The 72,089-nt window shown below is 38.6% G+C and overlaps 1 long non-coding RNA gene across 1 annotated transcript; it reads left to right on the forward strand.

The window, feature by feature from the left end:
- The first annotated feature begins 7,366 nt into the window (after window positions 1-7,366).
- On the forward strand, window positions 7,367-52,638 carry LOC112954268. The gene is made up of 2 exons (XR_003250678.1): window positions 7,367-7,416; window positions 51,947-52,638. It is a non-coding gene; the product is annotated as an uncharacterized LOC112954268 (long non-coding RNA).
- The last annotated feature ends 19,451 nt before the right edge of the window (window positions 52,639-72,089 follow it).

A 72,089-nucleotide genomic window follows, 5' to 3' on the forward strand; every position in this document is an offset into this window, starting at 1 on the left:
GTTCAGCTTTATTTCCTTCACAATAACATATGGCCCTGAGGAACTCATTCTTTTCTTGCCTCTATTCAACTTAAGCCATTTAAGCTGTGAAATTTGCTGCATTTTTTTCACAGTGACGAAGCATTTTTCACATCTGAGGGCTTTATTTAAATAATATTGAGAGTGTAGCAATGCGTTAATGAAAAACAGTGGGATTGTTTTAGTTTTCCTTGCAATGTCACATTAACTGGGACATCTTGTACGACCTTCTTTAGAATATGCTAATGAAGATGAATTGTTTGCTAAAATACGCCTTTTCCAAATTAYCAGGCAGAGCCTTCCTCTCTGAAGTGGTTTGTTTTCTTTTTTGTTTTAAATTAAAATGTAATTAGAGTTTGGTCAAAACTGCCTCAAGTTGAAGATTGTCTGCCTGGGAATAACTTAATTAAAGAGCAAATTAAGGGTGGGGGGAAAAAAGGAAAAAAAATACAAGGTGTTTAGTCCTTGGGAAGGAAAAGAGAAACAGAAAAGTACAGTAAGGAGGAAATGAAGAGRCAGTGTTTGTTACTGCTTGCATTCATTTATGCCCATTTTATTTTTTGGTGGGAGGGCTGATTGTTGTGAAGAGCKCTCTGAGTGTCTGTTGGTCAGGACTCGCCCCTGTGCTCTGGGGCGGATGTTTAGAGTGATGCTGACCCCTCTCCAAAAGGCTGCTCATGTTGCAAGGAGGGTTCATGTGGCTGTGAGTGGAGAAGAGCAGAGCCTGGTGGGAAGSAGTTAGTGGAGACCTGTTTTTGATCTCTTCTGATTTCCTTAGGTGAGAACCAACCAGATTTCTCCCCTAKGGTTTCTCCAACCATCTTAAAAAACAAATTAAAAACAACAGCAAAAGAAACCCCCAGCCAACCAAATAAAAAAACGATCCTTATCAGGTTGTCCATAATATTCAGTCTGATCCATAATTTAGGAGCATATTTGTTTTCACAACAGAGTTGCTTCTCCAGATGGTAACTCAGAGCAATTTATTTCTTTTGCTTTTACATCTGTTATGTAAAGAATGCATAGGGATGCCTAGAGCTTAAAATTAGGTCGTGGAGACAGTTCATGTAATCTCAGCCTAGCTTTTAGAATGTTGCTCATGAGATCCATCCCTATGAATTTTGGTACTATTAKATTCTTGTGAAACATCTTGGATTGTGGATTGGTGAATACAGACTGCAGCAWTCAAGTCACATATGGTTTGTTGAACTGAGGAAGGTTTAATCTAAAGGAAGAAAAAGCTTCAAGTCAAGCATTTGGGGAATAAATAATTGGCATCAGAATTGTTCTYTAGGTAGTCAAGTTACTGTGAGATTTTTAAGTTAGACCTAATTTTCAGTGAGAAATGAAGTCATTTGAAGGTATTGGACTGCTACCTAGATTAGCATGGATAGCTACTGTGTACACCTACGAAAACTATTACCTTTCCCATTTGAATAAAGAGGAACCAAAGTTTCTCCTGTCATCACAAAGGGAGAGGTAGTTTCCCAGGGGGCCTTAGTAGATCAGATKTATTCAGCATTCATCAGAGATGTTTCTTCAGGATGTCATTTAGCRTTTATGTGCTGGACATGGAAATGTCTGTGAAAGTAGAYATAGCTGTCTAGAGGAGATTTCAGCAACGTTATGCCTACTTGATTAATCTTGATTTATATTCAAGACCTACTTATCTGTTAAGGTAATAATAGGATGAGGTTCACATCAAAATACTTTTCCACAAATGTCCTAGGCTATTATACACTGAAGTTACTTTAAATAAGCTTTAAATGAGCTGCTACAGTAGTAAGTATAGAAACAAGAACGAATCATAGGATAATGKTTTTTTGCCATCAACTCCCAACTTGCAATATAGCATAGCATTTTTTCTAACAGTGGTAACCAAGAAGAACACCAGAACTCAGAAGGATAACCAAGCTCATGTGGTAGCTGCTGTGTTTGTATGGCGTTAATGCGTGGTAGGGTCCTCTGAGACAGAAGCATGGTTCTCCTAGACTGCATCAACAGAAGTCAAGAGACAGTCCCTTGGTGTGTGCATCTGGTAGCTGCTTCTCTGCCCTGTCACTAGCCAGGGCTTCAAGGCCAAAGGAGAAAATATTTTGTCAAGCTTASACTGAACTTTGGTGGAGAATCAGGTGATAGTAATGATGTTTCAGAGAGAATCCTCCTCTTTATTTGAAAGATGATTGACTTGCTTTCAGAGAGCATAGACAGATCTTTAGCTCAAGGGCTGCATGTGTTTGCCATGTAAAGCATGGAGAGAATTTGTTTTAGTTGGTCTTAGAAGTGGTTTGTCTTGTTGAGTCTAAGGAAAGAGCAGTTCAGGAAATGGCAGGAGGGTAAACTGAGCACTGACTATATCCAGCTGAGAGTTAATATTAGCCAAGGGTTTAGTGGCATGAAGAACGAGACAAATTCAACACTCAGAGCAGCAAAAGATAACAGTTGAATTCAATGAGTTCTGTATCCAGTCATTATCTGATGTGMAAGTGTTCTGTCACCTAAAGAATAAATCCACTTGAAGATAGTGATGAAGTACTGGTAGAAAACCAAGAAATGTTAAGACATATAGCCAGAAAAATCTAGTTGTATTTCATCTAGTACTGATTCAGTTGAGATAGTGACAAAGGATGAACTCCTAACTGAAGAATGTTGCAAGATAGGTTTGTATATTCTGTGTTTTCCTTAAAGGTGAAAGACWCTGTGCTGTAAGTATGGCTGTTAGGCTTCAGTATTCCACTGCCTTTTATAAAATGTGTTTCCTGAGAGCAAGAAGATTTTTTTTGGAATCATATGAGCCAGAGTATGAACATTCCATGTCTGAAAACAGCAGTGTTGGTGCTTGAGTTTATTAGAGATAAATAAAATTGGGCAGAGAATCATAAATGCTGCMTATTTGGACTATGGGTAAGATCACTTCATGGGCCAAATCATACAACTCCAGACATAATAGCATGTTATTTATTAACATATTGAATAATATAGTTGTATTTCTTATGTTCTGTAACTGCTATATTTCTTTTGCCTCAAAAGCGTGCCATGAAAGAGCATTCTGTTATTACACTAGAGAAAAGAAACCTTTCAGAAATGTTGATTGTTGTAACCACAGCCTGATTAGGACTAAATATGTTTGAGAATAATCAATTGAAAAGGTCCTTAATGGGTTTTTCTAGGAAGAAAATTGCTTTCTTATTCAAAATGAGTCTCAAATATGCACATGTTGTTTCTGCTAAAGGTGCAGTGAGAGGCTACTGTAGTAATAATTGTGTGTAACTGCACAGATTAGTCTTATTCTGTGATCAGACCATTGCATGACCATAGCTTTAATTTGTCACTGTCAAAAGTCTAAAACACAGAAATGGTCTTCTTAAATGAGCTCTGTCTGTCCTAATCTGCGTTGGCTGTAATGAACTATAAGAATGTGTAAAGCTGGTCACCCATCCAACGGGGCAGCCAACTGCACTAGCATTTTATTCCTGCTTGATACTGGTGAAGAGGTTTTGTCTCCTCTGAAAGGAGAAACAGATGCTTTTTCACCTCATGCTCTGAGGCATCTCCTATCAGTGATTCCAGCTGTCATGATTTGGCTGATGCTAGATTATTGGTGTTCTCCAGTGTATTTTTCTTAGTGCGTTTTCCTGGAGAATAAAATACTCTTAAGAATGAACCAGCTAGGAAATGCCACTGCAGTTAGAATTTGGAGAAATGTCCTTAAGACAACTGAGCAATGGGAGATGGAACACATAATATATTCTTATTCCATCACTATTGGAAGATAGAGATTTTAGCCATTGAGTAGAGGCCAGGTGAGTGCTGTTCTCTGGTYTTCAGTCGGGCAATTCACTTTGATGAGGACTCATTTAGTGTCAGATGAAGCTGCTGTGGTTTCATTGCATTTGAGGGATAGGTCCCAATAGTTCACACTTGCCCAGTGTTTTTGTTGRTGGTTCTCAGACTCGGGATCACCCCTGAACTCTTGTGTTCATGGAAGGTGCTGTTGAGACCATGTTCTTCAAGGTGGCAGCTCAGCCGGCTGGGTAAGAGCTCTGTCTGCAGCGCGGCCTCTTTTCCATCAGTAGAAAACTGCATGGAGATGGAGGGGTTCGGAGAATCTACTTAATTATCTGCCCTCCKCATGAAACTGTAGGGCTGAAAATTAATTGGGCAAATCATGTCAGCCTTGGACCTAGCCAGAGCAAGGACCAGACTGGGTGCCACAAATAATATTGAAATTCAGACATGCSTTTTTCCTACTCTGTCAAGACTTCTTCCGCTCTCATTTGCATTTAATGGGCACAGCCTTAGAAATATTAGAGTGAAAAGACAAGACACCTTCAGTCCCTCAGCGATTAAATGTTCATTAATGAATCTGTATCTTGTCCTAATTCACTGTTGCCATGCATGAGCAGAAGCTGAATGTATCATCTGGCTTGTTATGATAGTGTTTTAAAGAAATGTCACATCTGCTTTTTAAGTTATTTTTTTCTCTTCAGTTTCTGAGTGCAGATGAAGTATAATGCTTGGCTACAGCACTTGGAAGGAGACACTGCAGTGGGGAGATCAGAGCAAGGGAAAATTTCAAGCCATTTCAAGGTTGCTACACACTCTTAAGCTGTACAGAGGAGAGCAGCAATAAAAATCACTTAGTTGATCAGCTTGAAGAGCATGTCTGGCTGGTGAGGTTAGCATTTAGTCAGTGAGGTGCAGTACTGCACGTTGTTAGCTGTAGGTGTTGCTCAGTTCATGGAAATGCTTAGTGTGTGCTTCACATATGGTGTAATTCACTTTGCACATAGTTCTCGCAATCRGTATCCAGATCACTCGTTTCTGCTGATATATTTAAAATATGCAGAAAAGGCAGAATTCCCAGTAGACAAGAGTTTGTTCATGTTTTATCTTAGATGCAGTAAATAAGCAACAAGTGGCACTGACAACAAAAGAAGCAGAATCAGCTGTTAATCTTGAAATAAGATAGCACTTGTAGAGATCTTTAGGTTCACTTGGTGTTTAAGCAACACCTGTATGCGATTGCACAGGGAGGCAAATTGCTGTGGGRATCCCAAGTGTTGCATATGACTCAYCAGCAAGTCCAGAGGATGGGAATGGAGAAAAAATAGGGGTCAAATCAGAGAGACTTGCAGGGCAGTGGAGCTGGAGCAGTTTCTACCAGCTGGAGCCTGGGGCAGAAATGAACCCAGCGCGAGGCTTGTGTCGCTGTTACAGATTTAGACATCAAGTTTGCTGTGCCAGCTTCTGGTGTGCTTTGCACAGACTTGTCCATCTCCTATCCCTTCTCACTTTGCTGGAGTAATGGTCAGTTTTCCCAGATGGCAAAATATGGGTAGAAWATTTTCCTTTCAGTTAATAAAATCCTGCCATTAAGCAAATTGAACAGAGCACTTCAGATACAACATACYTTTCAGTTCATCGGTACTGTTTGCAAGGATCTTAAAGCAATTTTTTCACATAGTTTTCAATCATTTCTATAATCAGGAATAAAACACAGTAGCTTTAATTATTATGTTATTTATATATTTTTCTAATGCTAATTCTGCAAAGATTTTTATTTTCTTGTAATGTATTTTTTGTTGGCTTTAAAATGTGTTCTAAAATGTTTTTCCCATATTCAAATTAAGGGTCAAATTCAAAATTAAAGGTTGTAATTTATCTATTGTTATTACTGTGTATCTGTAGGTGTTTTATGGCCCTAGAATTTACAAGATATAATTAAGGAAAAATTCTGAACAAAGATAATAGGCTATAGAAAACTAGATATTGCAAGACAGATCCAACTAACCAATATATAAGACTGAGTGGATGATGAGCAAAAATATTGGATGGTTTGCACAGATCAACTATATGTACAGATAACAGCCAGTTGTTTGCATCAGACACAATTTGCCAGATAGATTTAAATTTAACTTTTTTAAAWTATTGCTGCAGCTGCTGAGGAATATGACATAAAGCATGGTGATCTGCAATTCTCCTCTTTAAATAGAAAACAGGTATTTTAATTGCAATTCTTTGCATGCTCAGATTATTGTTGCTATTGGTATTCAAAGTAAATGCCCAAATCCTAATGGGTTTAAAAGCGCATGTTAGTCAGGTGGAACTTTGACTGTCAGAGGGTTGCAAGTTAATGATTTACAAGGAATTCATTTATTCCTTCTGGGAAGCTGTGAGGACTATTATTTGATCTTAAAGTCCTTCTAGGTTACCATCTATTAGCTTTTTGCCCTGATGAATATCCAAGCGTGTGGGTTTACCATAGGCGATGCTGTTGATGTAATGCTGCACTCTGGAGACAAGTGGGTGCTGTTAAATATCTGCRTGTCAAACGTGAGGGGAGCTGACCCTGCAGTGATTTATACACCCGAGAGCCCATTCCAGGCAGTGGGAAAGGTCTCTGTTGGGGAACTTCTCCYGATGCTGCCGGGGTTCAGGCTGCGTTCCTGGTACTTGCTCTTGGAGCCTGTGCTCACACAGCCCCTGAAATCCCAAAATGCGGCTGTTCCTCCATGTCCATCTGCCCTGGAGAGGCCTGTGGGTCCTRCCCCTGCTCCAGATGGACAGGGCTGATAGTCCGGTGTCTTCTTGCCTTTGATGACAATGTCTGGCTGCTGTTTCAACCCCATTCAAGTATGGGCACTAACTTCCCAGAGGGTAGTACAGACTTGAGGGAAGCCTTGAGRGTTATGAGTTTAAACTGCATTATGATGATCCAAATCAAGGCGAGTCCCTGGTTGTTGAGGACCAACAGATGCAGTCAAATGAGTTTGAAAAAGATTATATTCAACAAATTTTAACTTAAAGAGCTGGTCTGTGCAGCAGATGAGTTCTTACAACTAAACTATTTGGTCTTTATCTCATTCTTAGTCCCAGCCCAGGAGTAAAAGCATCATTAGAAAAAAACAAGGAAAAAGTAATAGTCAAAAAGCAAGAAAGCAAAGAGGGAATCTTTCTRTTTCCTTTGCACTACACTTCRCAAGGCMTCCAAATGACATCAATGTGTTCCTTGCTGTGGAGTAATATTTGAAAAATCAGGGCAGGCGGTGTATATGAAATTGCCTTTGGAGAATATTGACTTGCCTTAATTTACTTATATCTGTATTGAGATGGGGAAAATGAACTTCATGTGCTAATTCCCCAAAGGCCTCAAAAATTGCAATTTAGTTTTTAATTTGTACGTTAATATAAATTTTTAGCRCATTATTTTCAGAGAACATTGTTTTTTAATTATATAGCTAATAAAATACAAGTACAAAGCAAAACTACTGGAAATAATGATCAATAATATTTCCTTTGAATTTTTTATAATTTCTCCAGGTAAAATATTTAAATCTAAATGTGTGAAGYTGCTAAAGCATGGACAGAAAAATGGATGATATCAGTGCTGAAAAGGTAAGCAGGTAGATTGAAGTAGGATTTAAAAAAAAAAAAATTGGGTGAAAACATACCAACATATTTATCACATCTGCTGCTCTGCAGAGTCTGTTATTCTCATTTCTCCTTTAATGTAACAAACAATGCTTATGTTGAGCAAATCTAGTACATTTAGAAAGAGTGAAAGGTTGAAATCTAAAAAACGAGAAAACTAGGAGTTTATATGTAAAAGAATATGTATTTAARCAAACCATCCTTTCTGCAATTGCAAGATCATATTTATTGCTTATGTTGCACAGAAAACAATCCACTACAGTCACTTSTCATAACATGATGTCTGGGCCATCCAGGTGTTTAGTCTAGGGACTTTAGAGGTACTAAATTGAATACTGGAGGACCTGGAAGGACATACAAATGGTTCTTTAAATACTCAGAAATGCTGTCATATTGTCAAGTTTTTTGCCACAAGTTCATATGCMGTCAGCACCTGTGGAAAAGATGGGAATTGAACTTTGCCATGCAGGTAATGCAATTCAGCTGAAAGCAATGTGACTTTCCAGAGCTCTGCAAGAGGTGTCCTAATGATGGAGCTCCTTCATGAATTTTGAAACAGAGGTTTTAAGCAATTTGTAGGTATAATGATGATAGTTTATAAGTATAAYACTATGAATATTTTTTGGTGAAACTCCTTCCTCTAGGGAAATTTTTGCAAATTTGCTTTTGCAGATTCACTTAGGACTTCTGGGGAATGGACAGTTCCATTTCAGTGGAGCTGTCTGCTAGGAAATCACTTTATTTTTCTGCTTTCCTTACTTGGCCAAGTCAAGACAATTCAAGTTTGTCTCTTGTGTGGTTCAGCTTTTACCTCAGACGTCATCACTGCACTAGACTTTCTATCCTATACTTTCTTATTCTCTGCTAGCTAAAATACTGTGGCACCTCATGGGAAAGGTACTATACTGAGAGTGCCTGATTCCTAGGAAAAAGGGGGATCAAGGTATCCAWAGCACATCCCCTATCTCTTGGTTGTATTCACAAAAAGAAACCAAATGGATTTGGAAAAAAAGAAAGATTGGGGTGCAGAAAAAGAAAGTATATCTACCATTTTTACATGTACTGGAGAGATGCTTCAGAAGAGATAATATTTTGTCACAAACTTATCTGAATGCATTTGAGGGAGAGGTGCATGAAAGTATGAAACTTGTCTCCTCCTTTGCAAAAAAGACACTAGTTAGGACCGAATGGAAGCCCTGGGGAGGCATGGACACCATCGAGAGCTCCCTCTTTACTTTGCACTGACTGAGGAGCAGATGGTCTCAGGATGGCAAATTCTGGCATAGTTGCCTTGCTAGTCCTGTTCAGGACTAGATCTCTATGCAGACTTTGAAAATCAATGATAATAGCAGATATCATAAACATTTTATATGTTAAAATCTGTACTTGTTCTAGAAAATGTTTTCTCTCCAAGGGAAGGATGGAGTAGAAGCACATCAATGTCTTTTTAAATTGTTTGTGGAAAACAAAAACTAAGAGAGTGAACAGTTTGTTCTCAGCTTAAAAGTATTTGCTTTTTATACTAGTGCGGCTTTCGTTGCTGCCTTTAAATACCTGTCTTAATCACTTCTTGCTTAATAATCTCTGATTGCACTTGACTTTTGAGTTCACCTTTGCTGATTAGAAAACCAACTTCATCAAGTCAAAAATAGGAGCCGGGAACAAAATTATCTTGAGGTTAATTTCTTATGTAGAAGGGAAAAGGTGGGGGCAGGCAGACAGGGAGAACCTGAAACCATCCTTGCTSAATACTTAGTGCCTAATAGTTGAACGATGCAAAGACAAGTCCCTGAGAGACCTTCCAGAGATTTAGCTAAGTTTAATAGACCTGGTTTTATACAAGTTCTTCTACACTATATTAATGTAACTTAAATATATGCTTAAAGCCAGTAAGAAGTACTAATTGGGATTTAGGATTAATGGGAGATATTRGACGTGAGAGAGATGGAGATTATTTGGTATTTCTTTTCATAGAGCTAAGTGTTTGCTGGTTTACAAATGCATCCTTTTTTATTCCATGTTCCATGTAGTTCAAGTCATTTGTGTTTTCTTGCTGTTCTTGGGGGTTGTTTGAACATAGTGTAAAGATTTTTTTTCCATCAGCTCCCCATATTTGGTTTTATATTGTTACTGTAAAGATAAACCATAGGAACTGAAAATTATAACATGAGTTTAATAAACATATTTTGGGATATATATCTTTATGATGGATTTCTACTAGGGCTGCTTAAAATTTATTTTGGAATCAAAATTTGCTTTAAGTTATATGAATTTTAAAAGGTATTTTCTCTTAATGTATTTTTCATCAAAACTGAAACMACAAATGCTCATCTGCTTCAAATTTTGTCCTTTATATTTTGAACAATGAAGTATTTATGAATATGCAGTGCCTTTTTGGAGGATATACTCCTGAATTATGCTCTCTGAGCAATATTTGTTCTTAGTGTARTAAGTACTAATATTCTGTTTTTTTATGGTGGTTTGTTCAGCACATCAGAGATGGCTCTCACACACCACCTGGTTATCACCACCTTCAGTAACATATGTACTATATTCTTCTACATTCTACCTTTTCCTCTAGCACCTYCTTGGTTTCTTACAAGCTAAGGCAATAGGGAGCTCAATGATCTGTCTTGGGCTTGGCTTAATGGGCTGAAAAAAATGAAACTGCTTTTCTTGTGGTTTACATGCCAAATTCCTTTAACATATTCAAAAATATATCCATTTAATTTCTTGAATGAGTAATGGAACTGAAATAAAATGGAGGTGACATATTTTCAAGAGCTGGATTTTAAAGGACAAACTGACAGTCAGGAGTCTTCATATTACCAAAAAAAGTGTTTTTCCTTGAACATTCAAAACGTGTTTGAACATATCCTTTAGCAGCTGTGGTGATACTCAAGTAAAGCTTGCTCATAATATGTTAGCAATGTTACTTAACAAAAATATACAGACTATCCATTTCTTTCTTCAGCRGTGGTATAAAATAAAAGAAGAAATCTACCTGACTTAGACTTTGTGCAAAACATTTTTTTTTCCTCCCACTACAAGGAGACATTTTGAAAGAGAATAAATTAGTTTGGGCTAGGGAAAGAAAGCACCCAGCAGCATATATTACAGTGCCTGTAAGTCACTGGTGCATACTATTTTTCTGAAAGTTAATGAAACATATAATTAAAGTTCTTTCTGATGCTTTCTGTGTTTCAGATAGGTTGTATGCACTGTGCAAGCAGAACAGTTATGTAGCACTTCACTACTCAGAATCGAAACAATTAATGTGCTAAGAAACACCCAAAGTTTTAGGTTATTTCTATTTCAAAATGCTTGTATGCAAAGCTATCTCTGATGCTTTCTTTGAGACTATTTGAATTTTAAGGTAGACAATAGTGTCATTTTCTGCTTTCTATTTTTCTTCTTGCTCTATTCTAAGAATGAACAAATAATAATTATTTCAAAATAGACTAAAATAATTTGTGCTGCTTAATATTACTTTTATCAGTAAGTTTCAGCTAAAAAAATTTAACTTCTGAAACTTTATRTAAAGTCTCCTTTTAATAGAATTTTTATGTTAGAAGGGCCATCTTAACATATTAAGGTAGTGCAYACTGTGAAGGATGGAAACAAATTGCATCCCCTCCGATGAATTGACAGATGAGGGAAACAAAACAATGTTTTACAGAGGTCTTCATATATGGTTATAATTTGAGCATTTCTAGAGATTGTCGTAGCGGGAATAAAATSAGCCATATTAAAACCCAGTAGTTTTTGGGAACCAGAATCACTTCACACATGGATGACAAATAAAAAGAATTATCTTRGATGTTGAAAATTTGCTTTAATGATTGCTGCCACTAAAAAAAGAATGTGTGTTAAAAGCTGTGTCTCTTCTAGCAAATCTTTGTGAGTCATGAGCATCAGCAACTGCTTAAAATGTTGTGATCAGATAGATCTATTTCACAGTGAGTAAAGGCTGAGAAGAGCTTGTGATATACATTCAGATATTATAAGGAGAACTACCCAAAAGCCTGTCATGCAAATAGCTGACTCAGCCTGCAGATGGGAGGAGTGTTTGCACATGAATCCCATCAGTCTTGAGCAGGAAWAGAAAAGAGGCCAGGTTTGGAGACAGAGTTTGTTGAAAGTCAGTATTTGCTTCATGCTTTGTAGAGGAGTGTGGTTGATGAAGGGTTATAAAAACAACCTCAAAGAGGCTCTTTGCTTCCTTTAGTTGAGCTTCTTTGATGGTAGCTGKTTTTTTTTTCTTGAGGCTACAGAAGAGTAAATACATGAATAAAAAGACTGTATAAGGGAAACAGGTGAATGAATTTGTCCGTGGAGTCGAGCACAATGACTAACAGAGGCACCAGGTKGTCCTTTAGGAAGGAAGGAGAGAGTCAAAGCTGTCTACCAGAAGTTTTGCACAACACTGTGAGAGCAGGTGGTTTATTTTTCTTTAAGGCCAAAGTTTAGAGTCCTGCATAGTARAAAAGCAGAGATGATTTAGCAACTTGTTTTGGATGGTAGTATGAGTATTTTTAAGCTTTTTGTTCTGCTATGTCACATGCTRTCTCACAATATGTACATTGGATTGCAGGATTTCTAAGTAGTGCCAGCATTTGTACTGACGAGCGCTATTGGGATGGCAGATAAGAAAGAAAAGATTTCCTAAAGTTATGGTCAATTTAAGTCACTTCAATGTAAGAACCTTATGAAGCAGTTTTGTACAACTGCTTTCAATCTACAGCTGCAAATTCTTGGAATGAGTATAAGGCAAGTTGTGTCTTACGTTGTTCAGCCAAGTATTTTTGATGACAGGCATTTATCTAAGTGTTTATAATGTAAGATAGGGGACAATATTAATGAACGCCAGGATGTTTTTAATCAGTTAGTCCTACTAGGCAGGGCAGTGAATCTTGATGCCAAATGGGCCACATCTCATTAGAGATATTACTGTTTCCCAGTCTGAATGGGAGATGAACGTGTTTTAAGCTCAATTCAAGGTTATATATAATATATCTTTCTTCTGTTCATAAGTTTACATGGGAGGAGGTTCTTCATATTTCTTGRGGACAGAAGAAATGTTAATTTTCTTTCCTTTTTTTATGCAGCAGGAAATGGTGATTATTGCAATACTCTGTTAATATCTGCTACTATTGCTCCTACAGTCTTGTTTCTGAGCAGTGGTTATTCTTGCTGTTTCCCAAGAATCATAGAATCATAGAATGCCCCAAGGTTGGAAGGGACCTCAGAGGTCATCGAGTCCAACCCCCCTGCTCACGCAGGGTCACCTAGAGCACGTGGCACAGGGCTGTGGTCCAAGTGGGTTTTAAAGATCTCCAAAGAAGGAGACTCCACAACCTCTCTGGGCAGCCTGTTCCAGTGCTTTGTCAACCTCACAGTGAAGAAATGGGACTAGATTTACTGCTTAAAAGAGGAATAGCAGTCTTGGCAAATATARTTCCTAAAAGCATATGCTTAAAATAGAGATCTCTTTGAGCATGCTCTTACATGGCTAATAGCTTAATGTTTGGGCACGTAAGGAAGTTGATTGAAGGCTATCACATGTTAATAGGAGACTTTCACCCCATGGACTTGARGTTTTCTTGTGAGCTATGTACTAAGAATAGCTGGCTAACTGAAAAATATATGCCTCCCAAATTTATTAGGAATACTTCTTTGTTCCTGCATATCTGTGTTAATAACGTTCTGTAAGTGCCCTTGTTATAGAGAACAAGGTTCTGTTTTTCCCCAGGAATTAACATTGTTAAGTACTAAAATAGTTCAGCTATACAGCCCACAGGATGTATAGCAGTACTGTCCTCTATTGTTTYGCTTCTGTCGGTCTCAAAGATTTTTGATTAAACTTTAGAATGAGTGTTATTCGTGAGAATAAGAAATCACAGTTGCCTGAAGTATTAACATTCAGAAGTGTTTTTATTCACCTCAGAAGAATCTTTAATTCCAAGCACGTTGAGGCTGCATAGAAAGGAAATAAATTGGACTAAGGATTTCTGTCTCAGTGCTTTTAACTTTTATCTTATGATCAGCATGGGCATCTCTTAAAAAGAGCTGGAAATGTGGTTTGTCTGATGCAAATGGTACCTTCCATGAGAGGAAGAGATACAGATATATACTATAATGTAATCATCAAACATTCAAAGATCATGAAAAACTCTACACATTTCTGAGTAGTTAAAAAAAAAAAAAAAAAAAAAATTGGTTGATTGGAGTTGCCTTCCTGGGCAAAGGTTCCTACCAGTCTTTCCAAAAAAGTATCTTGGTAGATAAGGCAGATCGTCTGCTAGAAAGAAGAGAATAAAAGGTACTAAGGGAAGAAAAAACAGAGGGAATCATATTGCTCTAAATGATAGCAGTAAGAGCCTAGAATTTGGATCCCTTGTGGGTTTTTTGTTGTTGTTATTGTTGTTTTTTTGTAGAAGTAGCCACATGTAACAGACCTAGCTGTGTCTCCATTTGTCTGCCCCTAGCTTACAGGGCTTGAGTATCTTTTGGGATTAGCCAAAGGTACTAAGTTTCCAGCAGCTCTGGAGATGCTGAAGAGGTGGCTCATCCCCTCTTGCTCCTTTTTGGCCATGCAGCCTGAAATATCTCTTGGTATGTGAAGAAGGAAGGCCAGATGGCAATCTCATGTCASTGCTTTTCTGCTGTCTATTTGCAGGCTCTTTTTGAGCTTCTTATATCAGTTAAAAACTTGGCTATAATTTTATTCCTGGCCTCAAAAACTGTCCTTTCTAATATTAAAATATGGTTTATACTGGGCTATTTGATTTTAAMTTTTGGTGACCTGTAATGTAATCCTGTTTTAGACCGTATTTTATTACCACCGAGGGTTCTGAACCAGCAGATGTTTTCTGATGCTCTGTTTTTACCCTAGGCAGAGGTTAGGGGCACAGAAAAGGGATTCCAGCTTCTTTCCCTCTCCTGTTTTTTTTTCTTTCCTCTCCCTGTTTCCTGCCTTTCAAAAGATGTACTAGCAAATCTGTTGTTCTGGTCTTGAGTATTAACCATCAGGAAATCTTACCCTGCTTAAATGTCAAAGAAATGGACCTGTTCAATAAGACTGATTCTGCTACCTGGGTAAGCCATGCTTCAGCATCTTGTTGTATCAGAGGAGGTAAAAGTGAATGAATATCTTCTCTGGGGTGTTAAAAGCTCAATTTGCYACCTGCCTTCACAGATAACTTCATGGCATTTTGTGTAAATTTTGAAGAAAGGATCCTATATGAAGATTGTGGCAAGATCAGGTGTAACCCATGCTCAGAAAGAAGGGAGTCCCTTTGAACAACTCAGCAGCCGCTCTCCAGGTGCTGTTGGCAAGAGGGCTGAGTGGCGATRGGTGGCATCCCCTAGCCCATGCAGGGCTAGGACTGAGTTACGCTGTTTAAGCTCATGAAGATGAAAAAAAAAAAAAAAATTAGTGTTAAAAAAAAAGGATCGTGTTTACATCTGAAGGATATCTGTATTTGTTAGCCCTCAAGATCTTGGGTACTTGGATTGAAAGCAGAGTTATATTTCATTTAGCTATGCCATGAAACACAATTTCATGGGAAATATAATGGTTATAATTTTTCTTAGAGAGGTTCTCTTCAGAAACCATCCATCTAAAAATGATACATGATCATAATCTTCTGCAACAATTTCTTGGGAGAAAATATCCAAATTCAAGATTCAGCTCATCTCAGACTGTAGTCATTCTTGGTGCAGAAAAAATGGCATGTKTAGCAGTCTCCCAAATTATCCTCAGACTGATATCTATTACAGCTTCCCCACATAAATGTTAGAAATAGTTTACAGTCTGCTGTGYATTTGACTGAAAATTCAGGATTAGCATATTCTTGAGGAATTGCTGTACTGGTGGCTTAAGCCACCAGCTTTGGGACACAACTGGTTAGCAATCAGTTATCTGGTGGTGGGGGAGAAGGAAGTGTCACTGGAATAGTGACAGCTCAAGTGTGATGTCTAAGTAAGTTTATATTGAAAGGAAAGAGTTGTGCTTCCCAAGGAAGTAAATTAGTGGGGAGGAATACTCAGGACTGCTTTTGATTTCTGTTAATACTTCACTTGTTGAAATAATCCCAAAGTCATTTTGATCCATTCAAGTTGAATGCRCCCACCATTTCTGTTTCTCACAGAAATCTCACTTTCTACTCAATTTCTACTTTTAACTAAAAAACCTTAACTTTTAAAAAATGTTTTATTTTGTCTCATCTCTTTTCTAACGTGAATAATAAGTGCACAGAGGCTAAGTCTGTCCTGTGCTACCTATTGTCCTTGATCTCTTTTAGAGATTCTAATTCCTACAGTTAATGTTTTCTAAAGTGATCTCAGCACAAGAAAAAGATTTTATTGGGCATATAGTGTGGCTATGCTTCTTGAAATGCCTTTATGTATTAGACTGATCATTTCTTACAGCTATGGTTCAATACAAACCAGCAGTATATTTCCAATCATTGATTTACTCTTTGATCTTTTTGCCTAGTTAAATTTCTTTATCCTCCTTCATACTTTATCAATTTCTTTGAATAAAATGGTAGACTATCCTACAATCACACATAACACGTTCTATTTTTGATTTTTCTTTCTCACACCCAAGAAGAGTACTGACACATAGCTTCTGAGTAACTGTCAATTATTGTTAGAAGTTAGCTTTTTTGTCTGTCTGGATGTTATCCAACACCTCTTCGTCCTTCAACTAGCATCTCCGATGCCTCAGTTAATTTTGTAGCGTTCTGCACTGAATGCCAACAAACACTTGGTAATTTTAAATGGCTAGGTCCCTCATAATCCTTCCTGTGTCATTCKAAATTATTTGCGCTACTGCTTAGCACTGTCATCAGCAATTTTGCATCTCCTTTCCTTGATTCTATCATCTAAATGGTTTCTACAGGGAACATCAGGACACGGACTAGAAATATAAACCAATGTGTTAAGAGCACTATCTAAATACTCATCCCTAAAGAAATCCATACAGGTTTCATAATGCCTCTGGCATAGATTAACAGCAAATCTTTCTASTGTTTCCAGTCAAATATTTTGAAGGACAGAAGTGACTCTACTACCCTTCAGAAATTTATCATGATTATATACTTGTGGTTATATAATCGAGTCACTGCTGTAACATGCACCAAGGTGACTCCTCTCACCTCCTGATTAATATATCTTATCATATAATGTAGTGCAAACAATATTCAGTGTTACATGGAAAAGGTCCTGGTTTTACAAATGTAATCAGTGTCTTAAAYTTTTAGTGGTTGTAGTCAAGCCTGGTTTAAAATACTGTCAAACTGTATTCTTTTGTTTACTAGGAAAATTAAGTACYAAGCAAAAAGCAAAACTGAAATCTATCTTCTTGCCTACTTAGAGATACTAAGTCATTTTCTCTTCCCACACATGTTATTGACTTCAATAGACTTACAAGTACTAAATGTGGAAAGCAACTGAGTTTTCAAGAAACTTAGTTTTCCCTGGGTATATTCTATTGACTTTCTGAAGTAAACTGTTAAATACAGGCTGAGGAAAACAGCTTTTAGCTGTAAAACAAACCATATCAGTGTTAAAAATTAACTGCCAAATCAGATGTACTCTACAATATGTTGGAAAGATTCTCCACGCTCAGTTTGTATATGTACATTTATACTTAGACATTTTGTATATAGATGTGTTATTGTTGAGGATCCATGCACATGTTATACGTGTCCAGGGTTTTTGTCTCCAGCTGGCTCCCAGGGTGCCATGAGCTGGATGGCAGTTAGCTCCTTGGAGCTCACCATCCCATTTGGTTTCATCCAAAATGAATCCTGTTTGAAAGCTCTGGGAGTGCCCAATGTGGCATATCCAAGCACAGCAGTAACCAGGAGTTTTCATTCCAAGTGCACTCCTGAGCTCAACTRAAATGCTATTGTAGATGGAGCAGTGGATATGGGGGTGTGTGTTGGTGCTTGTGCCTCTGCAGCCTTTTGTTTGGCTCCAGTAAGATTAACATTTCTGCTAASAGTATGTCTTATGTTCCTTCTATAGCAATATAGTTCAATCTAATAAAGATAATTCTTTATCCTCTGGGTTATAAAGGTCTTGGCTCAAATTACCYTGTTGGCTCATTTCATTGAACAAAATTCAGGCCATTGCCTGCAGTGCAATACATGAGATAAATCAGAGGACAGTAATCCATGCACATCCATTGCTAGATGTTTTATGCAGTTTATTTTTTGCTGTGCTCCTTGAATTTTACTCTCTTGTGCCAACTTACTCTGAAGTAAGTACTAAGATAATGTTGCCTGGTTTAATGAGATTAAATATAATTTTGACTAACTTTTCAGTTTATGAATGCTTTTATATGGAATTARACATTATTCATTCTTAGATGAATAATGTTTCCCACAGGACACCAGCACAAGTACTGCTGCTTGCTACTGTTCCATTGCCCTGATACTGGCCACATGTTGTCGTTGATTAGCTTCAGTTCATAGTCTTCTGTCTCATTCATTCTATCTTCTGTAGGCCTATTAAAAATAGCTTATTTGTTATTTTTTATCATCTATACGGAAATAAGGTTATATTTTTTCAGAAAGGTTATATTTTTTTCAAGTCAGTAGCTTCAACTTTGTGGCGTGAGCAGGGCTGGTTGTACCTAGCAGTTTTATTTCCATGCTGGCAGGGCCCCTGCTTGCAGCAGACACTGCTAACAGGTGGACTGTATCCTTGCTTAATTGCAGTACTCACAAGTGTGTGTGATATGTTGAAGCTGAATGTGTCATCCTTATTAATTACGCTAATTAACTTTCTAAGCACTCTGCAAGCTTACCTTGCTTAAAGTATGTTTAGACAGAAAGCTAGGAATTTTGGATGGGGTATTTTAGTTAAGGGAGATTTACAAATGAAGTGGTGTTTGATGTAATTAAGCAGCACTGTAATTTTGTGGTTACTGCTTATTTGGTTGGAGGCTCTGGGGGAGAGGCATCCATGCTGAGGTGCCAYGCTGGCTGCTTCCCCTTGCCTCTGTCCACCTGGGGCAGAAGTGGTTGAGGGCCCAGTGCCTTGAGTACAGCAGGGCAGGGCCGGGCTGACCCATGGGGTAGCTCCAGAGACACCAAATACTGAATTTCAGGCAGGAGCTAGAAGGGAAGGAGACCTTCAGGACCATTGTGTTGCAGGCTCTGCCTTGTCCTTTAGCAGATGAGCCCATGGAGCTCAGTATTGTCATCTGGACCACAGCAGTGCCTCCAAGCAGCAGAGATTCCCTAGGGCCTTTCTCTGAGAGAGGTTGGGTTGCCCTTTATTTCTCTTTGAGAGTGGTATTTGTCACTGTCCAAAATTTCCAGGGAAGGAATGGCCTTCTGGAAGAGCTTTTGCTGCAGTACCTGGCAGCAAGGTCATCTCCCAGGTGGAGGCCCTTAGAATTACTTCAGTACAAATGAGGCCATAAATGGAGCCACCTGTGCTCGTTGAGTGGCTTCAAATGGTTCACCTGGGCTGTGTGAGGAGAAGGTTTCTGGTAACTTCTGCTGATGTTTAGAGGAGCTGTTTCTTTAGTAAATAACTTTTTTTTTTCCACACTTATATAAAAAGATAATTCTGTTGAGCAAGCTAACTTAGATGTTCTTGTGGAATGCTCGGGCTTGTGATGCACTTGATCACAGAAACCGAGTGTAAGAAAAGTCCCCAGAGTTTGAACCAGTAGAGGACAGGTATTGATTAGTGTTTTTTCTGGCTGCAAACTTCTTTCCTCCTGGCATTGCTTATCTATATCAGTGGAAACCTAGCGGATACCGCATTGACTATCTATCTGGCAGGCAGGAACGCTTGCTGGTGCCATGCTGTTTCTCCTGTCAAATCTCTGGTGTTCCCTTTTTTTAATCATAAGCTGTTGTGTTTTGTTTTCTTCTCATGTAAAGCTTCCCTTATTTTAGGATATCATCCCTGTATCATGAAGCAGTACTTTTGGATCCCTAATTTGCTGGCTCTTCAGGGCTTCGATGATGGTAGTGGTGGTAATGAGGAGAAGGACAGTGTGCCTTTTGCATGTGTGCAAGGAAAATGATCTCTTTAGGTACAATGGCTGTGATTTTTATTATTAATGATTTAATATTTGGAAATAATTTCCCCAAATAGTGATTGAAAAGGCAAGGAGAAATTGTCTTTTTAAGATCTTTTAATAGAGCAGTCATCAGATTAGTAATCTGTTAGCAGCCTGGACTGTCATGAGAAGGAACCCACGCACAATATGAGCTGTCATTTATTTTTAGAAATAGAAGGAAAATGAAGAAAAATGAAAATTTTTGTGTGTCAAATAGTCATAAAGTTACCTTATGGTAATGATGCTATGCTCTATCAACACCGCTATCCAGCAAAAATGAGGGTAAATGCATTGCAATGAAGGGAGCAAATAAAACAGCAATGAAAACTCAAACCAAAGATGCTACTACGAGGCAATATATCAGTTGCGTGTCTTCTAGCCACTGCAGAGAGAAAAAAAAAAACCCAAGAAACATATAAGGAATGTTAGTCACTTTGTGCTGAGTCTGCTGCTGATCATGCAACAGTGCATGATCCTGGATAGGTCTGGCCAGAACAAAGCCAAGTGGCAGCATTTGTTCATTTTGGTTAAGTTCATTTTATTTGAAATGAGAATATGTGAAATGCAGGCACCTTTCTACTAGCTTTGCACTTGCTTTCAAGGCCATATAATTCAAGTGTTTTTTTCTTGTGTAATGATTACTCACTTCTTTCTGAAATGTTGACTTGTTAATTGTTTCATCAAAGCAGTTGGTTCACAGCAGTCTGATTTGGACGGAATATGGTGTTTTACTGCTGGGATTATCAGGTAGAGATAGCCAAGCAGCATCTCCCACAGCCCAGATGTTGCCAAACATTTGCAGCATTGGATACTCTTTCTAATAAAAGCAAGATGCTGGAATTGGAGACCTGTAGTTATTACTTAAAGCCAAGGTGATTTCTCCTTGTTGTTTCTGTATTTCTGAATCCTTAGTGTTGAAACCATCTCTGTAAAACTGAAATCTCAAGAGAGAGGCTTGGTTCTTTTGGATATGCTAGGTTTTTATGCCTTGTTTGTGAATTTTTTCTTTCTGTCCATCATCAGTGATGAGACTGCTAATTGAGGACAACTCTTCTTCATGAGCAGCTGTCAGGTTTTTACAGCTCTSAGCTTTCTTGCATTTTGGTGTCTAGAAAATACCATTTAGAAATCATCTTGTGCTTCATCAAACCTGGTGAATCTTGGCTTTTTCCTCCAGGTAAAGGCGTCAATAAAAGTTATGTTGTACTTATAAAATCTGGTTTATTACTATGTAGTTGTTGTGAAAAATTCTTTTATTAAGTACTTGCAGAGGTGAAACAACAGGTTTTATAGTGTCTACRATTTAATATAATTATAAGAGTGAATTTTGGTCTGCTGAACACGATATGAGGAATCCTTTTTTAATTGCTAGGAGAAGAGTCCTATAGTTCTTATAATGGCTCCTTCTCTCTCTCTGTTTTCTTAGCTGCTAACTTATGCTGTTTCCTTTCAGAATTGCTTTGTGCTTAGGTAAATTCAGTGGGAGCCTGTAATTTTTAAATAGATATATATATATATTTAAAAAATAAACCTTTTGAAGAGCTTCTAAAGAGGAAAGCAAGGTTCTTGTAAAATCCTTATTGCCTGAACATTTTCACTGGCATTCCCCTAGCGCGTGGTAGTGCATTTCCTAGAGCATGCTGGTGATTCCCCTTTKCTTGTGAGCAGCGTAGGAGTGTGTGTTCAGTGGCAGGGTGATGCACACTGCTGCGTGTGCAGGTGAGCACTGCCTGAAAAGTCCATTTGCTATGAGAGTTCACAGCTGGCTCTTTTTTCTGTGTTAATGGAAACTGGTGCTATGATGGAAGGGGACTGAAATAAAGCTGTTTAATGTTAAAACTTAGCTCTGCTTTGGTTCTTTAGCTTTTTGTGGAGGTGTCCGGGTTGGGACTGTTCTCAGTGGTGAGCTAAGCAATGTGTCCACAGCACTCCGGGCTGTGTAAGGAGGCTCTGAGCTGGGGGACAGCTGTAGTGATGAGTTCCCTCCAAGAGGTAAACATGCCTGAGAGAAGATGCATGACTGAAGATCAAGGCAGGTGGAGAATATGTGGACTGTTTYAGTGCAGAAGGAGCAGAGCTTGAAGGAAGGCATTTCTTTTTGAAAGTCTTTTCTCCCATTTAAARTGAATATTATAGGACAATATAATAAAGTTTTCCTGTTCTTGGTTTCTACAAACCTTTATTTCTCCCTTGTATAAGTATTTCAGGAAAACAGAGCAGTTTATTTTGATAATACTGTGGGATGGAGTGTGTAGTAAAGGTATGATGATGTGGCATAAGACTCTCTATGCAGTCTTCAAGAGCTGCACTTTGAGCTTTGCAGGGGCAGTAGAATACAACTCTGTTGCTCCTAAGCTTGTCCCTCTAACCCCTAAACACAAGGTATTCCAAATGATAAGGGTTTCCAATGAGAAACAAACTACTGCAAGGAACACAGTGATCTGCTTTTTTGTTTCTTTTCAAGTTTTATAGATCGTGGAAAATATATAAACTCTTCTCTTGCTGAGACCTGCATGTTAAGTTCAGTCTATAATAAATGTTACACTTCAATTATAAAACCCTGAAAAATCGAGTATAACTTGCCCCAAGAACCTTTGCTCCGGTAATGCCAGAGTTTATTGGGGCAATATTTCCTGCTTATGGTAGCATTCATTTTGTTACTGTACCAAGTGCCCATTGCAAAATTACTGGGGAAAAATCCATCTCAATATTCACAGAATGATGCCAAAAGCTGAGGGCCAGAGACAGACTAATTCTGATGCCTACCTGTCTTCTAAACTATCTGAGGTATGAGTTTAGGCCRAAATGTAAAGCAGGGGTGGAAGGAAGCTACTTCTCTGTACCCTCCTCAGCTGTCAAGCCTGGTTGTTGCCTACAAACTCTAGCAAAACCTCAGAGAATATGGRCAAAGAAGTTAGAGCTCAAGTCTATAGCTGCATGAGGGTATTTTGGCCTCCCTTGCACTGCTTGGAGTCCAAGGAGAACCAAGAAATTCAAATCCATTCTCTGGACAGGGGACTAAAATTCCAGCAGGTTCTCTTTGCAAAGCAATGTTCATCTGACATCGTGTCAGGAGGGCTGTGGGGCTTGACATATTAAATGCAATCATCTAATGATCAGCAAAGCCTTTGCTAAAGGTCAATATGGAAGGTTGTGATGGAGGAGGAGGAAGGACAGATTGATTAGGCAGCAGTGAGCTGCAGTGCTGCCCCTGGCGACTGCATTAGCCATGTTCTATGACTGATGATTTAATTATAATACTAATGACTTCTCTTCCAGAATTAGGAAACTATTTTGATCGTGAGTGGCAGCGTATATAATATTCTTTAAAATATCGCATATTTTAAGCCTTTATATACRGAACTTGGTTGCTGTAAGTTATTGTAGGCTTATAAAATAAGAATGACAGAGAAGTGAGTAGTTTCTGTGCACGTACATTTTTATGCAAATCACCTTTTTTGCTTTCATTTAAATATTCTCAAACTGTATTTTTCTTAACAAATATATGAAAGCATATCTTAAAAAACAGATATGTTAATTATTGATGTCAGTGTGCTTTTGGGGTTTGTAAAGTACTTAGTGCARAATTTTTCAAAAGAATTTACTGTTTTATTTTTCTCTACAGAAATCCTACTACCTACTGGTAGTAGTTTTTCTGAACATTACTGTTATTTGTAGGTACATTAGCAACTATTTAATTGAGATAAAGTACATTCCAGTAAAAAYATTAGCCCTGAAAGAAAAGAATAAAAAGCTTTACACAATATAACCTTTAATGTTAGGTAAGTACATTAGACAAAATACCTTTTTTAAGGCAAAAAATTCCTCTGAAGCTACTGAAGGGCAGTACCTTTGAGTCCAAATAGGTAAAGCAAACAAGAAGCATCAAAACAAGAAGCTCTATCTTCTGAATACCTGTTTAGGTAGACATTTTATAGTTTCATAATAGTTTCTATATTACCTGTGAGCTTTATCAACTAGGATATCATAGCAAATTTCTGAAGAAACTGCTCCTGTACTACCTAACATATAAACTAATTATACTAGAACTAAATAAGGTATAAATATGGCAAGAACTGATTGTTTTGTGTAGGAAAACTTAATACTTATTGATCTCATTATAACTTACTGTTCTAAATTTTGCAATATCTCTTCTTGCTCATGGATGAAGGAAAGTTAAAAGCATCAGTTTCATATTAAATGAGAAAAAAAAAATAGAAATATTAATATGGCCATTTAGAGAAATTTCTTTTTTTATGGCCGAAGTCTTTAATGCTGTTCTTGCAACTTTTATGATATGGATATATTACTGGTTATAATATTAAAATCAAAATCATCATGTTGAAACAGCATTTTGCAGTGAAAAAAAAAAAATTACTTTTTTTCCTGTAGAAACATCAACAAAAATACATTCCTGTGAAATATTCATTTTTACCAATGACAGAGAAAGTACCTCCTAACAAGGTAGGCTGAGTGTGCTTTTCCAGAAGTACCACTGGAGATATTCAGCTGGGACAGACATATAGAGGCAGTGGCTGCTCTGCTGGCAGCTGCCCAGGCTTTGGTCCCTGATGTGCAAAAGCCACAGCCAGGTTTAATGGGCAGCTCACTGACACCACAAGTCATACTAATATTCACAGACCAGTTTGAATCTAGTTAAGTGAAGCACTGGCAGAGGCTTAGCCACTGTGCTGTGTGACTCCAGCCATTCAGGTATTTAATAAGTTGCTTCAGTGCAGACATAACTGAAGATGGATTAATTCTGCATTTAGATCAGGCTTAATTCATGGCCTTGGTCATAGGTCCCTGAGCCTTCCTGTGTTGGGTTGAAAGCCTTGGTTCTGTTGTGTGTATGGTTAGGAAAGCTTCAATATTGAGACTTATTTATATACCCACACACATATATATATATATGCACCATTTGCCTCATATTTTTGCCTGGTCCATGTTTAAGACTCAAATTTTTTACAAGTTGTATGGATGGAAAAGGAATAGGAATAGTGTTTTACACTAAGTATTTCTTCAGAGTCMTTTTCTGGGTTGAAAATTAGACAATTCTTCTGTCTGTAGTAATTGCTGAGTAAATTGCATAAACATTCAGTGTGAATTTTGATAAGCAAGCATGAAATGATGAAATGAAATATAGGAATGCAATGCTGGTGGGCGATGGTGATATCAGGTGTTTGGAGCTGGTGGCCGGGCTATTTGCCTCTCTCTCCCTGTGCTCCATGATACTTTTTCTCTTTCTTTTTTGTTTTTAAATTTTCTTTTTTTATTGCAGATGGAAGAAACCTTTCTCTTCTTTTGCCCTTCTCTTGCTTTGTGGGGCTCCCTGCAGGAAGGCATTTCATTAGTGGATTTTGCTTCCTGTTAGCTATATAACGAGTAAATTGTCTCAGTTGATGCTTTCCCAACTTTTATGTTATTATAATTCAGTCACTGAGTGAAAAATTCTGGCAGTTGACTTGTTTCATTACTGTAGGCATAGAAGAAATTAAATGAGAGATGTCAGGCTTGCATTGAAACGTGTAAAATAAGCATGTGCACACTCAGTTTAGGAAGTATGAAAATTTAACCAGGTCTAACTGAAATAGCATGTTTTGATGTTTGTTTTAATGGTCTTTTTAAATATGGTCATGTATGGCACTGGATGGGTTTGCAATAGGCAGGGTCATGCACAAGGCTGTTACATGGAATTCAGGAATAAATGTTTGTAAAATGTGACTCAACTCGTTTACTTCCTGCTCCCTTAATGCCGCTTTCTTTTGGGTAGGAGGCTTATAAATGTTCTGTTTAAAATCATTAGAACCCTTTGATCTCCTCCTGTTGGATACTATTTTGATGGCTAATTTCATTTTATCTCCTGTAAGTGGTTCTGACACCTCTGAGAGGTATTTGCCCAGTGTTCCTCCCAGGTTTACCACCTTTTTTGTGTAAATAAGGCAGGGCAGAAGGATGCTTCTCCGGAGGTTGCAATGTGACCCCTGGCTTCAAGTTGCCAGGATCTGCCTCTGTCAAGGCTCCAAGCTGCTGCCTGCGTGCCATGACTACCCAAAGGCAGCCAGTGATCACATTCAGAGGAGACAGAGGTGCAAAGGAAGCAAAACCAAACAATGTGCACTAGCACTGTGCAGCCCAGGCACTTTCTACAGGAGTGTGAGCTTGCAAACACCTTGTCAGCTGCATGCACGTATATCTCTATGTACATATGCATATGTGTGTGTGTGCAGCTATAGGTACTCACAGGTTGGAGGGAGCGGTTGTGATCTGCAGTGGTAGAGCAAGTGAAGAGGGGCAGAAGATACTGCTGGTATCTTCTGTTGAACAGATGAGGTGAAGACAATAAGGGATTAGTCACTTTGCCCTGTGGCAGGAGAAGCGTTTGCAAGAGGCCACTGTGTCCCGTGTGCTGCCTCTCCCSTGCCACCTCCTGCTGTGACACTGGAGCTGACAGGCTGCAAATCCACCCAGGGGCAGGTGGATGGAGTTCTGCATCTCCTCGTGTATCCTATACATCCAGATGTTCCTGTGCCTGTGGTGTTTGGGGTGGAAGGCGGGTGTTGTCAGAAGGTCCTTGGACTGCAAACCGTACATGTAAGAGGCGATGCTTTACAAGACAATTGCTGTTTTACCTACTGGCTTGGATATTCATTTAAATGTTTTCAAGTGTTTTTGCTCCAAGTGGGTGAGCAAAAAAATAAATGAAGAGTGAAATACAGATGTTCAAATATGCATGCCTCATTAATTAAGTGTATAATAGCAGATTTCAATGGCTCTCTGATGTGAAAATAACCATTTAAAATGAGGATTATATTTTAAAACAAAGTTTCCTGTTCTTTAAGCATGGTAATMTTCTGGTTTAGATCATTTAATTCAGTAATCAAAAATTTACGTTTTAAAATCTTTACTCTTCTCATTTCTCATGAGCAGCATGGCTGTGTTTCTTTTATATTTAAGTTACTTAATAAGCTGTGTTGCAAATGTAATATTCTTCTCTGATTCCAAATGAATTTATCCCTAATTCACCCCAACTTTTAATTACAAGGCGCTCTGAAATTTGACAAGAAAATTTGAGTGTGCATGTGAGCTCAGAGAAGGAAAACAGACTAAATGAGAAGGTCAGAGCAATCTCATTAAGCTTCTCATTAGGTTTTGAAGTCCAAAACACTGTCTGTGCCTTAGCTGTCTGAGTGGAGTCATAAAAAACACTATCCAGGGTAGACTGGTCTCAAGAGCAGAGGAGGCTCCGCATTTCTGAGCACAACTGGAGGGCTGGTTGGGCACCCAGTCCCAAGGCAGACTACGAGGGAAGGAGCAGGAGCCTCCTGGACTCCTACGGCAGCGCTGGCTTTGAAAGACCTGGGCAGTGCTGCTCTCTGTGATGACTTTCCAGTGAGTTGCTCAGTGGCAGCAGCATCATTGGCAATGCGTTCATTACTTGGAATATGTGGATGTGCATTCGTTCCGTACATAGGAACTGCCTATATTATGGAGTTGAGTTTCAGTAAGGGAAAGAAAACCTGAGCTGACACACTTGCCTCTATCTTGAGTGAGTCTTGTCTTCACTGCAGGAGTAGAAAGGCAACTGAGTTAATTCATGAAGTTCATGGCAAAGCAAAACTCCTATACTGTATCTTTTCAAAACTACAGATAAAGGGAAACAACTGGTGCTGATTGTTACATATGCAGGRAATGAGAGGATAACACTGAAAAAAATAGTGTTCAAGACAGAAGTAAATGCCCACCTTGGAAATATACTATGCTTTTGAGAGCACAGTTGTGTCACGTTGGGGATTTCTGATATTTCTGTAACATTAAATAACACCTTAAGCAATAAGAACTTAGTGAAATGCTTATTTTCAAGTTTACAAAGCAGAATAGAGCTTTAAAATCTCAAGTCACAACTTTTGGACCCTGTCTGATTTTCTCCTTTCTTCCATAATGAATCAAACCTCAAGGCAAAAGGTTTCCTTTTCCCTATCGTTATATCAAATTAAGTCTGTGTGCCCCCAGTTTCGAGGTTCAGCTGCTCTTTGTTTATCTGCTCCTGTTAACTCTTGTGCTTTTCCYGTGGAGCACAGAGGGCTGCCCAGCTTCTGTATGAGGTAGCACATTCCTGTGAACCCTTCTTCACCCGGATTCTCTTGAACACAAAATAAGACCCCATTCATCARCTGATGGTTAAACCCAGCACCTAAGTGAGGATACAGAGAAGCAGATAGGCTGTGAAGAGAGAGTGAGTTTATTGAAAAAACTAAAACCCTACAGGTGGTATTTGTAAGCCACCTCAGACATGTTTGAAATAGTCTCAGAAGCAGTGCTTATGCATGAAGAATTTACTCAAATGCTCAATTTATTTTTATTGAGAGGATGTCAGGGTCTCGTTTTGTGTCTTGACAACATGAAGTGTTGTCACTATGGCAATGCAGCCTGACTTGGATGATCATAGTGTTGTTTTATGGTCCTGAAAGTTCTGCCAAGGGGAGTGAATCTTGTGATAACGCCCAAATCTGACTTAACTAAGGCTGTAGTGTTTCCAAAGTCTCCTTTGCAAGTTGCAGAGCTGTGTCTCTCCCCAAACCCCCAGCCTGGCAATTTTAAGCGTTTAATGTTTGCAGTTTGCTGACTATGTAAGAGCTCTTGGGATGCAGCCTGATGCAGCAGATCATTGTAGAACTACCCCTCCCGAGGAAGTCCAGAATAAAGCAATTTGCTTTTCCCTTTCAAAAGAGTGTAGAATGCCTTAAATTTCTGTGAAGTAACCTCATAAAAGCACTTGAGTTTTAGTGTTGCTAGTATCTCTCAGCTTGAGCTAGTAGTATAGCATAGATTTTTATGCATCAAAGTGACACAGTAAGAATCTGAGCAATTTCTTAATCCAGTGCACTTTTTTATTTTTACTTGCATGAATTGTAGCGGGGGTGGGGTGGGGAAAAAGAAGCTTTTAATCTATTCTTTTCTGCCTTGGTTCTACGTGCATGAAGAGCAGCACTGCAGATAAGCTGGTAGGTCAGTGCTAACTAAACACTTCGGATACTCTATATGGCAGTTTGACTTAAGCATGTTGTTACTTTCTGTAACCCAAAACATGTTGTATGGAAACAGCCAACGTTACTAACTCAGAGGGCACTTATACAGCAAGAAAACAAACAACACTTGCTTGTTGCTAGCCTTTGTATTTTTAACCATATAGTTAAACAAGCCAACTGATTTATGCAGTTCTATAATGTGGGGAGAATATTCTGAAAGAAGAGAAAATCCAGAACAGTGCCTAGTTTGTGGATAAAACAAGTTATTAAATTTCCCTTGTGTAATATCTATTATGTGCAGGTAGGACATTTAAAATCATAAATAGCATGTAAWAGTATATGTCACAAAGTTATTGGTGTGTGCACACAGTCCAACTTTCCATTTTATTTTAGGATTTGGCTGGATAGAAATGCACTTATGATGTAGAAAGCTTTTTAAATATATATTTCAAAGTACCATCAGTGCTTTCTTGTAATATTTATTATAGCTCATATTCAGTTATGTGAGAAAAAGGCAGAGTTGTACTGAGCTCCACTAGTGAAATAAGAGATCTCCAGTAGACTGCTTCACCAAATTGGAACACAAGTTAGGAATTGTCAAGAGAAATAGTTAAGTGAGAATTAATGATGCTAAAAGTCTGGAGCAAAGTTGATGTGTAAATGATGAGGCTCTGCAGACTCCAGCATTAAACTTACGAGGACTTGCTTCTGATGAGAGCCTGAGTCTTGCTGTTGGACGAGGCAGTGGCCAGTCCCGCACCATTTCTTTTCCCAACCTTTTACTGCTCCCCATTTCTGCTAATAGGATTTTTTATCTTTATTTTTTTCTCTTATGTTTTCCTTTTCCCTGTTACGTTTCCGGGTTGGAAAGTAAACAGAAAGGCCTTTTATTTGATATTCAACTCATACTTTTCACTAAGCAYTAAAAAATCTCTCTACAACCCCCTGGTTTCGCAAAATTCAATCAGTCCTGTCAAGCCTTGTTGGGTTAGATTATTGCTTAATCAATGACAATCTACCTCCCCATCATAAAAGAAATGCCAAGTCTTGTATAGAAAATCAGTTGTGTATATTGATTAATGCATAGGCTAGACTTCATTTAATTGTGGGACTTGACAAGGTTGAATATTTATTCGTGGTGCAATTATATGAATGTATCTGTGCAAGAATGTATGAAAGTAGTGGTGCTGTGGTGATTTGAGGGCCTTGTTTACTTTGCTGTTATATTGATTGTACATTGATTGAATCCACTAGCCCAGTGAGTTGCACTGATTTACACAGATGTTAGCGAGATTTGAGGGAGATATCTTTAATAAATTTTTTCCTGAGAGCTTAAAAATCGCCTGTAGGTGCTCAGATGTGTCTTGGGAGAGAATTGCATTGTCAGATTGTGATCCATTGCTGAGTCATGGCACTGAGAGACTGTGGCAGAGCTATTGTTTTGCAACATAAAATACTAATCTAAGTTATCTATTAATAGGAACAGGATCTAAATGCAATACAGTTGCTTATACACAGTGTTGATATAATGCATCTACCCGTCATAATCCAGAAAAAAATGCCTCGGAAGCTGTAAGCTGCAGATTGCTGAAGCTGAACTGGAAGGTTCGGGTGCTATTCTTCATACAAAGTGTCTGCCAAAATTTCCTGCCGCTTAATTGAAAATTATCCATTTTCAGCTGTATTTGTAACCTGGTGTATTTTTATGTGGGTAGACAAGGTTTGACAAAGGTAAGTATCTTAAAATTGCCTGATATTTTTTATGCATGCATAGTTTACTGAACTTGTTGATGTTGGTAGGAGTGGGATCTGTGCTGGCTAATGCCATGTAATTTCTCCTCTAGCATTGCAGGGAACTTGAATTATTGAGCACGAATGCCACACACAGCATTATAGGAGTATGTTTTCTTACACTTTGCTAGCAGATACTTGTGTGTTTTAGAAGTTTTAATTGCCATGTTAGTTTTACTAGACATGGCAATCTTGACACATCAATTTTGAGTTTCAGAATGTTGCATAAAATACATTGTAGGTGTTAGAACGTGTAAGGCTTTGGCAGAGGTATGTGTGGACCAATTTAGTGTATGTATAGGAAATGTCTTTGCCAATTTTAATTTGCTAATTATGCTTTGTGGTAACTCTCCCACTACCTCATGTTGGATCAATGTCCCTGCTGCTCATTGCCTTGCCTGGGTTTTTCAAATCACTGCTTAGAGCCTTACCAGCTGGTTGGAGCCATCACCCATACTTTTTGTAGGTCACTTAGTGTATTGTATAGCCCCAGACTGTATTTCTGGGGTCCCCTTGCGTTTGTGGAGCAGCAGCATCCAACCCCTTCCATGGTGGGAGCTGCCTGGGCCGTACCGTGTGGGRTCAGGACGAGGGTGATGTTGCAGGGAGTACAGCAGCTCCTGTGCCAGCCCCGCTCTGGAGCAAGACAGGTCGTTCCCTGGCCCTAGGGAGCCCATCTGGGGTGAAGCAGCATATGCCCATAAAAATCGGTGGAAATATTCTAATTAATATCGTTTAGTAAATGATTCCCATGTGCCTGTTCAGAGGCTCTGAAAGTGTGCAGTGTTCTGGTGGATGCTGTTTTCTGGCTTGTCCTTTCTCAGCAGAAGTGGCTGCAAACTGTAACTTTAGTCAAATTATCYTGGGCTGTATTTTTGGTCAAAGCAGAGGAACTGGTTTCTCTGGAGCTGCGAGTCAGAGGAGTCAGAGACGGAGCCTCTCCCGAGTCGCTGTGAGGGATATTAGGGCTCTCCATTTACTATGGAGACAGACTAGAAAAATCACCTCGTTAGCGTAAAGCTAACATTTGTGAGGCTGTTTTAGTTGCTGCTGAGTAGCTGTTGTTCCACTTGGCTTTACTTGGTTTTATGCGTGTGCAGCGAGGGCTTGTGTGACTGCACAGTGGTGGCAGCTGCGGTGGCCGTGGTCACGGGGTGCCCACCGGAAAGGTTCAGGATCCCCAAGGAGTCTTTTTGTTTCGGGTAGGAAGGTGATGTGATGGAAGGAAAGGATATTTTGTGTGTAACTTGAGTGAAGATGATGGGAATTGCTGAATTGCAAGGTAGTGTAGAAATCCACTAATGATTTTATCAAGTTACTTCTCAAAGCAGAACTATATTTTGCAAACTAAGTCACTGTGACATAAGGAGGACATGATTTCAGCTGTTGTATACTGTGGCATTTATTTTGACTTGAAAAATTCATGTAGTCATTGCAGGGTACTGGGACACTAACTGTTCACAATAATAGGTGCAGCAGACAGAAGTCAAGCTCTTTGCAATGGCAAATTCTTCATGTTTCAGGTATAAATTCTGTAGTGACTTGCCAGGAAGGCCAATAATGTTAAATAGTTTATTCTAGTGCACTGTCACATGGAGTTAGGAGTTGGTAGTGAGTATTGGAAGAGCAGCTCCCCTGCTCTGTCCTTGCAGCAGAACTGCTTGGGTGCATAATTAACATATGAAAATGTGTTGAGCACTTTTATCAGTCCAATGAAGAATAGGTTTAATTTCAGAGTGATACATGCATGTGATTTTTCTTTTTTACCTGAAGTGTATATGTACCATAGAGTGGTTTTTTTTCTTTCTCCTCAGTTTGTAATAATGTTCTGGGCTAATAAAATTCCTTTTTTACTCTCTAAAAAGCAGTAATTCAGACAGATAGGGATGACACATTTGTTCTTCACCTGGAGGTGCTGCTCGAGAAAGTCACAGGGAAAACTGTGCAGCATTTACAGGATCATAAAATAAGTCAAACCAAAAAATATTGCTACCACCCAGGGCACCAAAATAAATCTTCTTTCTCCTCTTGAAAGCTTGAGGCACTTTGTCCGTACAGGACTAGTGGCTTCTTGTATAGAGCAATGGCAGTTACAGCAGTTGTAATGCAGCATATGGAAATTTTGTCACATTAAAAAAACAGGCAAATAAAAAAGGGACCTGGAAAGAGCTTAGACCCTGAGGTTTGGGGAGCTTGGTGATCTGGATCTGTCGGGATCCAGGTTGCTGCCCCTGCCTGSTGTTTGGAGGGCAAGGTGAAAGCGTTTTTAGCTCTCGCTTGAGCAAATTTGATAACTGAATTGGGAATCAGAAATGTGGCTCTCCAGTGACATGTTCACACGGTCTATTTCAGAGTGAAATAAGCAATTCTGAAAGMTTGCATGTGATTTCAATGGGTATAAATATTCCCTGAGAGATACCCAGGCTTTCCTRACGAGGGGTGTAATGGTGCTCCCCAACCACGGTGTGGGGCCTGCAGAGCTGGGGTCTGGTCAGTGTCTCGGTGCCAGCCACGGTCCCGCTTGACTGAGACTTTTCCCACTACTGATGGCTCTTTGATACACTTTGTTTTTTTTAAAAAAGATAACCAACAACCAATAAAAACTTGTTTCAGTGGGAAAGCAGCCATCACAGAAGTTATTATCTGCTATAGGAGTAATTGTTTAGCCATATGGCAATTCCCTGCMCGTGGGGGAAAAAATGAATCAAAGCAGAGATTCAAGTGCTATTTTAGCTGAGAAGGTGTTAGGTACAGGCTTTGGCTCAGACTTGCTGTACGCAGTCCCCAGATAAATAGTTTCCAGAGTTATTCCCATGGATGGTGAATTCACACTGAGAAATAGATGAGTTAGTGAAAGACRAGGGAGGAAGACCATGAGCAAGGTGGCTGAACGCTGATGAAGGCTGCTCATGCTCTGAACTCTTCCTCAGGAGCCTGGGTTGCATGGGGCAAGGTACTGCAAGGGGCAGGGACACTTGTTGGTGCCCCCAGGCCAGTTTCCTCAGGGAATAAGATTAATTATAATAAGTGAGAGGTGAGTAAGTTCTCCTAGGACATGCTTGAGTGCCATGGCAGCAAGGAAATTGGAACGTATATGGAATAAAAGCAAGTAGTAAGTAGTAGACATGAGCATGGTGGTATTTAAGCTCTTTCTGCAGTCCCCTGGTCTTCAAACCAAGGCCCAGGATCCTCTTCAAGGGCAGCAGGAACTGGGTTCTGTCTAACAAACTCCAAGGTTAGTTTTAGGGAGGCAGTGCCAACAGGCTGGGCACCGTGTGCCGGGTCTGYGACCGCAGGCACCACCTGCACCTCCGATACACGGCCCTCGAGGCTCCCTTTCCCTGGGTTGGTCCCTGCCCTGGCTTCTAGCACTGGAATAGTTCTTTTAAAACCCACTTTAGTGCTTTGGGGAATCTCCTAATTGCACACACGGCCCTCCTTAAATATGACATTTATTTACCAGGCATGCTGTTTTCTCCTGCCTGCTCACAAACCATATGTTGCAGAACAAGCATTAAGAAATGCGCTTGGAAGCGTGCGACTCCCCACGGGAGCGTGCCTGGAACGAGACCGTGTAACCCTGGGATTCTCAGCCTCCCCTTGGCTGCTCTGGCCCCTGGGCTGTGCATCTACCTGCCGGGGAGCAGCACGGGAGCGGCCTGCACCGGCCGCTGCGCTGCCCTGCTTGTGCCCTGCGCCCTCATCTCTGCCTGCTGGGCACCTTCCACRTTTAACTCCCCTTGATTTCTTGTGATGGTGCCAGCTTTCACGGGAAGAGACAAAAGAACTTGAGTTTAGACACCGTTCTCATAAGTACGTTATTGATGCCACTTCTATCTGTGGAGTTTTGAGCCTGTTTGTTTTGCATGTTTCTAAATTCCTCTTGAACTCAGCACTTGCCTACAATATTGGGTGTTGGTAGGATGGTTATAGATATATGGTACAATATTCAGTTTTCCTGATGGACAAAAGGGACTCAAGTTTTTGTAGCGCTGCAGTTACTATATTAATAAACAATACCAATAATTGGKCCATTAGAATTCCCTGTAATAAGAATCTTAATTATTCCCTGTAATAAGCTTAATTTTGCTTCAGAATTACCACGGGTGGTCCTGGAAAAAGAAATTTATATTAAGAGSGTCATTTGCCTTTTTAACTGTAATATAAAATGCATTTAATTCTACTTTATTTCTCTGTACTTCTTTGAAATATCAACTCTTTCCTCATTACAGAGGGAAAATATCATGTAAAAACATGCAAGGTAATTAATCTTGTRCCATCATATGACTGTTTATCAAACTCTTCATTACTTAATACTTGATGACACAGAAATATTTGTCTCTGGCTGGTTGGTTGGTTCTGCAGCCTTTTTCTTTATTTTTGCAGGAATTTTGCAGRAATGTGTGTACTGTGTTTGCAAGACTGATTTCTTGGCACAGAAAACTCATTTACTTATCTAATTAGTAAGTGGAGTCTTTTCACTGTGGAAAGCCAAGTGGAAGATTAATAAGATTTCTTCATGTGAAAAATAAAATGTATTCAATCAGTTACCTGTGGCAGAGATGCTGAGAAATATGTTTAAAATATGCAGCTTAGATTTTATTTAGAGGACTGAGAAACTSAACAGAGAGCCAGGCATTAAGCATGACCCTGTAATGTCCTTATGTCTGTTTTGCAWAATATTCCCTGGCTTCCCGCGCCAGTGCTGCAGGTTTGGGAATTGCGAGCGCGTTGTGGATAGCTTGGAAGTAGTGTCCACTTCCAAACCTCGTCCTTATTTCCCCATCCGGGGTCCCACGGGACGCTGTGTGGACACGCACGGTGCAGAACTTGTGCTGCTGCTCCAGATGTTTGTATCGCAGCCCGGGCAGCTCTGCCGATGCCGGGGCAGGCAGCACGTTAAGCACATATAGACACAGCCTGGCGAGAGGAAGGGGCTCCAGGCTCCATGCATAAGAAGGGGCATAGTATTGTCTGCCTTGCTGCGTTGGTAATTGACTGCTGCTCTTTGATTCACTTCACTTAATAAATCCACCTGTGAGGCAGGATTTGAATTCAGTTCCCCTTCACAGTCACAATTTTTTTTAAGAGTTTTTTGCACATATTGACTGTGGCCTGTAGGTAGATCCATTGAATGAAGTGAAATGTGGTGTAAAAGCAAAACCTCTGYAGTGTAGGATTCAGTCTTGTGGCTGACTACACCCTCATGTTGTGTCTGTGCTTTCTGGATTTCCAGTCTTGAAAAAATAATAATAGAAATATCTGAATTGCATAAGCAATATTCACCTTCAGAAAAAGCCTTTCCTTTAATTCCTATGCACCAGAAAACACAGTGCAATCTTTTATAGAAGTGAATTGCTTCCTATTCTAATGCCAGCACGGATTTGTTTTTTGGTTTTGCTAATATTTTTGCCCATCTTTTCCTTTTTTTCCCCTTTATCTGGCACTGCACCAAGATGCTGCTTCTCAATGAGCCAGAAATAGAGTGAGACAGATGCATTGACCATGTGAATGCAGAGGGGATGAGTTCTCTAATGAAAGATAATGTACTGGGGAGAAAGAGTATTTGAATAATGTGGCTAGCAGATGTTGTGGCACTGTTCCCTTGAAGCTTACCTGAGAATTCCTTCCCGAGAAGCAAGACTACCAGCTGGATGAGGCGGCTATGAAAATGGCATTTTAAACACTGGAAAATTGGTGTATTGAGCCATGAAGAACATGACTTTATGTATCAGCCACTCCTAACATTTCCAAATAAGAAAAACTAAGATATTCATGAGTTTACCTAATCTTGGTGAGATTTTGAAGTGCAGTGAACCCTCAAAATGACTTCTCAAAGGTCACATTGCTCATTTTCATGGTATGTATTGTATAAAGAAAGAGGAGAATCACTGAGGACAGAGGATACTTTTTTAAAAAGAATTACCAATATATTTACTAAATATATTTTTAGGGGAAAAAAGCTTTACAGTACTGCAGAATTACCAATATATTTACTAAATGTATTTTTAGGGGAAAAAAACTTTACAGTACTGCTTCTGGAAAGGGGGCAAGACTTGTCCCATGCTGCGCATTTTTGCGGGATCTGAACTGAATGCATGTGCCTGCTGCTTGTCTTGAGGGTGAGTGTTGCTGGTGCAGCCACAGAGCTGGGCGCTGCGCACGCACCCGGGGCTGCTCCTGGCGCTGGAGGCACCGCGGCTGGCGGGATGTGTCCGTGGGCACTGGCCCCAGCGCCGGGCACCGCGGAGCATCCCAGCTCCCAGCAATATCTCTGCCTGCGTTGCCACTGAAATATTTCTTTTTCTTATTATTGTGGTTTGTGAATTGCTTTCAATGTGATATAGATGAGCACCATCCTAGAAAGGCTTCAGGCCTAAGCATGTGAACCGTTTACTAGCTTAACTGAKGCAAACATACGTTATAATCTAACGGGATAGGGAAGATAGGTGCCTCTGGATATGGAACAGGGACAGAAAATGGTTCTGCTAAAAGGCTGCAGCACAGAAAGGGAGCATAAAACAGACACAAAAATCAATAAATATCTGGCAAAATACTTTGCAGGTATGTGATGGAAAATATTATGAAAATATTTTCTYCTTGTGTTTTCTAAAGCCTTCTGTATTTTCACCACATTAAAGCAGAGATGATGAGCTTGTTGATACAGGGGGCAGTGCAGTCCGTAAAAACAGATCCTGGCGAATGAGAACCATTTAAAAAAGGCACGAATGTGCTCTCAGGAGATCTCTTGCAGACAGATCATTTTGCTTTTCGATTGCAAAACATTGTGCAGCAGTTTCAAGTGTGACACTCACACGCTCCCCCTTCTTTTACATTTTGTACCGTTCTGTTTTTCAGCGTGCACAGATCTCGCTGAGGGATGTGACCCTCATGGTTACAGGATGACTGAGCAAAGTGCCCTCTTTGGAAGCCTCTTCAACCTGGGAATTCTGCAGCTGCAAGAAAAATTTAAAGATATTTGGCCAGAGTAGTCACAAATAGTGGGGAGCATTGGACAGTAAATATCAGAGAGACACAGGAAAGAGCTTAGAGCTGACACAGGTCAAAGATGACAGAAATCCAGCGTTTTTCACAAGCATTGGGCTTGCTCTGGTTTGGCAGGAAAATGCTGCTCCCCTTCTATCCTGGTGTGTGGTTCCAATGAAGAACAATWTCTGCTGAGAAATGGGTCACTGCGAGGCCTTGCGGTGTATTGAGCATATTTCGAGTAGTGTTTTAGAAAGCTGCCTTTTCTAAGTCCCTTTTTTAGGTGCTACTCTTTAATTCCCTTTATAGTTACAAAGAGATTTCTTTTTGATATTCTGTGTTGCTAACAAATCTCTCYTGAATGTTGTCCTTTATACGTTGCMCAAGGAAATGTGCATGTCTAGAAGAGATGTTGCTTTGGCTGGTTTGTTGCTYGTGCAACAAATAATAATAGCACTAATAGCACTTTTTGTCCTGAGGTCACGCTTTCAAGGTTTTCCTTAGACCAACTGATCTATTTGCAGATGCAGCTTCTAAATACACGAACTTTTCTTCATATTTCTGTTATTCTCATTTTTATTATGATGGCAGAAGTGAAGGGAAAATGTAGCCACTTAGGAGACCCTTATTTGTGTAAAACCAGAGATATCTGCATAGACACATGGTTCAGCTTCCTGCAAGCCAAGTCAGGGGCTAGACAAATCTCTCTGTTCTTGAAGCATGGTGAATACACCTGCCTCTTCTTTCCCTTTGCTGCAATACTCGCTGCAGTGCAAAGTGGAATACCCTTTTCCTTTCTGAGGTAGGTCCTCTCTCCCTGTTCTCTATCTGCATTGTTTCTGTAACTAATTCTGGCAGGTTTTTTCCTGCTCCCTAATTCAAGGCTCATGGCATCATCCAGACCCATGGCATCAGCAGCAGCAACAAATCTCTCTTTCTGGCTTCCAGCTTCTCTTGTTGGCATTCTACCAAGCACAAGCCCCTGTAGTGTGGGGMAGGACACTCCTCCCTGTGCGGCCAGCAACATCAGATTTTGTTGTAAGCCAGCCCTTCGCAACTTGCATACCCTAACAGATGTACCTAACAGGCAATGTGATGTACATGGCCCGGGAGTGCTTAGTTGTTTTAGATGTAGTCCATACATACTCTATAAAACACTGATATGACTTGAATTCATAATTAGGCTCATGGAATTCTTGTAATATCCCCAAGACTTACTGAAAGGTGCTGTGTTAACTTAACCCATCTGCAAGACTAGCATTTTCTGTAAGAGGTAATTTTCATGTATCATGAATTTCTTGGAAGTTGCTTCCATCTTCATTCTTAAAAATGGGTTACAGASAAGAAAAAGATATGCACAGATTTAATTTTTAATGTGTACTTAAATTTTTCAAAAAACTGTTGTTTATATATACACTTAAAACATTTACAGAAGCAAAAGTGATTGAAAAGTATAACCTATTTAGTATAAAAACTTATTGTGAACACAAAACTCAAATCTGTTAATCTCATACTGTTCATTTCTTACTCAAGTAATCGTTTTGAAGTCAAGGAAATTACTCAACAGATGGAAATGAGGAATATTAGTCAGTCTCTAAGTGTGCTGAAAATATCAGTGGAAAACATGCTGTGGGCATCTGTCCTGTAAAAGAGCAGTTGCTCGCTCAGTGTAGATGCTTAAGCTTTTTCCTGCCCATTTCTATATCATGTATTTGGCAAACGTGAATGGTAGCCAGGTGCTCAGATGACTGTAGAAATTGCCCTTAGGCTTATACATCTGAGCTCAGTGCTCAGCAGCTCAGTGCTTATTTGTAAAAAAAGACATCTTTTTTTGCAGTGTTTTTGCTGCTCTTTCCTCAGAGGGCTGTGCCAGTGGGTTGGATCAGAGGTGATGAGAGGCTGGAGCTTTGTGTTTCTTCTCCCCATATTTTCTTTCCACTTTGCTCACTGGGGCTCAACTTAGAGTTTGTTTCTGCTACAGGAGAAATTCAAGTAAGGAGGAAAAATCTCTTCATATCACTTTGTCATCTCATTAATTAATGCAAAAGATGATCTTAATGGAAGAATGGGTCACCTTGGAGTAACTTGYAGCACTAGCCCTGTGTTTGGCACGCATTCTGCAGTGATAGTTGTGGTTGTTAGGAAGCTATGAATTCAGTTGTTTTCTAATTCCCTGGACTTGGTTGAAGCTTCAGAAGTGACAAAGGCCGTAAAGATCAAAAATGGATGGTGATAGTGTTTTTGGCATATGAAGGAAAATAGCATTTCACTAGTCATGCCAGAATGATACGTAACTTTCAGGAATGATTATCTATCATAAAGAAAAAAAAAAAGGCGGGTAATTTTGTTTTGCAAAGTGGGCTCCCGAAAGATTACTAGAGTACCTCTCACTGGATTACTGAACAGCCAGATGCTTCAGTTATTCCAGTCATTTTGTGCTTTACTTATTCTTACACAATAAGCAATTACTAGCACTGCTGTATCTAATCCTTTAAACATATGTCCCATGCCTAAAACAAATAATCAAACATGTTCCCTATCAGAGGTCACCTCTGGCCTCTCAGGCTCTGAAATTGTTTTAAACTCTCTTTTCCTCTCAGTAAGAGTTATGTTTAAGAGGTAAATAACAGAAAATTAATCCAAAAATTGTTTAAGTGATAGGTTGCTCCAGAAATGTCTACATTTAGTGAGTACAGAGAAGGACTGGGTTTGCTATTTGCTATAGAGTTGTTATTTTTCTCCCTACTTTCCCGTTGTTGAAGCATTTAAAATCCAATAATTTATCAAACCTCTTGGTTGAGGTTATTTGCACATTATTTAAGACAAWAGAATACTTGCAGCCTATCTCATCCTTCAAAGCATGTGGAAATATTCAGCAATTATTCACTGAGGGTGTAGGAGGGAAATGTTGCAAGTGTGAAGGCAGCTTCCGAAGCTCCCCAAGGTATTCATTATCCCTTTATTCCTTTGCAACTTCAGGGTTGCTCTTATTGAAGTCTGTAAATTGTGAGAACTTTATTGGCATGTGTTTCTGGTGGCTCTTCTCTTTCATTTTTCTGGGTGGCTTCATTTCCATCTCAGCTCTGTGCTAAGCTGGCTTTGGCTGAAGCAATGAATTTCTCCCCCTCCCAGCTCACTGGAACGGTGCGGGCTCTGTCTCACTTGAGTGTATTGTACAACACAGGTTGATTGAATGACACAGTTCCTTGGGGAAGTGCAAACACTACGGTTCGACCTCATTTAAGGCAAATCTTTTATTTTCCTGGTTCTTTTTCAACCGCAAGTTGTTCTGTGAGCAGTGGAATTAATGAAACCTGGTTTTCAATGCCTCTGTGACCCAGCATTGTGTCTTACAGTGGCRTTCTTTGACGTCTAATAAAATTAAAGCTCCTATTCCCACTTCTCACAGTCAGACACCCCTAATGTCGATTTTCAGTGCACATCCTTTGGTGCATAAAAATGWATTTCAGGGTTTCAGCTTTTGGATGGACAATTTTAGCTTTTCTTCCCCCCTACCTGGCCAGCCATTTTCATAAATCCTTAGCAAGTTCCTGGATTGCTTCTTAACCATGATTGCAATTAAAATGCCTTGAAACCAGCCATAAGAGGGTGTGCTAATGGATACCAACTGTATGATGACATGAGCCTTGTTGGCTTAGAAAAGTGAGTAAACAAGTGCTTTTTGGAGGGAGTTAAATTTGTACTGCCATGTCTCTTAGCCATCWATAGAGAACTTATCCACACAATGCTATTAATACCAGCCGAGGGGGAAAAGGGAATTATGTTAAAAAATACGGCAGAGAATAATTCATCTTACGGAATTCAGAAGTGGAGGCGCGTCTTTAAAATGGTGATTTTTACGTGTTGAGATTCTTGGGAGCTTTATCTATTGTGTGGGTAGACCCAGTCTCCAGAGAARTCTGCTAGCAGAAATCCTAGGAGACAGGGTTTTAGGAGTTTTAGACTGCAGCAGTTTTTGCAGCTGAGTACTTCTGAAAGTGTTATACAGGAAAAAGGAATTGCTTTAATGAGAGATAAGTATACAAAGCTAAATATAGATATGTAGATGGGAGGAGAAACAGTTGYGTGTTGAATATTTTGGTACAGAGCTTCAGTTCTGGGAAGATCTTGATGTTGAATGGAAATTTTGGGAACCTGTGGGAGATGTCAGGGCRGTAGCCCTTCCGTTTTGTTGGAAATAAGGGAAAGATAAGCAAAATAACATTGCAGGCTGCTGGTGAGATGTTTGGATCTAAAAAGTGGGTGTGCTTTCYGTTCAGATAGTTTTCAAATACGGAATCAATATTGTTGTTCCCAATTTAAAGACCAACTGAAGTCTGGAAAAAGAAGCAGATCCAGGAAAAGAACGAAGATCTGATTSTTGTTTGAGGTCTTAATTGTGAACTATCACACACCACAGACTATCATAAACTGTGAAATGTAAGGAAACTCATGTTAAAAACAGGTGTATGTTATAAATTGCTTGTAGAATTCGTCAGCAACTTCTKTTCCAGAAAAGTTTAATCTGATCAAATACAGATAACTTGACAGTAACAGAATACAAATTCTAATTTGGTCTTTCTGAATTAGAAATATTCTATGTGAAAAAACTACCTTATTTCTCTACAATTACTACATTTCAAAGACTTAAATCCCCCTCCTGGCCTAAGYAGCAAAGATGTCCTAATGTACTGTGCAAAGATGCGACTTCCATCCATTAGCTTCTGCTTATATATATTTTTAATTTAGCTTTAGAACAATTCCAAGTTAACTCCATTTTCAAGTATTTCACATTTCATTTAGCTAAGGATTCATGAGAAGCTTTTTTGCTTAAATGGTTCATGAATAAAATGTTAACTGATCCAGTTTAACCAAGGAACTATTTGACAGTATTTAGTGAACAACTCAGTCCTAAGAGTTTTGTGCTTAAAGAAGGGTTAATGAAATGGTTCTTCTAGAAACCCTCACCATGTTTGTCAGAGTCTTATTCTGTATGTATTAAAAAAAAAAAAAAAAAAAAAAAAAAGAAAGCCTTATTTCTATGATTACACAGCTTTTGTCAACTTTAGTGACTACTGTTTTGGCTCAGATTGTTCTGGAGAAAGCAGCAGATAGCATTCAAGCAGAACAGATACAATACAATGAACTGTGTCAACATTGAGAAAACCAACTGCAAACACGGGCAGYGTGGAGTCAGAATGCTGTTATCTTTTAATAACAGTGGGAAACGTATTGGTTATTTACAACTCTGCTTTTCACAACTTTGTTAACTGAATGAACTCTTGTCTGCTAGCAATGACCAAAACTCTTCATAGGGGTTAGAAAATCTGCTGAATCCAGCTCTTGCAGCCTGTCACAGTGTCGCATCTCATAAAACCTGGAGTGCATCTGTAGCAATCCCCTAGCAAAGATCAAGTTTTGACTATAAAACCATATTCTCCAGAGCTCACTTAAGGTARACTTATCTGTTGTCAACACTTACAGGTACCCAGGTAGAATTTATTGAGTTGCATCAGTTGGTAAGATGGAAAATAGCATGTGTGACCTTAGACGTTTTAGACACATCAACTCTGAACTGCTGACGTGGTCCATGAAAATAACACTGCTTCCCATCAGAGGAAATGATGTTAAAATTGAGGACTCAGTCTTGTGTTAGAATTCCTTTAAAGACCTCAGTATTGTGCCTGAGGGAAGTCCACTACCACAGATGCCAACAGTGGCAATATTGGGAATAGAGAGTGGAAGATCAAAAACCAGGATGTGAGCCAGAGATGGGACATGTGCATTACTGTGATGAGTTAGTCTGTCCCTCACAACYAAGAGGAATGCTGCTTAAAGTAAAGCAGCAGGGTCTTGCTTTAATATCATGGTTACCAGTCACAAATCTTCCCTGGGGAGAAGGATTTCCCCTGTCTGGCTTGATAGCTGTCTTTCGTGGCCTTCGATGAATGCTTGTAGGACTGGCCTTAGCGTACACTCTGAATATTCACAAACGTGCATACTTTATTTGCTTTTCTTCTCCATTCAAATGTTGCTGAATGACTGTATTTTTCACAAAATCCCTACTCGGGATCTCTGGCAGAGCTGCAGCCTTTTCTAGCCAGCACCTCTATTGTTGATGGGCTTTTTCTCCAATAATTCTAGCTAAGAACTCTTGCAATGTCTGTGAGCTACYGCTGAAGCCAAGGGAAATAACTCTTCCCTTTTGGCCAGGAGGAATCTTTCTGTTGTCGCTGTCGTAGTCTGGTGTCTTGCAGTCTGGTGATGTATTGCGGAGGACAGCATGAGAAAAAACAGACGTAAATCTCTTGCACTTACCATTAAGCATGCGCTCAATTTCTAGCAGTCCATTCTGCAGAAATCCATGGAACTTGGCAGTTTGGATGGTTCCCTCTGTGGAATGGAAGTAGGCAGAGCATTAGCCACCTTTTGAAACTGTTCAAGTGTACTTATTGTCTTATGCTCATGAAATTAGATATAATCACATTCTTTTCCAGGAGATCTCCTAATTCCTGTGGCAYTTAGTATTCTGGCCTTTCTCAGTTTTCATTAAGTTTTTTTTCCATTGAGGTGAAACAGCAGCCTCCTAGCAGACACAGCCCTTCTGCCAGTCTTGSATGAAAGGTCTCTGTTGCACATGGCACTTCTGAACCAAATTTGAAGACCTGAGCTGCTTTGATCTCAAGGTGAAATCAAGTATTTGAGTAAGGACCAGCTAAAAATAAAGGTACTGGAAAGATTAGTTGCTAATTATCGTTAGTTATTGCCCAAAATGCTTGATAAAAAAATGCCTTAACATTAAAATTTTGTTTGAGACTTGATAAAAAAGTAGAAAAAAAAGTAGATTTTTTTTATTTTAAGAAAAATGCAGTGTGTGAGATATATACATTTTTTTCTGTTTGTATGTTTGCATGTTGAGCTTTAAATATTTGACCAGTTACTATGGTTCTGAATGAACAAATTGTGATGGCTCTTTGAGTTTCATTATGTACTTCTAAACTGCGACACGCATGCTTTCATGTGATGTGTTGTTCAATGCATTACGTGGTCGACCTGTTGCCATTTTYCTCAAGGTCCTGCTCCAAGGGCACTTCCATTTGCTGGAAAGTCTTGATTGTTTTTGCCGTTATTTCTTCTCATGACTTTCATTATTGTTATTTATTATTAATTTATTTCTGTGGCACCAAAAATAATTGTAATGTATCATAGACAAAAAAAGCTTGTGATAACAAGTACTAATAACTAATTGTATGCAAAAAAGGCAAAAGAAAGAAATGTATCTAAATCTGGAATGGGAATCCTGAGAAGGTCTATCTTGACAATAATATGATGAATTAACATGAAAATAACATGTATGCTGTAATAGTTTCCGTTTGTCAAATAACCTCATCCAGTGCTGCTGTAGGATTTAGTTACAGCCAGTGGGTCAGGGCAGAGTATCTATTGCTAATAACTCAAATATAATCCCTTGATAAGGTTCCGGCTTTACTGTGSACGATGAGTGTCTGTGTGATCTATGAAGAGCCAAGACAATACCCATCTTGATGTCTCAACACTCTGTGGAAATAGATCCTTGCAAAATAGAAAATCTCAGCTCTTTTCCTTTCATGGTTCATTCCTGGGTTTATGGTTGTAGGATGGCCTGTCTTTGAAACTCCTGTATGCTAACTGACTGCCATATCTGTTCTCAGATCTTCTGTAGATGGCACCCCTGGGCCTTCTGCTTTAGGGAGAGATGAGGTTGTGTTTGCGTGCCGGGTGCTGTGGTCTAACCTTTGCTCCTGAGCATGTTTCCAAAGCACATGGCACTACACCATGAAGCTCCCTCCTGGGTCAAGGGAATGACGACAGGACCAAGCAAGATGATGATCCTGGAAATCTAAAGAAGCGCTGACAGCGAGGTGTCCCCTAACGAGTGCCTGTGTCACCTGCAATCACTGTTCCTTGGCTCACACCCCCTCAATCCGTGCCCTGCTTGGAGGCCTACCGTGTYCTCCTATCTAAGGCTCCTCTGATGGTCTTGTCTCCTCAGATTGCTGATGAGCAAGGCAGTAAGATAGATTGGGGTTAGCTAGACTCCAGTATTAAATTAAGCAGATCCTGTGGGACAGCAGTGGTGTGTGTGAGGTGGATAGAGAGCTGGCCTGCCGAAGCAGTGTCAGAAGGAAAGCACAGGGCTGCAACTCGGTAAGATTCAGCGTGGGATTTATCTTGTGATGTTTTCATCTGTAGCTGTGCCTGGAGATGGAGGAGTAGACTCCTYGTGATGCTCACCCATCTCACATGCCTCTTGTACTAGATAAGAGGGCACTGTTTAGCAGCACATTATTTTGTTCCTCTGCTGGAGGAGAAACAGAAGCCTGATCATTCTGAGCAATCTCATATTAAATTAACTTTTCTTTACAGCTGTTGACCTTTTGTTAAGCTACACACAGAAATGGAACTACCAGATTCAGTAATACTTCTAAACAATCAGATAATAGTTATTAGAATAACTAAAGAATTGAAAATTTTTTTGAAAAGTSAAATCTTTTAAAAAAAATTTTATTGTGTGTTTAATCGTGCGTAGAAAATCTAAATGGGAACATAAAATCCCTTCACCTCAAAAATGTCTTTTTCATTTTCAGAGTAGATTCTCATTCATTGTAATGTGTGTTTTGATACACTTTAGGYAGTAGGGAATGTTAAGTACAAACATATTTAACTATCAGTTTTCTGTTTTTACTTCACATCAACAGATACAAGTGAAAAGTTTAATCCTGTTGAATCCACTGTTTGATATAAATCAATCAATCCAAACAAATGAACAAAAGAAAAAAAAAAGAAAAGATGAGAGAATAACTGGAGAATAACTGGAAGAGACTGCTAAATTAACAGACATAGGTGGGAGTTGAAAGAGGGCCGTATGGCATGTCAAAACAGATGWCTCGTGGTAACCAAGTAGTGTTTTCTCTTCTGCATTTTAAAGTCTTGGGTGGTGTTGCTTTAGACTTGGGACTTTATTTCTGATTCCACACTGATTTTTGTAGGGTTTAAATAAATATATTTTTCTGTCTGGAGTAAATAAATGGTGTAATGGTACTGATGAAGTCATGTCAGCTCCTATAAGCTCACTGTTCGTTTCTGAGTTTTCCTAGCRTCAGCCATTTTCTTTTTTTTCCAGCTCGTTTTTCTCTAATTTATACCACCCAGGGCATACCTATCTGTCATTCTGTTCAAACCTATAAAACTCAGATACGTTTCTCATATTGTACTGGTGAGGCTGTATGTTAAATTTTAATACATAATATAACTGTTTTGGAATACAGAGCCTGTGCAACGCCGTATAGAAAATACACCTGAGTGTGCTATAACGTGAGAAACTAATTCATAGTTATTCCTATATCTTCACCTCACATAACTAATCTTATCAGACTTCAGTTTCTAGGAGTAATGTTTTCTGTGGGTGCTTGCACTTGCCAGTGTTGATTTTCATCAAAATGCCATTCCGTCATATTTTGAGATATTCATTGAGGCTATTTTTATTCATTTGGCTATACCATTCTGGGTCTGACCACACTGGCCTGATTTTCTTCTCATATATATTTTTGAAATTTAGAAACCATTGATACATTAGCATGCTTTGCAAATGATTGTAGGGCTGTGCAGTACTTACTTGAGAACAGCATTTGTATTAGGCTACAATAGGAGGTTAAAGTATACATATTATGTGGTTTTAACCATGCAATGAATTTAGGTCAACTATTTTTAGTATTAGACATCAATTCTTTAGCATTTATTTTTGAAGGAGATTAATGTTATTCTCCTGAATAAAGATCTGGAGAGTCCTGAGAAGTCCTGAAAACTTAACAGTGGTTACTTCTAAGGGTGATTTCCGGACTCAACTTGTATTTTCCAATTCTTCAAATGTCCAGCTGATGTCACTGAAAAATCTTAAGTGTAAGTGTGCACACTGCTATGCTCAGGGATGTTTGGGAAAGCAAGGCATTGAGAAAACTTGTGCTTAGACTAAAGGTTATATGGCTAAAGCAGYATGTTTTTTGGCTGGCAGGCTGGGATTGCCCTTAAGTCTACATCAGTTTTTGGGTTTGGGCATCTTGGAGCTCAAAAGGTAATTTGAAAGACATGTTTTTGAAAGCAGTTTAAAATTACAAAAAGAAAATGATGAGAAAGGTAAGTCAGGTTGGAGTGTGGGGGGGAATTGTTTTGAAAAAGAAGGCTTCCTCCTTGAGAGGGAATTTATTTTCTACAAAACAGTCTTTTGTGCGGTCTTCTATAGACATTGCCCTTCTGCCTGCAAATAGGAAGTGGTGGTGACTTCTTTTACTCTTTCATGTGCACCTTCCTTACCCATGTCTGATTTCAGCGAGTTATCTTAGGAATATGTAACTGGACAATGGCTTTCCTTCCACTGTGCAACTCTCTGAAATAAGGGTTTTTTTTTGTGCAAATGCCTTTTTTTGGCAAAAAGGAGAGCAAAATAAAAAAACAAAAACAGGGAGGGATATTTGAAGAGAAACAGTACCTAAGTACTTGAAGTGCTATATTGAAAACATATTTGATGCTCAAATAGTTTTGAGGGGAGTATAAACCTTTCTTAAAGATAAAGTAAATATATATTTGGATGTGACATTTAGGGAAGAAAACACTGAAAGCCAATAACCAGCATTTAATTCTCACTGCGYTGCAAGTATGACCTTCTGGGGGGAATGCTTTCTGAGAATTTAACATGACAAGACATGAAATGAAAGAATATCTTTTACAATTCCTTTGCCAACTCTGAAAACATGGGAGCTTTATCAGCCACAGTCTTTCAGGGGGTGAAGCAGCTCTGGGAGGTGTGACATGTTTTACTCCTCTAATAATTAAGGATAGAAGATGACAGCTTACCTGTTTTTTCTTGCACAAGCTGCTGCTTAGTTGTTACAGGACACACCACTGCATTTTATAGGCTGGCAGGCCTTGGGGTTGCACTGGCTGATAAAGACCTTAGTACTGTCGGTGGTGCATGTGTGATAAACTTGGATTGTTGCCTTTATGAATTTATATGACTTGACACCAATAGGGAAGGGAGGCTATATGCATTACATACGTTTTCTTTTTCTATTAGTTCTTAATCCTCTGMACGGTACTGCAAAATGAAAAGGGCTTTTTAGCTGACAAGCAACTAGGGCTTGTCAAAAGTCAGGGCTTATGATGCACTGCTGCTTCATATTAAATATTATTAAATATCTACAGCGATAGATTGACAATGGTAGAATAGCACCTTCTGTCATAATAGATGGCCCATCCTAGGAGATTATTAACTCTTATGTAGTACACTTTTGCACTTAAAATCAAAGTCCTACTTCTGCTTATATGAATTTACCGCTTCATTGATACTATATTTGAAAATGGTCTTGGCAAAAATATAGTTTTCCACTGGCAAAAAAGTCCTTCAAAAGGAAAATGTGACAGTGACTGCTCAAACTGACCAAGTTGAATTAGTAAAAGGGCTCCTGGTGCAGAGGGCTGTCCAAGTGCAGGAGCAGGCAAGCTGCGGACTCACCCTTGTTGATTAGGGTATCGCATGGATTTTCGCTGTGCTCCTTCGTCACTACCACTTTCTGCCAAGGAGGGTGTCCCTGGCATTGCACGTGCATATTAATACAAGGATGACACACGCCTGCTCTGGTATAGGTGAAGTTTTATTTAGTTCAAGGATATTTCTTGAAAACTGAGTATGCACTGCTCTTGTTTCGGGTGACATTTAATTTATGGGAGATAASGTGGAGCCTGACAATGTGGAATGAGCTCACAGTGTGTGAGTGCTCAGGTTCTGGATGACCTTCATTTTCCAGAGTAATTGTTCACTTGTACTTTTTTTTTCCCCCCCGGACATGGAAACTTAATGGATTATTTTAGAAATATACTCTAACCTGCTGCTTTGGAGATCCTGCAGTGTTTGCTGAAAATCAGTCTGTGCTAGTAAAAAAAAAAAAAAAAAAAAAGTTGGTTCCTCTATGTTTTTAATCACTTTACATTTCCATGTACACTAGCATCTGAAAATTCGAAAAGATCCTTTCTACAAAAGCTCCTAAAAGGAGTTGCAGTTCCTCTTTTTTTCCTCTCTGTTTGCATCCTGTGTCTTTGGTTTCATCAGGGATCGGTGACATCTTTCAGGAGTTGGCAGCCACTGGGTCCCTGACCCTCTCCTGCCAGCCCTTGGACTTTCTTCCCATTTAAAAGCCTTTATGAGAACAGGAATTARGTGCAAGAGGTGTTTACTCTATGTTCTCAGTTTTCAAATACTATGTTTTCTTTTCCAGCAGGTAGAACAGGGACAGTAACAGTCTTAGGGCCTTTCCCTTTGTGCTTGGCCCTTTTGTTCCTGCTCCAACCTTGGTGCTGGTGGGATCCAGGGGCTGCCTCGCTGCTGGCACAGGGAGCTCAGGGCACAATCATGAACMTGCTGTGAGGGTGTAAGGGGGGTTGATTTTGGTGGAAACACTTCTTTGAGGGATGAGGTTTTGCTTTGGTCAGCATCTTGAAAACGTGCATTACATATGGACTTAATCCCCCTGCCCCTAACTCTGGGCATAGCAGCTGTGTGGCTTTTAAAGCTATGTTTGCTGACATGCATTTCATTAGCATATAGTTTATAGTGATACTTTCGTTCTTTTTAAATTACAATCTCTCTCCATGAGGCTATGCATCTAACAGCAATCCCAGAAAGAACATCTAGTCTAGAACTCTGCTTTGAGCAACAGCACCCAGATCATAATTTACAATTTGATTTAGGAATCTTTCATAGTCTAGGCTTAAAAGATGTAATGAATCTTTCATGATGACCCTTAAAGAGTATGCTCTGACTCCTCACTTCTTCCRAATCTATTTCATACTATTGAATTTCATCTTGCTGATCTGGAAGCATTTATTGGTATCAGTTTGAAAGCTCATCCTGTCTTCCAAAGCTCTTTCAGTTCCTCTCATACAGGTATGTATAACCTGCATATTTTCAAAGTGTGCTGTTTTATAAAAACATCTTGATCCAAGTCTAAATGGAAWTGTTAAAGAACTGATCTTGGAACAGACACTGTGGGATTTACTTGAAATGCTAGTCCAGTTTGGCAGCAAATCACCAATTGGTGTTCTTTGAATGCTATTTTCCATTCTGGTGAGGACTGTTAATGTTGTGAGTTTTGCTGGCCTCTTTTCACTAATATGCTTATTAGACTGCTTATCAAGATGCAACACATCTAACATTGTTCCCTTATCTACTACCCTGAAGGAAATTCCATCTATTTGATACAGTCTGTCCTTGTCGAATTTATGTCAGCTCCTTTTCTTTATTCCCTCATTATTTCTCTTAGCCTCAGAAATGTTTATTACATGTGTTAGCATCTTTAAATACTGCAGCTGAACTAACTGGTCATTGATTTCCTGGGATGCCTATTCTCCTTTTCCAGGATTAACATAACATGTGACATTCTGCAGCCTTCTGGGCCATTCCTCCTTCTATAAATGTCCCTTGGATGCTATAGTGACCTTGTTGCTAGTCCCTCAAGGAGTCTGTAGCGAAGCTGCTGTCACATTGTGAATTGAAAATGTCTCTATTTTATAAATATTCTTTAACTTTCCCCACATCAGCCATTATTCTTGCTAATGGAGTATAAGACCTTCCCACTCCACAAATGTTCAGGTCTGAGTTGCCCAAAATTTTATTAAAAGAATAGAATAGAGTAGGTTTTCATTTAAATGGACACCAGTTGTTTTTCTGAAATGGCAWCTCATCCTCATGAGTGCAAGTTCTTTACAGCATCAGCAACGTTGCTCTAGTTGGTTTATTAACTGCTGATGGGGTTAATTTGGACAATTCCAAAATGCTCGTGACCATCATTAGGAAAGTTTTTGTAAACCCCATAGTATTAGCATTGTGTTTTTTTTTTTTTTTTTAAGTAGTAACAGGCTTAGATGAAGCTTGATTAAAGTGAGTTACGAGGCATCCTGCTTTATTTGGCTGTTTTTCTTCTCTTAATGACTCCCTGTATGCTAGTGTGTTTGGAGTTTGCATCGTAGCAGCCTGGGCTGCGCCAGCAGCTCAGAGCTCCCCTCTCCGAACACCTCTATAGATCTGTGTGGACAAGTCACCTGCAGATTCGCTCCTTTTTCACTTGATCAAGKTCCTCATGAGACAGGTTTATGGGAGCATAGCTTGTTAAGGTTTTACTCAATAATCAAGCCATTGTCAATAAGCAATAAGTGTATTCTTTGAGTGAACAGATATGTTTGTCATGTCTGCCATGGAGCGTACAGGAGAGGAGACCAGGAGGAGACATTAAAAGTGGGATTATGCAGTAGAGTGCAGGCAATAAAAATCATCAGAAGTTTTTTGCATCATCTGAAGTAACACTGTTGACRTTTTCAAATCTCAAATTATTAGAAGGCATTTTATCTACAGTAGTTGCATCTTGAGATTTCTCTAAACATTTTACATGTGTTTTCYCATAGTTTATGCATTTGCCAAGACACAAAAACAGTGAACTTTGACTMCTTATTATAATAGTCATTTAATAGTCATATTCCTTATACAAATTTGTCTTTTGTTATGCAGTATATTTTGGAGCGTATGTATGAAACACTCAGGAGGAGAGGAGTTGTATTCTCTCAGCAATGCTCAGAAGAGAAAGAAAAAGCCTCTGTTTTTACAAATAAGTGGAATACATATGTCAGCAAATCCATAAGCAGCATAARGGAGCTCAAAACAATATTTATCATTATTGTACTGTTTATTTGCCTGGAACTCTAATTTAGAACCTGTGCTTTGAAGCTGCAAAATTTTCACAGCTATTTGCGTGTCCAGTATTTTAAGGATTTCTTTGCATCCACTACTAGAATGCGGATTTCAGGAGTTTTTTATTTAATTGCTGTTTTTATATGTTTTTAGTGAGTCAAAGGCATACTCTGTTTCTTTGTACTGTTTTGTTTGATATTGAATCTCTGGAAGTTTTTGAATAAAGTTCTTTAGCGTTTTTTGAGTTTCGAGGCAGTCAAAACATATCTTTCTTTTGAAAATCCTATACACTTTTTTTTAAACATAGATAACTCTAGAATGCTTCAATTTCCATAGAACATCTGGTCTGAACATTGCCTGGATGTAGTTGAGAACACTTGTAGTTGGCTGTACATGTGCTGTGAATGATGTTGCCAAAACCACTCTTGAGGCCCTCTGAAATGTTTGTTCTACTTTTTTTTTTTTCCTAAACATCTTTCAATACAGATATTTTGATAAAGAGTCAGCTTGAAGAACAGTGCAGGGAATTTCCACCATCCTCTCAGTGCTATTAGGCCAAGTAGATAATGGAGGAATACCTTGGATGAGAACTGCAGAGCACAAAGAGTCAGATGGAGTCCTAGGCTTTCTTGGATGGATGAGGACTGAGCTCTGCATGGACTGTATCACAGTGGGCTGTAGGACACTGCTCTGGACCACAAACCAGGCTTCTTTCCATGCTTGCACAGGTGRCTTGCACCTTTGGATTTCCAAGGCRTGGTGGCCCTCATGCCCTTTACTAGCACAGTACCAGTATTGAATCCTCTGAGCAGCTTTAGTTGTTTTGCTGTGTGTTTCTACCCCCATTTTCTTGCAGGTAGCTGTTCTTGAAAGGGTCTGTTCTACAGCTACTACAGGGTATCTGGCTAAGATGGCTTAAGTGCTTAGGTGCATTAAGGCCCAGATTCACATCTTTCTCATGTGAGTAAATGAGTTCCAGAAAAGTAAACGGAATAACACTGTAAAAGTAGCTGTAGAAGCAGAATCAGTGCTAATCAGGCAAGGTGTATTAAAAGATTATGGGTCAGTACTCTAAGGGTGGATCAGCAGCATTTCGTTGAAGGTAATGGAGCTACAGTGAGCTGGACCAGCTGAATACTTGGCCCTAGGTCACACACAAAAAATGATATATGCTTATTTTGCCTGAAGAATTTGCTCTGCTTTGAAGCTTCTAACTGTGAAGGGTTTTAGGTGGCTTATCAGTAAGTACTTTTTCACCATGAATATCTGCAGTGGTTGGAAAGTTCACGACTTCCTCAAGTATTTAAACCTGCTTTAACACTTCAGAAAATTCTTTTTACTTGTACTTCTATTCTGTCCTTTTTTTTTTTTTGAAATTATAAAAAGCGAATGCCAGAAAACTTCATGTCTTGAGTCCAGTCAAGAAATGAACAAGTCAAGGCCTCAATAGCCATGGTAACCTGATAACATTGCAACATTTTCTTATCTATTCTTGCTTTCCTTGCTGGTTTTGTCATTGTCTGTAATGTGAAATGTATTATATTGGTCATGCTGTGCAGAGTTAAATGGCATCTAATGTTASCATCTACCAACATTCAGGAACTTGGATCAAGAAATCTGAAGAAGGTCTTAGTATGATTTTTCATTATTATAGTCTKTGCAGAGCTTCGTTCTTTCACAGAGAGAACAAAAGACAAAATTTGCCTTATGGGGATTTTGTTATAGTGTATTTTACTTCTGATGCAAAATTTTGTTAGCCCAAAAAATAAAAAGACTATCAAAGTAATAATAATTCTAGTCCTAATGGAAATATCAGCTGGAAAAATAAGAGTTTTAATTCGATTAATGCAGGTACTTGAAGAAAAAAAGAGAACCTTAGAAACTATTGAAATACCACTAGCTAAAAGGTAAAAAGCCAAGACTGTAACCATTTGGTTAATAATTCTTTTCTTCATGGAAAAATGAAATGAAGTCAAACTTCTTAATTTATTGATCTTCTACCAGTAGTCAGAATAGAAATTTTGGTCCTCGTTGGTGCAAGGCTGTCATGGAAGGTGGGCTCGATGGAGCCGGGTATGTGAGAACAGTACTGAAGAGGCATCCACCAGCCAGCTCGGTCCTCTCTGTAGTGCCTTCTCTGGGGGCTCCTCTCCATCACGCCCGTCCCAAGGTATTTGCAGATTCTATTGCGGATTTCATGATGAAGAGGAAGAAAGCAGTAGATATTGTTGTCTTTGCTCTAGACAAGTGTGTTTTTCTCATAAGGATGTAGACCTCTGGCYTCCATCTCATGAACACGTTTTTTCATCGCAACTAAGTTGCACATCACTCTCTCTATGGTAGCAGAGCAAAGTAAAGTCATTTTGTAGGCTCATTGCCCAAATTTTACTTTTAGAATTCAAGACTGAATATTTCCATGGAATTCAATCCTTGATTTCTTCTGCCTTTGCTAAAAAAAAAAAAAAAAAAAAAAAAAAAAAAAAAAATTTGCTCCAGGACAATGACTGTTGTAGAGACATCTCTAAAGCAGAACATTTTGTGAAGGGCTCTTAATGATAGTTATATATAATTTATTGAAATTTTAATAATACAGTACTTTTTTGATAAACCTGTGGCTGGAATTTGAATATCTTCTCTGAAAAACTAGAACTATTCAGTATTTTAAATAAAACCTATATTGTAGTCTATATCAGAAAGATATTTGCAGTGTTGCTTTGCCAAGAGCACCATGGAGGAGTCTCCATTGTGCAGCAAGAGTAGGTTCCTGCCATCTTCCCTCTTGCACTTTTCTGATTGTATTCATTTCTGCAAAATGAATATTAATGTTTCTGCTGTGTTTAATAAAGTTTGTTCCTGATTGATTTTTTCCCTTGAAATTAATTCCCCTTTTCATTTAATTAATTTGTAGAGATTTTACTTCATGTAAGTTAATTACAATTTTTTCCTTTTTAGAAGGAAAAATGTTCATATGATAAATGTTATTATTTTAACAAGTATAATGAGGGCACACAGTGGCTTGAGGATAATTTTCATTATCCTTCTCGTGCTGCTCTTTAAATATTGTGGACAAGCTTCCTTTATATTGTAACGCTTCAGATTTTCCCTCAGCTGAGGTGTGAGGTATTTACATGCACACTGAATTTACATATCCTGATTGGATATGTCATGCATAGCTAATTCAGTCATGTCAGCACTAGAGATGAATAGAATTTATTTTCTGGATTCAGTGCTTTTAGTTACTAAGCTCAATGAAAAAAAAAAAAAAGCTCATGAGCTTATTAAACTCAATGGGGAAAAAAAAGCTAGGATAAGTATTTAGATAAGTGCAGATGTTTACAAATGACATAAACAGTTTGCAGCAGCAGCGTGAAATAAAGGTCTTAGCCTATGGGTTTATTAATCCCATAGAGGTCAAACTGAATTTTACAAAAGAGTTTCAACCATTGACACAGAAACTCTAAATTCACGCGAGGTGACTTAATGGGAGGCACATCCATTTATCATAGGTCCACTACGGAGCTATAAATTAACAATATACTAATGCAAATGACATGGGTAATTAATAATACTGAGGATGACAGGAATTCAAGATGAGTGGATTTTTTTAATATAGTTTTCTTTTATTTCAACTACTTTTTCAGAGTTTTGCTTATTAGTAGAGTGAAGTTGTCAAGAGGAGCTGGCCACCCGGCAAGGGCTGCACATCCCTGTGTGAGGGATGGGCTCATTTCTGGGATACAGGTGCTGGGCAGCACAGGGCTACAGGAATTTCAGGACCTCCTGGCACCTGTTTTGCTTGAATCCTCCCTTGGATGAGCTCCTGAAACCGCCTGGGCACAGTCATGTTCAGATCAGATTCTTGGGCTGAGGCTGCTGCAGCTATGTTACCTCTGGACACTGCTTAGCCCTGGTGCTGGATGCCTTTGAATMCATGCAAGGGATGCCTTTGAGATCAGAAAAATGCTATTTTCTGTAGCAACAAACCTACTATTTCATTTGCYTAAAACACTCGCATCCAGTATGTTTACACAAAGAAAGTCCTTTAAAATAGTATTGAGAAGTTCCACTTCCCAGAGAAGGGCTATTCTAGAGAGCAACACCTTTTACGTCTCTCTTGTATGTGCTACTGTCCATTTSTTTTCTTCCCAACAGTTGTACTACCAACACAGACAAAACAAACAGCTTAGGACAGCAAAAACATAGAACTCTGGTTTACACGTGTGCAAATCAGGAGATGCTATACTGTTGTTGCTGAGGTTGTGCTTMAATTTATACAAGTTGAAATCACTCTCTTGGCATTCTTCGATTTTCTACAGAGCAATGCAGAGGTTTTTGTTGTTTGGTAAGGATAACTCCTCCTGAAGGGATTTCACTTGCATTCCTTTGATGAAAAATGTGAAGATGTATGGACAAAAATAAAATTGGCAGCGTTTAATAGCCATTGTATACTGCAGATACTAAAAATATATATTCTTCTCCTTGGTGGTAATCATATTTCTCTGGTTTTCCTATAGTTACCTCGAAGATGTGCGCTGTGAGTTCATGCCAGCTTATGAAACCTGGCCTACAAAAGGCATCTCTAACAGATGTAGAGAGGGATGATTTCTATTTGTTCCAGTAGAACTGACTTCAGTTCAGGTTTGGGTAAGGGCRAGCTCCACGAATATAGATAATTATTGGGATTTTCACTAATGCAGTACACCAATACCTGACTCTATCAAATTCCCAGAGAAAGATAAGACCTGTGATCTCAGTCAATAAAATGCAAGTTCTTGAAGGTAAGCATATTGTGAACCTTAAAAGTATCTCTCCCAAAAMTAATAAAACCCAGAACACAGAAAAGTTTGTTTTTAAGAAAATATATTGATACAGGTTTTTCCAAAGGCATCTTTTACTTTTTTGCCATCTTTGCTATGGAACTACGACCTTTTATAACACAAATGTTTGTTCTTTTTTTGAGAGATTGACTCTGCTTTGAATTTATATTATGTCATGTTGTATTATCTTTAGCTGTTATTTCTCCTCCTTTTTTACCTTCAGCCCTAGAAAATGCCGCTTTTTTGATAAATGGCTGTTTTGTGAATACATACTGCAAAAGGATTTATTTTCTGCAAAGAATGACAATGCAGTAGAGAGATGAAACCTTCTTTCTCTTCCTAATTTCACTATGCTGATGTTCAATTCGCATTTAAAAGCTGATATCTAGGCACTTGCTGTTTACAATTACCCTTGGAAACCCAAATCTACTTACTTGGTAGAAACAGTCTTCTTTATGCACACTCATTACTTTACTGGTAAAACACAATGTGAAGGCTGCATTAGTGGCAATTAAATTAATGAGGATTTAAGATTTTGCCTTATCATAAGTCAAGGAAGTGTATCATTGCTGAATTCCCAAATGCTGCTTACTATTTTATAAGATACTTTTTGCAGTATCATCACTTAAACTATCTCCTCCAGGCTTCCTCCTTCTCTCTCTTTTTTTTTTTTTTTTTTAAGATGCATTTATACAGCCAATGTATGCTGTAGAAAGATGGCAGGAAAGATCCTGTGCACACACTTGAGCTCATCGGCCCTCAGACTTTGTTTTTAGTCAAGAAACATGGCTAAATTTCTCTCAGACATTTGATGGAAGGTATGAAGTGTCATTTGGAGAAAGGCAGGTAACTTCTGATGTATGAGAAAACATTAGAGAAATGACTGTAGCCCTGCTGTCTCATATCCAGCCACATGGCCAAGCAGGCAGATATCAGTACATCTAGAAGCTGCTTTTGGCCTGTTGACCACATCCTTGGGCAGCCTCCTGCATCCCAGGCTAACAGCAAAATGATGTTTGACTTGGAGGTACCAGATGAGAGCAGCTGGTGAGAGAGGGCCAGCACCTGAATGAGATCCCAGGGTATCTCTGACATKTAGATCTAGATCCAAATGTAGGAACCTTAATAACTCACGGCTACTTTTTATTATCTTTGATGGGGCAAGAGGAGAGGCCAGGGAAGATGGTTTGCTGTGCAAATTAATGTTTTAATTATCAAGAGGGTTAAGAGGCAGAGAGCTGAAAAAACGCATGAAAATTTTAGTACACACTGTCCTYCTGTATTTCCTCTGCTGATGAGGCATGTACAGCTGTTACTTGAGAGGAAAAGATGTTCAGAGGAAAGAAATAAGGCAGACAGACAGCAGGACCAGCCAGAAGCAGTGATAAGATTTTGAAAACAAATATGATAGATGGACTTGACTTCAAATCTTGGAGGGACCATCAAGAAAGTCATCAAAATCACTACAGCAAAAACTGTCACAAGGTGCTGGCAGCTCTGACATAGGTGAATGGGGCTGTTAGAAGATAGTGCTTGTTTTAATACTTTTCTGCCCTAGGAAAGGCTGCTGAGTTGCAACAGTGGCCCTGGCTGCACTGGGTTTTGGTAAAAGAGCTGCAAATGACCTATAGAATTTGCTAAATGCTGTCCCGTGGAGTTTGCCTGGCTCTGTTGTTACAGTGCTGCAAAAATTAAATAAAAATGACTGAGAAATCCTCCATAGAGGTGTAACATTCTACATTTTTTTGGGGGGGGGGCGGGGGGGAGGAAGAGAGGAGAGAATGGAGAGTGTGAAATGTTATTTCATCTCTTTATATGGTTTTGTAATGCTTCCTGACATCCCAGTGATTTACTGAAGCAGCAACAATCATCGGGAATTGGCAACAGGAGAGGGAGAATAAACTGATGAAAGATGAAATTAATAGCAGTCGTAAGCTGAAGGGATCAATGATGTATCGGTGCTATTTCTTTTTCAATGTCATATATTGTGCTAGTGCAGCAGGCCAGATGATATCTCAAGACACTGACCTATAATCTACTCTGTTTCCTCAATGCTTTGTGAATATTTTATTGGAGATTTGAGTGTGCTGCAGCTTAAAACAGAACTTTGCCGACTGCAGGAAAAAAAGATACAAAAGACGGTTTCTGCCGCTTTGTACAAAGAAAAAGAGGCTGCWGGATTTGATCATTACTCATAATCCTCTCAAGCCAGTGGAGCTCGAACAGAGCGGTGAGAGAACRACAGAGACCTTGCCTTTGTGAGGGATTATAGTCACGCAGGTGCCGTGGGTGAGGGCTCACTTGAAGCTCCTTCCCCTTGGGGCAGGACCATGTGCAAGGACAGACGAAGCTGCCGCAGGTCCCAGGCAGGGGCTCGTATTAGCGCTGCTTAGCACTAATGGGGGATGCCGCCTCTGCTCCACAGCGCAATGTGTTTCCAGAGTGTTTCCCGTGAAGAAGACTCCACTCATCCTGTCAGATCTGATTAATAGCTTCTATTGGGTTATTGTGCTTCCTGCCAGAGAATTGTGCCTGGTTTTGGATCCTTTTCTGTGCCTGATGGGCTGCATATGCTGTCTCATCCCAGTCCTGTCCAGTCAGCTACTCCTGCTGTCTGGTCACACACTGCCCAGCCCTGCCGCTGTCACATCCTGTTGCTTCTGTAATCAATTTGTTTTCTTTTCCATTCTGTTTATGATATGGTGTTTCTGGTTTTTCTGCCTCATCCTGGGGCTCTCATCATTTCTTGCTACCTAATTTCAGTGATTTCTAAAGCTGCAGCTGTCCCACAGTTTTGCTTGCTGTGTTTTTACTGTCTTATGGGCTGAGCAAACAGCTGTATGACCTCCTGTTCCTAAATCCCAGCTGTGCTGCTGGCTGATCAGCTATTTCCTCCATGATATCCGTCCCATGGCYTAATCCAATTGTCTGCCTCAGTCACTGCAGGATCAGTTCTCTTTGCCCAGATCTTCTGGTTGTGTAATTAGATATTTCATGTATCATCTAGTTAATGCTTTATGTTCAAATTGAATATCTGAATATCTTTATCTCTCTCCTTTCTTGTGTTTGATGTCAATGTGCCCTGGTCACACTCCATTTATCCAGCGAACTCCTCTTTCTGATTTCTTATCAGCTGCTCTTTAGCATCTATTTTTGCTTTCACAGTTTCTGCTAGTCAGAGATTCTGCTGCAAGCTGCTGTTCCTGCAGCCCCGTGTCTACCACCATCAGCTTAATCATCCCCATTGTCTGCTGCTGCCCGATCTSAAGTGATTTCTCCTTTTTGTGCAGTCCTGCTGCAATCCGATCAGAGCTCTCTGTCTGTGATTGCCCCGGGTTATCATTCCTCTTGGCTAATCATTGCGGGGAACTCTCTTCTCACTCGGGCTTGGATAATTATCTGCCCTTGCTGGTTTGGGTGACTGTTTCTCCAGCTCATGGAGTGGAGCTGTACAGCCCTTGGAAGCACACGTGTCACCTGTTGATTGCAATAGTGATGATGATGGGTTTTGTGGAGTTAGCATCATAGTTTAAAATATGTGAGCAGGCAATATGAGCTAAAAGCTTTGGAAATCTCACACTGCCAAAGGGCTCATCCTCTCCCTTCACAGTGTGATATTGTTCCCTTGCCATATTATTCACTTTTGCAAAAACCTCTATTTATTTGGTTGGTCTGCAATAATTCATCGTTATTCATCGTTAGCCAACATGGATAATGTACATCCAGGCTAAGACTTTCATCTTTTATCTTCTGTTTCTTTCTATATACTTATCCACCCAGCACAGCTAGACTGATTTCTGGTTTGCTGCTGTATTATAGTATAAAATAATAGGACAATACTCAACTGATGTAAATTATCATAGTTCATTGACTTCAGGGGACCCCAATAATTAGGCAGTCAGCTCAAAGTCTCTGGAGGAGAAGACACTTGCTGTGATTAAAGAGCACTGTCTCCTAGTGCTGGCTGAGAAAAGTAGATTGATTATCTTTGCTTTCCAGAAGAGGATTAAGAATTAGTTGTGAAGAACAAAAGCACTTTATAGTCCAACTAAGAGCTTTAAAAGATATTAGGCAGGAAGATGCATTTTTCACAGCAAAATTTCTCAAATACTGTATAGGGGCAATCTGCCTTCTTATTTTTTTTTTTTCTACATAGATTTTGGGGAGAAAGGCTGAGATTTTGTGCTTTTTCTCCAAAGGTTTGAATATGTAGACTATAATGTTGATTTATTCTTGGAAAATGTAAATGACTTGAGTTGCTAAATTTGCCTTTCCCTCATCCCACTTGAAACTCATATATTATAACCTGTCTCATTGTCGTTGCTCAGACAGAAATCCCGTCCTTATCCAAGAATAAGAAAGGCCAGAACTACAAGGAAATTAAAAAAAAAAAAAAATAAAAAAGTCTTTTTGGCAAAGTCTAGGGAATTTATTTTCTGTTAGACACAGTTTAGCAAATGACACTTAGTATTTTTTCTGTTAATAGAAACCATTTCCCAAAAAGATGAATTGTGTTTAGCAAAAATTTGCATGTCATGAGTCAACAASAAATCCTTTTGTCGTTGACACAAAATAATGTTTTTATTTCAAACTTTTCTAAAATTGCAAAGCCCTTTCCTCCTTGCTTATCCAAATAATGCACATTTCGTAGCAGAATGCTTCTAGTCAATCCTTGTTCAATTAGCAGTTGGGTAAAATTGAAAGTCTTCCATATAAACACAGCAGAGCTTGGGTTTTGTTCGCTCTTTCATCCAGTGGCAACTGTGCTGTCTCTGCAGGCCAACCTGTGGAAATACTTTGCTAAATCTTGAGGCTAAATTGTGAATCTGATACTCTTTTTATTTACATAATAGATTTTTAGTCATTCTTTTTTCCCCCTATTCTTCTCTTTCTTTTCCGTTTTCTGCAATCATTCCACTGCTTAGAATTCATTTGAAAATTGTAATAGCTTTCTTCGTACAAAGTTCTAAATCTTAAGATTTTTTTTTTTATTCTGCACTAAAGATAATACACACTTCACCTCCAGTAGGAAATAAAATGATAGGTTTTTGCAAGTTATCCTAAAYAGACATAGCAAAATATGCATGGATATTATGCTCCTTATTACTGCCCTATCCATTAAAATAATGAACAGCYTTAATCACAGAAAAACCATTGAACAAAACATGCCTTCACCAACTCAGAATAAAAAACAAACTCCGGTATCAATTATTGAAAAGCACAGGAGTTTGTAGAAATTTCTCATCTGAGATTCTAACAATTTCAGTTCATGTTCTCTATGAAAAATTGAACTCTGTGCTCTTTAGAAAATGTTCTCTTGTTAGTGTAGAGTTGCCTCCTCTTTGTTTTGGATTCTGTAGTGTCTAGGGGGAGAAAAGGTCAGAACTTTACTGATTCTGGGCAAATTTTCAGAGCTTTTCATGTAAGAAGCAAGAAAATATTCTATCAGAATGTTTCCTTAATCCCAGTTTCCTTTTCCTAAGTACTCAAAATATAGGAGAAATAGATCTGTTGAAATTAACTTTGGAGGAATGGGAAAAAGTCAGTAGATTTGACAGAGGAGAATGGATTAGATGGTCTCCTGAGTGCCTTCCAGTCCTTCTGKTTTTTTTTGTAATTGCCTTTAAACCGACTCAACAGTGATTTCTAAGTTTTAGATAGACCTATTAAAATTTTCAGGTAGCCTTCCTCATATTTATATATTTACCCAAATCTTTTAAGAAATGTACTGAATCTGAAATATTATAAAGATGTAAAAACAGATAGAAATTTACTTTATGCCATAACCATATTTCATAATTTAGAATGTGGGTGTTTCTCTGAAATGCACATATAGATAGATTCATAGCAAGAGATTTAGAGTCTTTAAACTTGTATTAGCAGCAGTATTGAAGCAGTAGCTAAACTAACTATTCTAATATCAGCTCACAGAATAGTTCACTGCATGGCAGAATGACAGCCCATGCTTGTTTTATCACTTGATACCACTTATTTTGTCTCTGATTATAGCACTGTGTTTACATTTCCTTGCATATTTTTATCATGTAATCTTCACATCATAGTCAATAATTCATACTTTTCCATTAGTGCTCAGACAAAACACTGGGCCTACACATGAATCTAAATAGCACAYATATAAATGTTAGTGGTAGTTACGCTTCAAATATATCTTAACTTCCAAGGCATACTACAATGTGAAATCTCTATCCTTTCCTCTCACAATCTTGATACCACAGACTTTTGTTACACCTTTAGATGCTTTTCTTCTTGGTGCTGCATTTTTATCAGTTAGGCGCTATTTAATATATTTTCTTATATTTTTATGTGTCCTTTCCTCCATAAAAAAATATGTTTAAGCACTTGGATAGTATAGTTTATGGAAAATTATTGTAGACTGGTTCTACAAGTTGAAAAAAAAAAAAAAAAAAAAATTTCCTCACGTTCAAGACTTCCAGCCATTGAATGTTATGTTTCACTGCAAAAACCTTAAAAGTGTCAGATAAATTCATCTTCTACATTTGTTTTTTTTAAAAAATTCTTGACATTCACTGTGAGGAAACTTAGAAAGTGGTATCATGCAGTTCTCTTCCCTGCTCAGTTTGATGATGTTACAAATCCCTTTACAGCCTTAATTTTGTAATTGTGATTCTTTTGGCAGTTCAGGTGACTATAAATGTCTTTTATGTTAAATTTAATGGTGTTTCAGCCATTTAAGAATGACAGTTCAGAGTGTCTGTCTAGCGCCTGGTCAAGGAACCCTGCTGTTCAAACCCTGCAAATGATGCAGCTAATGAGCTGCACGCTTTGATTTCTCAGCATCTCAAGACAAGATCAAGAACCATCTTCTACAGATTCCTTCAAACATTCGAAATCCCAAGGAGAACTGGCAGAAAGGGCATTTCAGACGTGCTGGTGTGGGTAACCCTCTGCATGTTTCAGGGCATCTTCCAGGTCCCACRGGAGCCTGTGGCAGCCGGGAACATCCCAAGGCGGGTGCTCCTTGCTGCTCCTGCTTTGCACCTCACACCTTCTCGCCCCTCTAGGCTCTGACAGGCCTGATTTCCAGGTGCTRCTGTGGGAGGTTTTGTTGTGGAACTTGTTTTGGTTGAGCAACCCTGTATTTGACTGTTATAAACACAGTATTCTGAGCAAATCTTGTTGCTATGTTTTTTGCAAGAAAAATATTAGTTAAGCTAGTGGAATACAGTAAACTATAATAATGGCAGTGTTTAAGCCTTCTAGTCTGCTTCATGAGCCTGATCCAGAACTCTCAGCCCTTCTTGGGAATGGTGAATTAGCTTTTTAGCTTTATTGGACAGTTTGAAAGATTGACGGGCCACCACAGAGCTGGCATTATCTTTCCTAACATACGCTTGGATATTAATTAAGCAGAAGAGAAGAACCATTTTTCATATGCTTATAAAAATATTTTCAAGCAAACATTATCTGCTATAAAATCCATTTTGCTAGTAAAAAGAAAAATAACATGGTATTTATATTTACTAATCAATTTGCAATTGAGTAAAACCAGTCAGCCGCATACTGATCTAATTTATTCCATATGAATTAGAGGTGGATACAGCTAAATCAATATAATAATCCAGGAAAAATTGTTCTGTATGCTTTCCAGGGGAAACTTTTAAATTTGCAAAGCAATTTCTGATAGGCTTACTATGTCTGTATTAGACCTAAATCTTTGCTTAATTCCCACAGAAATCGCAATAGCAAATGTTGGTTAGGATTTATTGAGTTCATTAATGGTTCGAAATACTTAGTAGGATAAGAGGGTGAAAAGAAATCCACAGGTTTCTTCAGATAACCTCCATGCTAAGTTGCTTATTAACAAGGGGAGGAAAAAAAAAAGAAATTACAAACTTAAATTTTCTTCTTTTTCTTTTTATTTAACTAATTCAAAGTGAAGCTGTTAATTAACACCCAGAGTACAATCTTTAGTTACTGGATTAATTACAGAAGACTTACTGTGGGTTTTAAATTCTCTTGGGATATTTTAAAATCTGGTGGGCAGTAATACTGCCATCTGTTCTGCAAGCTGATGGTTGGTGCCTACTGAAATCATTAAAATCTTGAGGACTGTATTCCTTCCTACCAAGGTTCATAAATAAGTGATTTTTTTTAAAAAAATAAAATGTGCCTCTGCTCTATGTTCACATCTGCACATCTACAACACCGTGTGCACCTTCCACACCAGCCATGGGGAGGCAGCTGCTCTGCACATCCAGAGCGAGCACCTGCCTGTGCAGAGCACACAGAATTTCCAGAGAGCTAAATGAAAGTTAAAGCTTGCAATCTTCATGCTTCAGAGCATCTCTGGCAAATACAGTCCTCAACATAAAAGGCTTTAAATAGAACAGTTCTAAAAAAGTCATCAATTTTCTGAAAAATAATTCATCAGAGTTTGTGGTCCCTGTTCAGTTCTTAGCCCTTGCTGTAGCCTCGGAGACTGACTTTTATTCAGCGCTCTAAATAAATAAAACCTGTTTTTACTGGGAATGCTGTCGAACACATACTTATCAAGAACTGCCTTAGGCGGGGGGGAAAAAGAAACAGAAAACAAACATGGACTAATTGTAGCTCACTCAGTCTTCTCTTGTTCTCAAAGAACTGTCTTTTCATTTCTTTTAAAAATCCTCTTGGATGAGGTTATTTTCCATCTGTATTGCTGCAGAAATCTGACAGACTTGCCAAGATCAGAACCATTTCCAGGCAAATTTGCATGAAGTATTTAATTTAGTATTTTCAATCAATAGAATTATCAGGATGTGACTGATGGTGCCTGTAAGTACAATTAGTTCGAACCATATGCTTGCTGGTTTGGGATACTTCATCCTTCTACTTCATTTCATGTACTTTTCAGCAATAGCAATGCTCTACTTTTCTTTTTTTTCCCCCTCTCATTTTCTCATTTCAGAACTCATGCCTCAGCTGCTGCCTGTGTTAAACATTTTGGCATGTATTAATTTAGAGCCTTGAAAGAGGAAAAGCCGTGCAAAATCAAACCAGGAATCACTGCAGCCCAATGTCCTTCTCTGTCATTAGCTCTACTCAAAGCCCTTGTGCTAGATGATTAGATGTTAGCGTGCCATGGAGGTATTCTTTCTAATTTACTTCCCCTAAATTTGAATTTATGTCTAAAGCACGAATGTTCATGTTTTTTGAGAAGGAAAATCTTTTGAAAATTTTCTAATAAACCTGAAGTTCAAAGGTGTTAAGTTTCACAGTTGATTCATCTCAGCTACTGTATCAGTGTCTGTCCGTCAAGAAAAGAGCTTAGCTGATACTTTACTGAAAGACAAGCAGAAAAAGACAAAAAATGCAAAAGATTACTATGTAGTGCTAAGGAAGACTTTAATTATTTTTTCTATGACAATGATCAATGAAAACTCTAATTTCCTATGGACCAAGCTAATTTGAGGAAGTGTGATTGCAGAGGGAAACACATGCAGGAATTATGGTCGTGGTTGTCATTAACTTTTCTAGCCTTGCTGGAGGAATCAGTGTTAGATGCACTAACACATGGATCACCAGGAATCCATACAGGCTAAGAAAAATAATAAAAAAAGGCTGAGGAAAAAGCACTATTCCATTCTCCGATCCTATGAATTTTTACTAATCTTTTACTTAAAACATGACCTTTTAATTAGCCTTTTACTTCAAAAAAAAGTGCCTTTTATGCCATTAAACTAAAGGGAAAAGTACAATCATGAATGCTCGTGMTTGCTACAGCAGGTGCTAAATGGCTGTCTTAGTTCTTCTGCCCAAACTAGTATATTTAGATTCCACTTGCAGCTGCAGCTCAGAAGGAGACGCATCTCTGCTGCCGTGCCCTGTTTCTGAGCGCTGCTGCGGTGTGAACAGCCTTTCCCACCCTCAGCAGAGCGGGTGCCGGACCAGCTGGCGTGCTCGGTGCCCACTGGAACCACCCGAAGAACTGCTGGAGAAACCAGTTTGGCTGTATGTGAAGAAAGGAAAAATGAAACTGTTCTTTTTTTCCTTCTGTTTCTCACTGGTTTGAGATTAATTTTAGATCTGAGCTTAAAAAATCTTAGGTACCAAAAGGGTACGTATTTTAGATTTCATTTGCCCGGAGCAAGAAGCTGTTTGTACCTTTCCACTGGGCAGAGCTTTGCAATTTCYCCTAAATCAAATCCCAGAATGTATTGATTACCACTGAATCTATTCTTCCTATTCCTCCTCTTTTGTGAGTAAAAAGCCCTACTTTAATTTTCCTGAGATGATTCGGCCTGGTATTTGTATATGTGCTGATGATAACAGCTGCCTATGATGTGATTCACAGGGGAGCATCTGCATGCAGTTGTAGCATTGACAATTAGGTAAAGATGGACCAGCTAAATACTTGTTCTTTAATGGGTTTCCTCCTAAACTTTCAAAAGCAAGTTAGAGAAGTTAGCATTTGTGTGATAGAAATTAAGTGCTGATTCTCCCAACAACAACAAACTAGGAGAGCTGAGCAATGATTTAAGACTGCATTTTCCCCTTTTATTACTCATTTTTCTTAACAACAACAACAACAACAAAAACCTCTACATTTGCTCTTTTACTTTTGTTTTAACTCCGTAAGGATAAGTCATAGATGAGTTAGAAAGAGTGGAGAGAGGACAGCTTAAACGATGACTTGACTTTCCAGTACTGTAAGCAAGGTGAGCAGCAAATTCTGTCCTGCAGAGGCCTTTGATATTTTGAAGATTTTTTTAGTACTCTAAGTGTCAGATTGGAGAATGTTAGAAAATTTCTTCTTATTAAAAAAAAAAAAAAAACAATGCATACCTATGACACATTTTGTCTGTCGTTTAGCTAAATGTTTGCAATCAATTCTACTTAGTTAAAAAATGCACGTTTCTTCTCTTCCCAGCCCATTTGTTTTGTGCTTGCTTTGTTGATCTTTTCTTTGCAAACCTTTCAGCTGTGGTGAGCAGCAATACTAGTAACGTTTCCACAAATTTTAACCTTTGAAGTTATTGCTACCCTGGGCCAAAGTATCCTTCGACTAGGTAATATCATTTTGAGCTTTCTTTTGAAAGGCTTCTAGTGTTGGAAGGGAGGCACTTTATGGGATTAAATAGAAAATCAATAGGATAAGCATCCCTTTAGCTAGCACGTTTATTTTTATTTCCTGATTGTATCTCTTTTCTGAGAATTGCCTGTGGGAGAAAATGTGACACTCTAAGATTAATGTCTCAGCTGTACCGTAAAGATTTTGCTAGAGCAAATTATAAAATAGTAAGGAAATCAGTGGCCTGTTCCTACAATCTCAAAGCAATCTCTGTGCTAGGAGCAATTACCTTGAAATTCAACATTCTAAAATGCATGTATGAAAAATAAACAAGTGATATAATTTATTTATAATTAGGCAAGCTTTTTTTTTTAGGTTTTGAATACAAGAGAATCTACATAAATCTGAGATTTAAGCCTTTTCTACGTCAGAATTTTAATCCACTGAAAAGAATGTTTTTCTTTAGAATAAATTTTAGGAATCATCCGTTTGACGTGTTCTCCATGGGAACTAGTCAGGAATTTCCAAGTAACTCCAGAATAGGTATAACCTATTAACCAAAAGGGTCAGATCCAACATGGAGTTAAGTCTGTATGATCTTTTAAAGAACTGCTGAAGTACCTATTTAGATTACTTTATGCCTGCTCTCTCCATTGCTTTTGGAAATCCTGGAGCTGTGTTCTAGATATATACCATGTGCCCTAAAGAATGAAAGACTAGAATTATTTTGAAAAGTCTTTTCAAAAAAAAAAAAAAAAGCTCAGAAATTATGGTGCAGGAAATAAATCTGGAATGTAGAGACCCTTCACGTAAGGGTGCATGTGTGCAGCCCAGAGATGGGACTGCGTCAAATTTCCAATTTCCAGAAGTGAAGAAGACTCTGGAGCTGAAGGCCGAGCGGGGAGCGATCAGCCAGATGAGTGTTTCCACTCTGCACATTTCAGATGGTGCTCAGAGGTACAAAACTTACCATGGACTCTACAGTTGCTACAGTAGCTGTTGATCTCTGATAGAGTGGAATAAAACTCTATTTGTTGTATTTTATTGTTTAATTCAAGATCCTGCTTAGTGGCCTTTTCATAATTCTTTATGAATCAAAGTGTAGAAGGTTCTTGTCTCAATTTTATTGCTGGGTTCTTGTCTCAGAGTTTTTATTGCTGCTTTTATTCATTTTTTTCCTCCAGGTACAGAGATGTATTTTTTTTTTTTTATATTAAACTATAGTTGAGTCCTTTTCTTGCTTAGAGTTGTTTAGTGCTGGGGAAGTCAAATAATTCAATATAAATAATTTACTATGCAAAGCTTGGCTAGGTTTCCTTAGCCTCTACATTAACATCTCTCAAAGTTTTTATAGTCTTCAATAAAAAATTCTGTGCGAGTCAGACTGAGCCGGTGTGCAGCTCACAAATGCAGTGTATTCATTATGAGTGACCCCATTTTCAAGCTGTTGTAGTCGGTCACCCCAGTGACACTCTGTCGTTTTTACTGTTTCCAGTCCATGGTTGTTCACTATAAGATGTATGYCTTGCTATTCCGGCCGTGGGTTTTGTTTGGAAACTATTTCCATTATCCACACTCTGTAGAAACAGCCACTTCCAGCTGTATTAATGGGGGCTGCTTTTCTGCTGAGGAATCCATCGGAGAGCCAAAACTTAATAACTCAGATAGAGACACACACTAATACCTACTAATCCTCAGGTAGTAAAACACACTAATACCTAATCTGCTTTGAGACTAAATCTGATTCTGTTGCTTCAGCTAAAGCACCGTGGTGAGATAAGCAGCAAGGAGTGATTTGAGAGCAATCACATCCACGTCAATAAGAACTAGACTGGTCCCCAAATCRGTGGGATTTACACTTATTTTCAAGATGAGGAGACTTAGTGACTGCTTTTTGCACATGGTTGTGGGTGTTGTTTGATTTGAGTTGTTAGCAAATGTTTCCCTGGAATTTTGGAAATGATAGGGTGCTATTGTTTGCTTTTTTCCCCAAATATCATCAGGCATTCTGTGTTCTTTGCAAATGTGTCATGAGTGACAAGGAACCCTGGGCTGAAAGACCAAGGAAAAGAGTTTTTTTAGAAGCTACTGGATCTGTTTTGAAAAAGGTAACACACTTTTTTTTTTTTTTTTTTTTTTTTTTTGACATAATGATTGATGGCATGATACTTTGCTTCCAGAAATCAATAGACTTACAGACTTAATTCAGAAAAATTCAGAAAATTTTTTTTCTTCACAATGATGAAACAGCATAAAACTTCTAGATATAATAAAAAAGTATATTAAAGGAAGTTGAATTAATCTCCCATAGAAAAAAAAGAGAGCTTTCTATTATATTACCCCCCCCAAAAAAAAGCATTCTTTGCTTCAAACTGTGAAAAATGGAGGATTCCTATTCTGTGTGTCACATTTTATCATCCTTTAAAAGATTGAGCTCTTCTATATSCTCTCACATTTATCATGCAATCTGAATTTACTTGCATCAGGCAGCTCTCTTGGATTTTGCTGAGAAATGAACAAAAAATGTATTTACTTGCCAGATTAACACAATGATTAAAATGATTGCTAAGCCCAAATGTACGACTGGACAATTAGGAAAGAAAAAAAAAAAAAAAGTAAATATACCGGCAATCCTGCATATATTTTTTTAACCAATATGTTATCAAGATCAAAACATAATACCTGAATATAAAATCTGGTCTGGTTATCACATCTCAAGAAAAATCATGCAGATTATTGAAAACCAAGACAACCTTCATTTATACACTTTCTGTTCAGTCATCTCTTCCAGCAGAAACAAGATCCTGGCCTGGATGGGATTTTTGCAGAGGATCAATAAAATGTTTGTACAATTGCAGATAATCTTTGTCTTCTGCCTCTGCTAAGCCCATTTGTCAAAGGAACAAAATRATATCTGTTTTAAAAATGCTTTGGATACATAAATAATGGGCACTGTATGTACTTYGGAAGTTATTAGTCTTTATTCTTAAAAAGCAATAGCTACCTAGAACAAGAATAGAAATAACTTATCCATAGGAAGGTCTTCTACAATATTTCTAGCCCAAAATTAAAATAAATCTTTCCTTGTTAAACTATATACGACCAATTATTTTCTACTTAGTCATGATTGCCCTATTTACTTTTCTTTTAAGCTTATTTATCTAATGATGATACTAGTAATCCCAAGGTGTTTCCTCCAGATCCTACTTAATATTGAATAATCTCATTTTTTTCCTTCACAGCCTGCGTTCTCTAGAAATTTTGCTCAATAATGCCAAATCTTTGATACTTTTCTTATAGTCATATGATAACTGGAGGAAATGTAAAAGTATTTTTATCACTTATGAACAAACTCGATATCATTTTATTGTGATACGCTTAATAAAATGTCCCTTATCTTGGCATGAGCACTGGTATTCCTTAAGGAGCTCTCAGATAATTTTATTCTGTAAATATGTGTTGATATGGGATCTATATTCCACTGAAGTCCTCTGTATTCTGGGATTTTAAAAAGTAATATGTTCATATGACCCTTTGAAAATGAAATATATGTTATTATATGATATAATACTAATTATAAATGAATCCTAAAAAAAAGTATGAGGAAGTCAGTAACACTGAAGGGGTAGTTTTGTACAGTTGCAAGAATAGAACAATATTTGCCTTAAACTGAGATCAATAAATCAATAAAATTGTGCCTATATAACAAGACAGGTAATATGAGAACAGATAGTAAAGTTTAAGTTATAAATTAAGGACTTTTTTAGGAAATAATACATTCATCTTGTGAATTTGARCTGGCAATCCATAGACACTATAAAATAATATTTATTTGATTAATTTTATTTCAGTTTCTGATGGATTTTATAGGTTATGTAAATGTGCAATAAGAAAAAATATTCCAGTGTTTTTTGAAGATAAGCACTAAAATGAGCATTTTTTCCAATAATTTATATGAAAAATGTTAACAAAGAAATTGAAATAGCCAGTGTTTCTGTTAAAAAAAAATCTTTGTTTTTTTTTCCATGAACTTTGAAGTCATTTGCCTGAACAACAGCACAGTGAATTTAAGATGATAAGTAATCATATATAATAGAATGATGAAGAGTCAATG

This window comes from Nothoprocta perdicaria, unplaced genomic scaffold (genome assembly GCF_003342845.1).
Source record: "Nothoprocta perdicaria isolate Ctin4 unplaced genomic scaffold, notPer1 scaffold_5, whole genome shotgun sequence".
Taxonomy (NCBI): domain Eukaryota; kingdom Metazoa; phylum Chordata; class Aves; order Tinamiformes; family Tinamidae; genus Nothoprocta; species Nothoprocta perdicaria.